We start from the raw sequence: 72089 nt of genomic DNA, 5'->3' as shown, positions 1-72089 counted from the left end.
AATTATATATACTTCATACGGAGCCCACCACGGAGGAAAAGAACTTCAGAAATCATGAATTGTGACTGATCCTTTCTCACATGGGCTTTCTATGCTTGGGATCATTTTCCAATGAATTCTATATGTACTTGAGGGAGAACACACCCAATTTTTTTTTTGGTAGGGGACACAATGGGAAATGTTTTTATACCAACAATTATTACTATAGTGCATTAGTGTATAGTTTTCAATAAAAGCTAATTAAATCTGGCTGACTGGTAATCCATACCAGATAGGGGCTCATGATAAATAATACAAGAATCTCATTATTGTCTGTTTTTAAAGGTTAACCCTAAAACCCTTATAGGAGGATTAGTAAGCTGTCCTGTGGGGACCCACAGTTGGAGTGGAGTACATATTAGGAATTATCTGCAAACGGAATGCTATCTTTCATTATGTCATGAAGGTGACTCTAAATTCCAGAAGGCTCTGTCCCATAGCATAAATTCTATCAGGTCTTATAAAGGTTGAAAAGATCTTTTTTTGTTTTTTTTTTAATTATCTGTCAGTCATTTAAGTAGTAGCTAAGATAGATATGAATAAGCTTTTGTCAATGGTAGGTTGTCCCTAAAGGGAAAATAATAATCTTTTGGTCTCAATAGCTAGCAATAAAACTTTGCAAAATTTGTTGTATATTTTATCTAATTTGATCCTCACAAAAACCTGTGTGGTAGAAATTAGTCTTAGTACTTAAAGAATTCCATCTATTAAGGTTCAGAGTAGTTGATGTCTGCATGAGAGGAGGAGGACACATACTATTATAATTACAGATCCTTAAAATAATGAAGTATACTCTATTTAAAAAATCAAGTGAATGTGTTACACATTTTCAAAAGATACATAGGATCATAAATATAGAGTGGGAATAGACTTCACAGATCATCTGCTACACCTCCTCATTTTACATAGGAGAAAACCGAAAGTCAAAGAGGAGATGAGATTTTTCCAAGGTCATTTAGAACTCATACTATCACATTTCCTCTGACTCCCTTTTCAGTAATCTAACCAAAGTAATCATAATCAAACATTGCTGTTTTAAAAAACACAAATTGGGGCGTGGGGGGGAGAGGGCAGAGCCAAGATGGTGGAGTGAAAGCAGCGACTTGCTTGAGCTCTCCACCAAAACCCCACAAATACGTGTAAAAATGACTCTAAACAAATTCTAAAGCAGCAGAACCCACAAAAAGGCAGAGTGAAACAAATTTCCAGCCCGAGACAACCTGGATGTTTGATTGGAAAGGTATATCACGCCGGGTGAGAAGAGGAGTGCAGCGTGGCTTGAGCTCGCAGGATGCAGCAAACCTGGAGCAGGCCTCAGAGGACTGAATGTGGCAGTTTGTGGCAGCTGTGGCAGTTTCCAGACTTCTCAACCCATGAACACCAAAGACAAATTAGAAGGTCAGTGGGAAAAGTCCGTGCCTGCGGTGAGAGAAGGAGTTAGGTCTCAGCCCCAAGTCCTGAGCGTGGCCTCTGGGGCAGCTGTTGCCTCCTGAGCTTCCAGCCCACAGACTGAGGAAGAATCAAGTTGCTAATCAGAGGGGGATTGCAGGAATCTCTCTGTCAGTGCTGAGGCAGGAATCTCTTGCTGTGCCCATGCTTGGATCTGGGTCACAGTTCTGAGGGGTGGTCGTGGGGTGAGGTGGAGATTGTTGTGGCAGTGGAGGGGAAACTCCCCGCCCCTTATCATACCACATCGGAAGAACTGAAAATTTACAGGTCCCTAGAAGTACCTCTGAAAACAGCTGTACAAACCCCTGAAGCTTGGGACAGTATATTCTCCACATTGGAAGCAGACTCTTACCTTAACAAAGAGTTTAAAACTCAAGTAATTGACTGGGATCATGAGTAAACAGCACAAAAAGAGTCAGACTATATTATCTTACATTGGTGACAAAGAAGATCAAAACATACAACCAGAAGAAGAAAACAAAGCCAAAGCTCCTACATCCAAAGTCTCCAAGAAAAATAGGAGTCAGTCCCAGGCCTTGGAAGAACTCAAAAGGGGTTTTGAGAAGCAAGTAAGAGGAGTAGAGGAAAAACTGGGAAAAGAAATGACAGTGATGCAAGAAAATCATGAAAAAACAAGTCAACAGCTTGCTAAAGGAGACCCCCCAAAAAACTGAAGAAAATAACACCTTAAAAAATAGCCTAACCCAAATGACAAAAGAGGTCCAAAAATCCAATGAGGAGAAGAATGCCCTAAAAAGCAAAATTGTCCAAATGGAAAAGGAAGTCCAAAAGATTACTGAAGAAAATACTTCCTTAAAAATTAGGTTAGAGAAATTGGAAGCTAGTGACTATGAGAAATCAAGACACTGTAAAACAAATTCAAAAGAATGAAAAATTTGAAAGCAATGTGAAATATCTCATTGGAAAACCAACTGACCTGGAAAATAGATCCAGGGGAGAGAATTTAAAAATTATTGGACTGTCTGAAAGCCATGATCAAAAAAAAAAGCCCAGACATCATCTTTCAAGAAATGATCAAGGAAAACTGCCCTGATATTCTAGAACCAGAGGGCAAAATAGAAATGGAAAGAATCCACCAATCTCCTCCTGAAAGAGATCCCCAAAGGAAAACTCTTAGGAATATTGTAACCAAATTCCAGAGTTTCCAGGTCAAGGAAAAAATATTACAAGCAGCCAGAAAAAAAACAATTCAAGTATTGTGGAAACACAATCAGGATTACAGAAGATTTAGCAGCTTCTACATTAAGGGACCACAGGGCCTGGAACATAATATTCTGTAGGGCAAAGGAGATAGGATTACAACCAAGAATCACCTACCCAGCAAAACTGAGTATAATCCTTCAGGGGAAAAAATGGTCATTCAGTGACATAGAGGACTTTCAAGCATTCTTGATGAAAGACTAAAGCTGAATAGAAAATTTGACTTTCCAATACAAGACTCAAGTGGAACATGAAGAGGTAAACAGGAAAGAGAAATCATAAGAGAGTTAGTAAGGTTGAACTGTTTACATTCCTGCATAGAAAGATAATATTTGTAACTCATGAGACCTTTCTCAATATCAGGGTAGTTGGAGGGAAAAATTATATATATGTGTGTATATATATATATATATATATATATACATAGATAGATAGATAGATAGATATAGATAGAAAGATAGATATAGATATAGATAGATAAATAGATAAATAGAGGACACAGGGTGAGTTGAAGATGAAGGGGTCATATCTGCAGAATAAAATTAAGGGGTGAGAGAGGATTATACTAGGAGAAGAAGAAAGGGAAAGATAGAATGGTGTAAATGATCTCACAAAAAATACAGAAAAGAAAAGGCTCTTACAGTGAAGGGGAAACAGGGAAAGTGAGAGGGAGTGAGTGAATCTTATTCTCATAGGATTTGACTTAAGGAGGGAATGACATACACACTCAATTGGGTATGGAAATCTGTCTTACCCTACAGGAAAATGGGGGGGGAGGGGACAGAAGAGAAGGGGGATGATAGAGAGAAGGGCAGATTGGGAAAGGGGGTAATTGGAAGCAAATACTTCTGTGGAGGACCAGAATCAAAAGAAAGAATAGAATAAATAGGGGGCAGGATAGGATGAAGGGAAATAGAGTTAGTTTTTCACAGCATGTCTACTATGGAAGTGTTTTGCATAACTGCACATGTATAACCTATATTGAGTTGCTTGCCTTCTCAATGAGGGTGGGTGGGGAGGGATGAAGGGAGAAAATTTGGAACCCAAAGTTTTAAAAACACATGTTTAACAAAAATGTTTTCACATGCAACTGGGAAATAAGAAATACAGGAAATGGGGTACAGAAATGTATCCTGCCCCACAGGAAAATAGAAGAGGAAGGGGATAAGAAAAGGGGGAAGAGATAGAAGGGAAGGCAGACTAAGGGAAGGGGTATTCAGAATGCATGCCATCTTTGGGGAGGAGGGGCAAGGTGGGGTGAAAATTTGGAACTCAAAATCTTGTGAAAGTAAATGTTGAAAACTAAAAATAAATAAATTTATTAAAAAAACTCAAACCAGCTATCTGAAAAATTTAAGGATTTGCCAGATAATTGTCTGATGATACATCATAAATGAGGTGATCTTTTTTTAAATGTTTATCAAACTACCTGCTATTCATATATAATTAAGACCTAGAATAACATAAGACACATTATACTTCAATGTCCCTATTTATTTTTCTGTTTCTCTACCTCCCCAAAGCCTTCTTTGCCTAAAATAGCTTTAGTGATTATTTCTTCTGATTTTCTAGAATGCTTAATGTTCATAAAAATGATTTGGCAGTTACTATTTATTTTCATTTTTAACTATATTTTAATTATCTCAACTAGACTATAAGCTTCAGACCAGTGACTGTCTTACAATTTTCAACCACCCTCAAATCTCCAGTCTTTAGCATGATGCTTTTTATTTCCTGAAGGGTTTTTTGGGATCTTTCTACCCAGCCTCTCATTCATGTATAAATAATAACAATTCACATTTGTATAGTTCCTTAAGTTTTACAAAACAATTTTCACATAAAAATTCTACGAAGAGGATAACATGAATATTACTATTTTTTTTATTTTAACAAAATTAGAAATTGTCATGCAGCTAGTAAGTATTAGGGTCATGATTTGAACCCAGACCTCACTGAAATTTTAGTGTTCTTTTCACTGTATTATTCTACCTCTATCATTATTATTGGTGTTCATGCTGCTTGTGTTTTATTTGTTGTGTTGTGTTGATTTTGTTTTCCATCTGGGGATGTATCTAGACCTTCTTAATTGTCTAAGATAAAATTTCCCTGGAACTTCCCACTCATTGGCAATTTTTAAACTTCTCTAATGCAATATATAATATATCTATCATAATAATTATTCTCTCTTTCCCATAATAGCACTTGAAATGTTTTTTTCAGACTATAATTGCATGATTCTGTTCTCATTGCTTCATACTACAATCGCCTCTGTTTTCCAGATTGTACACTCCATGTTTCTTTAACCACCTATCTTAGTAAATGGATGAACATCCAGCCACTATCCTATTTATTCTCTTCTGGATACACACCTATCAGTGTCCTTCCTAAAATGTGATGTGCAGAATTTACCATCATACTTCAGATGTGGACTGACAATAGTAGAGCATTACTTGACTCCCTCATTGTGGAATCCTACACTTGTTTTAACGAAGCCAAGCATTGTGTTGTACTCTTTGGCCCTTATATCTTATTTGTTGTTAATGTATACTTAATTTATTGGACACTAAATCTACCATATCATTTTGAAATGCATTGCTCTCTATCCACATTTTCCACCCTGCTCCCAACACCTACCATGGTATATTCATACAGAAATTTTTAACCTAGGTGTAGTCCTTTACATGTGTCCCCATTAAATCTCATATGATTTGGTTGCCCATTCATTCATTTTAGTTTGCTAAAATATTATTGTTTGGATGCTAACAGATATAATGCAGTGGGAAAAAAGCACTAGATTTGTAGTTGGAGACCTGAGCTTCACTATCAGTTCTACAATTTGCCATATGACTTTTATAAGTTACTTCCCCTATCTGAATGTCATTTTCCTTAACTGTTAAAAAGAGTTGAACTACATGGTCTCTAAGATTTTTTCCAATTTTAGAAGCTATAAAATTCATGCTGAATGAATAATTCCTTGAGAAATTGGAGAATCTGTTAATTTTCTGTTTTCTACTTCCTCAAGGTACTCTTTATCGTATCTGTCTACTTAGTGTCTCCTACTATGAAAATCCATTCTAAGTTTTTCATCCTTAAATCTGGTAACCCATAATCCAGATTTTTTCTTACATATTTCTCTTCATGAAACTTAGCAAATATCCTGTTCCCATAGAACACTGCTAAATTATCTAATCTGATAAACCAAACCAACTAAATTGTTAATGGTTGTTAACAGTTCATCATGAAAATTTTTGTTGTTTTTCAGTTGCTTAGGTCATGTTTGACTTTTCATAAAACCATTTGGGGTTTTCTTGGCACAGATACTAGAGTGGTTGACATTTCCTTCTTCAGCTCATTTTACAGATGATAAAATTGAAGCAGACAGGGTTGAATGACTTGCCCAGAGCTACATAGCTAGTGTCTGAGACATTTTAAGATGTCATTTTCTTCAGTATTTTTATGTCTCTTCACCAAGCTGTTAACTCTTTTTTCATGATTTTCTTGCATCACTCTCATTTCTCTTCCCAATTTTTCTTCTGCCTCTCTTATTTGATTTTCAAAATCCTTTTTGAGTTCTTCCATGGTCTGGGGCCAATTAACATTTTTCTTGAGACTTTGGATGTTGGAGCTTTGACTTTGTTATCTTCTTCTGAATGTGTGGATTCATCTTTCTTGTCACCATAGTGACTTTCTAGGTTCAGCATTTTTCCTGTTGTTTGTTCATTTTCTTATCATATTACTCAAATTTTAACTTTTTGTTAAAGTAAGGTCTGTTTCCAGGGTGGAGGTCTCATTATCCCAATCTTCAGGGTTTTTGTGCAGCTGCTTTCATAGATACTTCTAGGGATCTGTAAGTTTTCACTTCGTCCAAGGTGGTATGATCTTAGAGGTATGTTTGCTACTTTGCTGGCCTGTGCTCTTATCTGTGAGTGACCATAGGCAATATTTTCTGCCCTGGAGCTGTAACAAGGGTCCCTGCTCTACTTCAGCTTGAAGTTTTGGTATGCTAGTGCACCTACTCACCCTGGAACTGCCTTCCAGGACTGTGAACTGGATCTAAGTATGCACAAAACAACAGAGTGTTGTCTTTAGTGCAAGCAAAGATACTGTTGTAAACTTTTGATCAGTTTTTTGACCGCCTTGCCATCTGTGGGTTGAGAGCTTTGGAAGCTAGCAATAGCTGCTGTGGTAGATTCCGTGACTCCCAAGGCCTGCTCCTAGTTTGCTGGGGCTGGGTCCCTGCTGGCATGGCCTGTGCTGGACTGTACTCCATTCTCAAACAGCTGCAACAGATCTTTCCTGTCAACCTTCTAAGTTTTCCTTGTTTGGAAAATCATTTCACCCTATCTTTCTGTGGGTCCTGCCACTCCAGGAATTGTTTCATGCCATTATTTAATGGTGTTCGGAGGGGTTCTGGGGAAAGCTCAGGAAAGTCCCAGCCTTTTCTCTTTTCTCTTGCCTCCAACAACAGCTTGTGTTTTCAGAGACTTTATTCTTTGCTAGGATGCATAGCCACTTGTGAACTTTAAAGCCAATGCTGTTAATTTCATTTGTACTCTAGTATATAATATTAGGAGGTTGAGATTTTTAAGTGTGCCAAGGAGCTATCCTGCTCTTCTGGACTTCAACCACTATACTTCCTAATTCTGATTCCACTTCAATAAAATGTTCTACATTATCTGTGAGTAGAATTGTTTTTCTGGCCAAAGGAAGCTGGGGTGGTGATTAGAATTTCAGCTGAGATGGGAGCAAACATGAAGGAAACTATTTAAAGATTATTATTAGGAATATACTGACTTTTACTGCTATTACAAAGTAGTGGTTCCTGTAGAGTAGGTTTCCTTAACCCTTGATATCTGTGGATACCATTAGATATGTTATAATGGCAAAGCAAAGGTAAAGTGTGAAATATTTAATGATGGAAGAATTGTTTTCAGTTGGAAAGATAAGGAGCAGATTCATGGAAAATTTGCCAGATGGACTGTGAGAGAGACACCCTTATCCATAGTTCCTTTATTTTGAAATTAATTAATAAATTAAAATTCCTTGCAGTTACTTGTCTCAGATGCTGGAATGACAAAGGTATATTAAAAGGAGTGCCACCTAAAGCATTTATACATAAATTTCTAGTCCTTTTTAGTATTTTTAAAAATTTATTTATTTTTAGTTTTCAACATTCACTTCCATGAGATTTTGAGTTCCAAATTTTCTCCCCATCTCATCCATCTCCCTACCCTAGGATGGCATACATTCTGAATATCCCTTCCCCTAATCTGCCCTCCCTTCCATCCCCCCCCCACTTTATCTCCTTCCCCTTCTATTTTCTTGTAGGGCAGGATAGATTTCTATACCCTATTGCCTGTATATCTTATTTCCCAGTTGCATGTGAAAACAATTTTTAACATTTGTTTTTAAAACTTTGGGTTCCAAATTTTCTCCCTTCCTCCCTCCCCACCCACCCTCATTGAGAAGGCAAGCAACTTGATATAGGTTATACATGTGTAGTCATGCAAAACACTTCCATAGTAGTCATGCTGTGGAAAACTAACTATATTTCCCTTCATCCTATCCTGCTCCACATTTATTCTATTATATATTTTGACCCTGTCCTTCCTTAGAAGTTTTTGCTTCTGATTACCCCTCCCCCCATCTGCCCTTCCATCTATCATCCCCCTGCTCTCTTGTCTCCTTCCCCTCTCCCCATTTTCCTCTAGGGTAAGATAGATTTCCATATCCAATTGAGTGTGTATGTTATTCTCTGATTAAGGCAAATCTGAGGAGAATAAGATCCATTCATTCCCACTCACCTTCCCCCATTTCCCCTCCACTGTAAAAGCCTTATCTTGTCTGTTTTAGGTGAGACAATTTACCCCATTCTACCACTCCTTTTCTCTTTCTCTCAGTATAATCCTCTCTCACCGCTTAATTTTATTCTCCAGATATCACCCCTTCATCTTCAACTCACGCTGTGCCCTCTATCTATCTATCTCTCTATCTACATACATACATATAATTTTTTTCCCTCCAACTACTCTAATACTGATAAAGGACTCATGAGTTACAAATATCATCTTTCCATGCAGAATGTAAACAGTTCAACCTTAATCAGTCTCTTATGATTTCTCTTTCCTATTTACCTCTTCATCTTTCTCTTGAGTCTTATATTTGAAAGTCAAATTTTCTATTCAGCTCTGGTATTTTCATCAAGAATGCTTGAAAGTCCTCTATTTTACTGAATGTCCATTTTTCCCCCAGAAGAATTATACTCAGTTTTACTGGGTAGGTGATTCTTGGTTGTAATCCTATCTCCTTTGCCCTACAGAATATTATATTCCAGGCCCTGTGGTTCCTTCATGTAGAAGCTACTAAATCTTGTGTTATCCTGATTGTGTTTCCACAATATTTGAATTGTTTCTTTCTGGTTGCTTGCAATATTTTCTCCTTGACCTGGGAACTCTGGAATTTGGCTACAATATTCCTAGGACTTTTCCTTTGGGGATCTCTTTCAAGAGGTGATCAGTGGATTCTTTCCATTTCTATTTTGCCCTCTGGTTCTAAAATATCAGGGTAGTTTTCCTTGATAATTTCATGAAAGATGATGTCTAGACTCTTTGTTTGATCATGGCTTTCATATAGTCCAATAATTTTGACATTATCTCTCCTGGGTCCATTTTATAGGTCAGTTGTTTTTCCAATGAGATATTTCACATTGTTTTCTGTATTTTCATTCTTTTGGTTTTGTTTTAAAGTGTCTTGATTTCTCATAAAGTCACTGGCTTCTAATTGTTTCATTACAATTTTTAAGGAAGTATTTCTTCAGTAAGCTTTTGGACTTCCTTTTCCATTTGGCCAATTCTGCTTTTTAAGGCATTCTTCTCCTGATTGGCTTTTTGGACCTCTTTTGCAATTTGGGTTAGGTTATTTTTTAAGCTACTATTTTCTTCAGGATTTGTTTGGGTCTGCTTTAGGAAGCTGTTGACTAGTTTCTCATGATTTTCTTGCATCACTCTCATTTCTCTTCCCATTTTTTCCTCTACTTCTCTTACTTGCTTCTCAAAATCCTTTTTGAACTCTTCCCTGACCTGGGACCAATTCATATTTTTCTTGGAGGCTTTGTATGTAGGAGCTTTGACTTTGTTGTATTCTTCTGGTTGCATGTTTTGATCTTCTTTGTCACCAAAGAAAGATTCTATGGTCTGACTCTTTTCATGGTTTGCTAATTTTCCCAGCCAATTACTTGAGTTTCAAACTCTTTGTTAAGGTAGGGTACTGTCCCAAGCTTCAGAGGTTTTATGCAGTTGTTTTCAGAGATACTTCTAGGAAAATATTAATTTTCATTTCTTCCAAGGTGATATGATCAAGGGTGAGGTGTTTATTCCTTTCCTGTCCTGGGCTCTGGTCTGTGAGTGACCACAAGCACTCTTTTCAGCATTGGAACTGTGAGGAGGATTCTCTCTCCACTGGCACTACAAGCTCCACCATGCCAGCCCTCTTCCTTGCCCCAAGATTGCCAACCAGAACTGTGACCTAGATATAAGCAGAGGCACAACAAGAGAATCCTGCCTCAGCACCAGCAAGGAAATCTCTGCAATCCCCCTCTGATCAGCCACTTGATCACCCATCTGTCTGTGAGCTGAGCTTTGATAGCGTTCACCTCTCTTTGGCTGCTCTGGGTCTGGGGCTGGGACTGAGCTTCTCTCTCACAGTGGTCACAGACTTTTCTATTACCTTCTAAATTGTCTTTAGTGTTTGTGGGTTGAGAAGTCTGGAAACTGCCACAGCTGCCCATGATTCAGTCCCTTGAGGCCTGCTCCAGGTTTGCTGAGGCATGGTCTTTGCTGATCTGCCCATGCTGAATTGTTCTTCTTCCTAAACAGAATTCATAAACCTTTCCAATAAACCTTCCAGGTTGTTTTGGGCTGGAAATTTTTTTCACTCTGTCTTTTTGTGGGTTCTTCTGCTTCAGAATTTGTTTAGGGCCATTTTTACAGGTATATGGAGGTGTTTGGGGGAGAGCTCAACCAAGTCACTGCTTTTGTTTTGCCACCTTGGTTCCACCCCCTTTTTAGCATTTAAAAAGAACTTTAGATTACTGTCCATTGCTTTATGCACACTCGAGAGAAAGGGAGGATAATTGGCCTGTATTCTACTTTGGCAAAAAGATTAAATAGCCATTTTACTTTTAGATTTACAGAAATTTCTATCTTATTTTTGGGAGACAGAGAGAAAGAGAGAAACTTTATGTTTATATACATACATATATGTCATATATCAAGGATTATGTCACATAATCAAAAATTTGGGAAAGTATTTGCCACATTAGAACCAAGTATAGATGAAGATTTCCATCAAATAATGTCTCTTGTACTCATGTTATCATTTAATTGTACTCCTGATCAAATTAATTTAGGTACTTTGTCTAATGGGGCAGATGACATCCTATAGCCACTAATGGATCTCAAGGTTCTGATGGTCAGAGACTATGTCTTTCTAATGCTTATATTTCTCTTTGTTGCTAGAACAAAATGTTAGACTTAAAAGGATTTTAATAATGATATTTGTTTTATACAGAAGGAAAGCATTATTGCAGTAAAAGATTGAGCCACATGTTTAGTTATTCTAAATAGATGATTTGTTAAGAGTATGTAAATTGACCCACTTAAAACACACAAAAGGATAGATGGAAGGATATAGAAATAAAGGTATCATAGCAGTAGACAAGCTGCTGGGCTTAGAGTCAGGATTATGTGAGTTCAAATCTTGATTCTATGACCTTTTAACTGTATGAACCCTGGCCAAGTTTTAGTGTATCACAGCACTCTCTAGAGCTTATCCACTAAATCATTAAATAGTTACATCCTGTGATTTGTGTTTGTGAAAGGAAGCCTTAACATTCATATAAACACTTTCTCATATTTTAGTACTTGCATACTCAATCCACCTCACTGCCACCTGTGTGCCAATGTTAGTTCTGGTTTCTGAGGGGTTACACACCATATTTAGCAATCACAAGAAATCAGCTCTACTTAGTTTTGTAAGCTAATTATGATTGTCCCATAACAACTATTCCAGAGAAATTACTTTCTCCACATAAGGAAAAAATAATGGAATTTATAAATGTACAAAGCAAAGATAAGTAGACCTTAAGTAACTTCTGAATACACTCATCATAAGCAAGCTAGATAATGATAAACAAACAGGCAAAAAAGTTTAAAATAATTTCTTTCCTGTCAAATGCCACTTATTGTATTCATCAGGCATTTTAGGTGTTCCTGTCTTTATATCTCTCCATTTGATTTTGGTGGAGGGTCCTAGTCTAAAAAGCATCATCATTCTACCCCTTAACTTAATCCATAAGTCTAGCCCTTGACATCAAAGGAATCCTACTATTCTCTTGGTCTTTCCTTTTTAGTCCACTGTTAACTCTATTCAAAGGCGACTAAAGTTCCCTTTCTCAAAATGGATAATTTGTAAAATTCTCCAACTTGCTTTATCCTCCTGACTACTTTTAAATCTACATTAAGAAACTGTATTAAACCAAAAGTTGTAGGAAAGAAAAACTTTTAACTTGGTGTTCTTATTGCATGTTAAGGTGTACCTACTTTTGTTTTGCCTTATTTTATAATTTAATAATGCAGAAGAAGTATATTGCTGGAAGGGGGGAAGTAAAATCACAAAAATGCACAAAAATATTTTGAGTATGAATCCAAAAAACTGAATTAAAAGTCTTAGCTTTGCCATTTTCTGACATTATGATCTTAAGCAAGATTTTTTTGATATTTTTTATTGTTGGTTTCAGTTTCCTTCTTTGTAAATTGGCATTATCAGCCCTTGTAATACCTGCCTCACAGGATAGTTGAGAGACCTGAATGAGATAGTGAGTAAAGTGCTTTATAAACTACAAAGCAATGTATAAATGTAAGCAGCTCACATAGCACACAAACTTTTTTTGTCTCTTAAACCAGGGCTTATAGAATGCATACAAATCAATATATTTTTTTAAAATGAAGAATATGTTAAATCAAGAGGGCTAAAACAACATGATTGATAATAGGTATGGAATCCCTTGAGTCTCACAAATTTCCCTCCAAATAACTTTCAAATAATACCTCAAATTGAATTCTGGAATAGCAGAATCCACAAAAAAATGGGGTAGAACAATTTTTTAGTCAAAGACAACCTAGAAGATCAGTAGAAAAGGTCTAATAAGCAGGATGAGATGGAGTGAAATCCAGTGCAGGCAACATCCTGGCACAACTGCAGCAAGCTGAGCACTGGTTCAAGCTGGAAGTGAGGACCCAGGCCCCCGCACTAGGCAAGCCAGCAGCAGGCCTTTGGGGTAACTGAATTGGCAGCAGCTTCTGGAGCCCTCAACCCACAGACAGTAAGGAAGTCAGATAACTGATCAGAAGTAGATTATAAGGTTCTCCTTGCTGGTGCAGGACTCTGTTGCATTGCCCATACATGGACCTGGGGACGAGTCCTGCGCAGCAGATCCAGGGACAGGAGCAGTACTAGCAGACTAGAGCTTGCAGCCTCAGGGGAGCAGACACCTTGTTCACAGTTTCAGGGAGGAAAAGAATGCTTGTGGTTGCTCACAAACCAGAGAACAGTGAAAGAGAGTAGTAAACATGTCTCTCCTTACATTATACCACCTTGGAAGAATTGGAAACTTATAGACCTCAAGAACTAGTTCTGAAAACAAGTGCACAAAAAACCTGAAGGTTGGGATAATGCCCAATTTATCCCATGATCAGAACCCAACTTTAACATAAAGTTCACTTGCTAAAAGAGATCCCAAAACAAAATCTCCCGGCAATATTATAGCCAAATTTCAAATCTCCAGGTAGAAGAGGACATACTGCAAGCAGTCAGAAAGAAACGATTCAAATAACATGGAGCCATAGTCAGGATAACACAAGGTTTAGGAGCTTCTACATTAAATGATGAAAGGGTTTCAAATATGATATTCTAGAGGGCAGAGAAGCTAGGATTACAACCAAGAATCACCTACCAAGCAAAACTGAGTATAATATTTCAGGGGGAATAATTTACATTTAATGAAATTGAGGACTTTCAAATATTACAGATGAAAAGACCAGAGTTGAATAGAAAAAAAATACTTTCAAACATAAGACTTAAATGAAGTATAAAAATATAAACATGAAAGAGAAATCATAAGGGACTTGATATGATTAAAGTGTATATGGGAAGATACTACTTATAACTCCTAAGAACTTTATCATTATTAGGGCAGTTAGAAGGAATATACAAAGACATAAGGCCCAGATTTGAGTTGACTATGATGTGAAGAATCAAAAAAAAAAAGAGTGAGAAAGAGGAATGTACTGTGAGAAGGGAGGAGAGATGGAATAGTGTAAATTTTCTCACATAAAACACTCAAAAGAACTTTTAAAATGGAGGTGAAGATGGGGGATTTGGGGAGGAGCAATTGAACCTTATTCTCATTGGAATTGATCTAAAACACTCTTGATTAGGGAAATGTAAATTAAAACAACTTTAGGTGCCAAGTCATATCTACCAGATTGGCTAATATAACAGAAAAAGAAAATGACAAATGTTGAAGGGGATGTAAGAAAATTGGGACACTGATGAATTGTTGATGGAGTTGTTAACTGATTCAATTATTCTGGAGAGCAATTTGGAATTATGCCCAATAGAGTATAAAATTATGCATCTCCTTTGACCCAACAATGACAATAAATTTTTTAAAAAAAAGGACAGGAACATATGTACAAAAATATTTATAGAAGTTCTTTTTGTGGTGGCAAGGAATTGGAAATTGAAGGGATGCCCATCAATTGGAGAATGGCTAAATAAGTTGTGGCATATGATTGTGATGGAAAGTTATGTTGCTATTTATAAAAAATGATGAGCAGAATGCTCTTAGAAAAAATCTGAAAAGTCTTTTATGAACTTATGAAAAGTGAAATGAACAAAATTGGGAGAATATTGTACATAGTAACAGCAATATTGTATGATGGTCAACTGTGAATAGCAGCTTTTCTCAGCAATACAAATATCCAAGGAAATCCCAAAAGACTCATGATGAAAAATGCTATCTCCTTCTAGAAGAGGAACTGATGCAGTCTGAATGCAGATCAAAGCATGCTTTTTTTTTAACTTTCTTTTCTTTCACAACATAACTAATATGGAAATATGCTTAGCATGACTGCACATGCACAACATATATCATACTTTTTTTTGCCTTCTCAAGGAGGAGAGAGAAAAGGGAGGGAAAGAAATAAGAGTTAAAAATTTAAAAATATGAAAAAATATTTCTAATTTAACTGGAAAAAATAAAATATTAAATAAAACATAAAGGTAAAATATGTTAAATTGAAAGGAAAGACCAAAGGAAGCACTCTAAGGAAATTTCCCTGGGTTAATATCACTTTGGGGAAGAAGAATCAAGGTAGACTTAATGAAGGTGAAAATTAAGCCAGGTCTTGAATGAAACTAGGGATTTTACTGGTCAGGGATGAAGAAGACATGCATTCCATGAACAGAGAATAATCTGAACACATTGGTGGGTATCTGAAAGGGGATGTTGAATTAAGGGAATGGTTGAGTCAAATTTGGCTAGAATATAAAATGTATGAAGAGAAGCAGTAAAATATGATACAAAGGTCAGTAGGATCCAAATAGTAGAAAGTATTGAATGTATGACAAAGTAGTTTGTATTTTGTTATGTAGGTAAAAGAGAGCTACCAGAAGTTTTTGAGCAGGGAGCAGCATGGCCAAAACTTTAACCAAATCCTTTGTATGAAAAAAAAATTTGCCAAAACAAATAAAAACTACATAAAATCATTCTCCACTTTACAGATAAGTAAATGAGTAAATAAAATCACCCAAATGTAATAAAATCAACAAAAAAATTTCTGTCAAGAATTTTGGGAATTCACCAAAAAAAAAAACAGTTTACAAATTGAGATTCATTGATGTCATTTCCTCAACAACAAAATGTAGACTCCCTATACCCAGTATCTTATATACATATCCAAATTGGGGCAGGTAATCACATCTGTGAATAGGATTGAACTAACTTCAATGAATTCTGATTCTAGTCCTATGTCTCACAGTACTGCTGTCATTCCTGACTCTTAGAGTATTGTGGGATAGCATATTTCTCTACAAAAGAAAAATAAGTTCCTATACCTTTTGATGTTTTCCAACAATTTTATTTAGTATTACATTTTTTTCAACCTTGTTATTATCATACTTTTGTGGATACCCTGGCTTGGCTAATCTATTTAGCTAATTAGTTTATGTACTGTCTATTCAGATACAGTTTGCTTTACATTTATTTTCTTTAATTCTGTCTCTCTATTTCTTATATTTTCCTACTCTCTAATAAATTATTTTTAAAGGATTCTATGAAATCTAATCAAGTTTTTCCACTTATTCTTTTAAATCATGGTGAACAGTAATGAGATTAAACCTCCTAAACAACAAGCAGAAAGCCCTGGGGTCAGCTGGGTTGGGAGGTTACCTCAGCCCCAACTGCAGAAACTTTTACCCCTGGAACAGTGAAAGGAGGCATCTGAGCTGGGGAAGACTGAAGGAACTTCTGCTGAGAAGAAACACCAGACTCAGCTGTGCTGTGGAGACGTGGTGGGGCACAATGGAAACAACACACATCCCAGGAGTGCAGAAGTAGTGGAGGGGGGATACCACTGTCTGTAAACACTTACAGGAAGCTGAAGGTCTTGTTTTAAATTCCAGGTCACAGGGGAGAACTGAAGGAGGAGCTAAGGCCAGAGTACCATCTCCCATATGCTACAAAAACTAAACTATTGCAAAAGAAAATACACAAGAAAAGGAGACATAATTCAACAATAGAGAGTCACTATGGGAATAGAAAAGACTGGGATTCACCTTCAGAGGAGGATACTGAGGCAAAGAAACCTTCTTCTACCCTAAAGAGTAATGTCAAATGGTCATCTGCCCAAAAAGAATTAATTAAAAAAAAAACTAAAAAAGACTTTAAAAATCAAATGAGGGGCAGCTAGGTGGCTCAGTGGATAGAGCATCAGCCCTGAAGTCAGGAGGACCTAAGTTCAAATCCCGCCTCAGACCAAACACTTCACACTTACTAGCTGTGTGACCCTGAGCAAGTCATTTAACTCCAATTGCCTAAAAAAAAAAATCAAATGAGAGAGATTGAGGAAAAGCTAAAACAAAAATAAAAACAATTCAAGAAAAAACAAGATTATAAAAGGAAAATCAATCAATTTTTTGATAATTTTTTAAAATTTTTAGGCAATTGGGGTTAAGTGACTTGCCCAGGGTCACACAGCCAGTAAGTGTCAAGTGTTTGGTCTGAGACCAGATTTGTTTTGGTTTTTTTTTTTTTTGTTTGTTTGTTTTTGTGAGGCAATCGGGGTTAAGTGATTTGTCCAAGGTCACACAGCTAGTACGTGTCAAGTGTTTGGTCTGAGCCCGGATTTGAACTCAGGTCCTCCTGACTTCATGGCCAGTGCTCTAACCATTGCACCACCTAGCTGCCCCAAAAGTCAATCAATTTGAAAAAAAACAAAGATCCAGACTCTTAAGGAAGAAAATGATTCCTTGAAAATCAGAATTGAGCAAGGGGAAGCCAGCAAAGTAAAAATAAAAAGACTGAGAAATAATAAAACAAAATATAAATAATTTTAAAAAATAGAAGAGAATGTGAAACACCTCATAAGAAAAACTCATCTAGAGAACAGATCAAGAAGAGAAAATATAAGAATAATTGGGCTACCTGAAAGCTATGATAAAAAAAGAAACTTGAAATATAGTAACAGAAGAAATAATTAAAGAAATTTGTCCTGAAGCATTAGAACAAGAGGGTAAAGTAGAAATAGAAAACAACAACAAAAGAAAAAAACACAGATTACCACCTGAAAGAGATCCTATGAGGAAAAGAAATCCTATGAGTCAAATTCTGAAGCCCTTAGCTGAAGGATAAAAAAGTAACGAGTAACAGGAAAAGAAAATTACGTATGACAGTGCCACAATTAGAATCACACAAGAGCTAGCAATGGCAAAATTAAAAGACTGTTGGTCTTGGAACACTATAAATTGAAGAGCAAAAGAACAGGGCTTCTGGTCAAAAATATCATACATAGGAAAGCTAAGCATAATTCTGAATGAAAAAAAGGACATTTAATGAATTGTCAGACTTTCAGGACTTTGTTAAAAAATGACCTGAACTTAATAGAAGATTTTACATACAAGAGCCTGGAGAAATATAAGGTACATACAAAAGACCAGTTATAAGCAATTCAATGAGGACAGATTGCTTACTTTTTTTGTATATAAAATGTAAAACATATGTCTAAGATTGTTATTAGTAATTGAGTAGTTCATAAAAATGATAGGTTTGACCTGAGCATTATACGACTTTAAAAAGTACAGCCATTTATGAACAGTTAAAAAGAGTAATTATCTTATACAAATGAGGTGCAATAGGAGGAACTGACAGAGGAATTAGATGGGGGAGAAGGGCTGCTAGTTCTGGAAACCTACTTTCATTGGGAATGGGTTTGAGAGGGAATAATACATATACATCTAGAAGAGTATAAAGGTCTTCTAAATTTGTTAAAGAAATAAAATGCTAATGGGATATGGACGGAGGAGAGGATAAGGCACAGATTATTAGAGGTGAAGGTAAGGGAATTGGTCAAAGGGGCAAATAAAAGAGTGTTTAAATTTATGGGAATGGGAGGATAAAGGAGGAATCCTTGGCAAGGGATTGGTTAAGTAATAGGAGGGCAAGATAGTGGGTAGAATAAAAGTAGAGGAATCAGGAGAGATAGGAAATAAGAGATGGGCACAAACAAAAAATAAAGATTCAGAGTAGAATCTGTTAGGGAAAGTATATGTTTATGTATGTGTGTATGTGTGTATGCATGCATGTATGTATGTATGTATGCGTGTATATATGCATATATGTGTATGTGTATATATCTATATGTATACATAAATATATCCATGCTTAATTGTAGTGGGAGAGGGGAGGAAGGGGGAAAAAAGAACAAAGTAAAAAGTGTACAGCAGAAAACAAAAGAAATCCTTGAAGTAAGCAAAGAAAAGATGGACAGCTCTCAACAAAAAGCGTAATATTTATTATATAGGCTTTCTTGAAATGGGCATTTATTGCTATATATTTTGAATCCTCTCTTACATTCTGCTGTGTACATGACATTTTTTCTTTTCTTGTTTTATATTTAATTTTTAATATTTAAGTTTATAATATTTCTTTTTCATATTATGCATTTAAGTATAAAATTAAAAAAAAAGATTAAAAAGACATACTTAAGGTTTTCAATGTTTTTATTTCATTCTTTTTAAGCTTATCTTCTTTTTTCAGTCAGAGATAGATAGATAATGTTAGAGGCAAAAGCTAATATGCTATTGCCTTCTTATATGAATTCTGTTGACATTTGAATCATCTGTAAATTTTATTTTTTTCAAGTTAATGATATTCCCTGTTGCATAGCCAAGTTATGATTCAATGACCTATACCTCACATAACTTTGTCTAGCAAGAATGCTTAGGAATAATCTCTTTCAAAGTGCTATGGATTTCCCATAGTTTAAAGTGATCACTACAATGTTATCTATAAATGCAGACATTTGTAGAATCCACTCATTCAATAAATACTTATTAAGTGCCTACCATATGCCAGGCACTGTGCTAAGAGTTGGGGATACAAAAAGAAGCAAAATATCATCCTGACCCCAAGGAGCTTACAATCTAATGAAAGAGAAAACATGAAAATCAGTACGTACAAAGCAAACTATATACATGTATCTATATGGAATGATTAAAAGAGGAAATGCAATGAAATGAAGATGGATTAGGGAAAGCTTCCTGTAGAAGATGGGATTTTAATTGGGACCTAAAGGAAGCCAGGGAGGTCAGTAGTCAGAGCTAGGGAGAGAAAGAGCATTTCAGGCATGGGAGAGAGCAAAAGAAAATGCCCAAATGCAAGAGATGGAGTGTTTTGTTTGTGGAAGAGCCAGAAGGCCAGTGTCACTAGATCAGTGAAAACATAACCAGGAGTAAGTGTAAGGAGACTGAAAGAGTAGAAGGGTGTGAGGGATTGTCTGATGTTGGCTACGTGCCACGTGGCGGTTGTGGCAAGATGGGGCAGGGACAAGATATTAGGAAGTAACCGGAGCTTACGCTCCTGAGGCAGGGGGCTGTGCCAGGTGGAGTTGTGGACCTGGGGTAGGAACAGGATACGGGAAAGTAGCCGGAGCATGTGCTCCTGAGGCAGGGGGCTGTGCCACGTGGGAGTGGAATGGCAGAGAACGAGCTCCCTTTGTCTAGTCCTCTCCCTAGGTGCAACGCTAACGCCAGACGTCTCCTTCCAGTATCCGGGCCTAGCTTCCTTTGTCACGTCCTCTCCCTTGGTACAGCGCTAACCCCAGACGCCTCCTTCTGGTATCTGGGCCTAGCTTCCTTTGTCACGTCCTCTCCCTTGGTGCAGTGCTAACCCCAGACATCCACTTCCGGTATCTGATCCTACAACCAATCACTAGTAGGCGGGCTGAGGAGGAGGGGCTAGGAAGGTATATAAGGGGCAGTAGGGATCGGAGCTCTCTCTCTTGCTCCTGCTCTTGCTCCTGCTCTTGCTTTCCTGCTTGGCCTTGCTGTGATGGTCTCTGAATAAAGTTCAGGTGCTTGCACCTCCCAATCGGCTCGTCTCTATGTTTATCCGGGTGGGCTCCAAGGACTGGTGAGTATGACCCCGGTAGCCTGCTCCTGTTAGAAGGAGAGTGCACGGCGCAGCCGGCACAGAAGGGGATAGTTATAAAGCGCTTTGAATGATAAACAGAGCATTTTATATTTCTTCTTGAAAACAACAGGAAACCACTGGAATTCATTGAGTGAGGGTGTGTGTATGTGTGTGACATGATCAATCTGAATTTTAGGAAAAAATCACTTTGGTGGCTAAATGGAAAATATACTTAAGTGTCAATAGGGAGTCCATGATAATAACATAGAAGATAAAAGTCAAATGTCAACAGAACTCAGATAAGGAGGCAATGGCATATTAGCTTTTGCCTTTAACATTATCTACCTATCTGTCTATCTATCTATCTATATATGACTGGAAAAATGCTTAGAGTCTTTGTGGAAAGTATTGTGCTAAAGTTTACGGCAGAAACAAAAATCAGATAAGAAATTGTCAGTTCCTGCCCTCAAGGAGTTTATTATCCACTAACTCTATGAACCATAGACTAGGCAGTATTCAGACTCCAACCTCAGGAAATAGTTGCTGAGTCTCTTCTAGAATGCTTCCAGTAATCAAGAGTCTACTTCATAAGAGTCTGTTCCATTGTAAGAACTCTAATTATTAGAAAGTTCTCCCTATATTGAGCTAAAATCTACATTCATATAACTCTAGTTACTGCCTTTGGAGCAATCCCTAAAGGTCAATCTGCTATATTAGAATTGTAGTAAGGAAAACAAGCTTAAGAGGCCCAGATTAGCTAAATAAGATAGAACACTTAACTTACTGTTTTGTAGAGATAATCTCCCCATCAAGGATTTTAGACTCCACAGTTTTTAAGGTTCCTTCTATTTCTAGCATTCTATAGTCTATGTTCTAATGTTCTAAATTCCTTGTAATGTTTAACATTCTATACTATACACCAACTTCAAGGTCTAGCCATCTATTTTCTGGGGGCAAGTGCTAGACTTGGAGTCAAGAAAACCCAAGTTCAAATTCCACCTTAAATACTCACTGTGTGACATTGGACATCTCTCTCACCTCTCAGCCTCAATTTCCCTATCTGTAAAATGGAGATAATAATAGCATCTACCTGACAGTGTTGTTTTGAACAACAAATGAGATAACATACACAATACACTTTGCAAACCTTAGACAACTATATAAATGCTAGATCATTTTCTTACTCTTATTAACATTCTTCCTAATGCTGATAATTTATTTTTAAGGTCACTTCTAGCCCTGACCTTTTACCTTTTAATATCTTACACTCTACGATCCCATCTAGATTTAACATATTATATTCTGATTCCTAAAGTCCTTTCTATTTCTGCCATTCTATAGTTCTTAATTAATCTATACAAACACTGTGTAATAGCCAGGTGCACAAATATAGATAGAAATAAAATTTCATTGCTTAAAACTGCAAACTTTCAAATATCGCCCTTGTAAACTATTAACCTTTTTTCATATTCAGTTCCAGTAAAAAGGGTCATTACTACTGGATGAAAGAACATTTGTATCCAGCATCTTCTAACCATGGCACAAAAAAGAATATGTCCCACATATTGTGGGTGTTCTGTCAGGACAGACAAGTTAGATTAATTGTAATAAACAAAAATTGTCACTAAAGCTCTGAGCTTATGCCATCTAATATTGTGTGAATAAATTTTATTTCCTAACATTATGAAACAGCCAAGAGTATAATAAATTACCTACCTAAACCCTTTGAGAATTTTTGCATAATTTACCAAAACAAATTGATTTTAGCAGAAAACCTGCTAATTTACATGGGGAGGAAGTGTTTTTCTTGGTGTGATGAATTTAATTTCAATTTCCCTGTTTGCATGAATTCTCTCTAGTCATTCATCACTGTTAGAATTAAACTTCAGCCATGTTTTGCTTGAGTAGGCATGTAACTTACAATATACATGAATGAAAATGATAAATATGCACACACATACACACACATATACATATACATATCTACACATTCTAAAAGATAATACATGTGAAGACAAATTTTTTTCTGTATTTGTGTAAATTTTTACATTTGGGTATACGTATAGATTTCTATAAATTATACTTACATATGTAAAAAGTGTTTCACATTCTGTAAATAGTGTACATTTGTTTTTTATTTATATTAATACATGTCAAGCATATTTTAAAGATTTCTTTTGGAAGCTATTTGAATAGAACAGTGTAGTAGAGTGAATAAAAGGAATAAAATATGGATTTGCATCATATCACTACCACTTATGAGCTCCAGTACCTTGGGAAATCTCTATATTTCTCTTATTTTCAGTTTCCCCATTTGTAATATCACAATACACTTAGGCATCTTGTGAAGATGAGATGAAAGAATGAGTAGGAAGGCGCTTTATTACAAACATTATATAACATAAACACAATGCATTTCAGAGCATAAAAGTGCCTTAAAGATAACATATTCCAACCTCCTCATTAAACAGACCACAGGATCACAGAATCTCAAACCTGAAAGGGATTTTGGGAATAATCCATTTCAATCCCTTGCTAAACAGGAATCTCTTCTATCATGTCCCCCTAAATTTTAAAGACATCTGCAGATGGATAATTCATCACTTATCAAAGAATGTATTGTACTTATAGAAAGGTTCAATTTTTAGGATGGTTTTCTTCCTCATATAATAAATATAACCCTCTACCTCATTATTCAAATTTTGCTCACTCTACCCAAACAAGAAAAATTGAATCTTTCTTCCATTGGATCTCTCCTCAAAAACAGAAAGATGACTAGTATGGTCCCTATAAATCTTTGACTATCAAATGTAAACGTTCTTTGTTCTTTGTCTCAATTTTCTTATGACATAACCCCTATCCTTATGTCTGTTTTGCTTATTCTTACCTACATGACCTTCAACTTATTAAATCACCCTCCCAACTAGAACTGTACATAATATCACAAATGGAGTTTGCCCATGTAAGATTATAGTGGGAGTATATTCTTATATTCTCTGTCTCTCTGTCCCTCTCTGTGTCTCTGTCTCTGTCTCTCCCTCCCTCCCTCTCTGTCTCTCTCTCTGTCTCTCTCTCTCTCTTTCTCTGTCCCTCTTTCTCCATATATGGAAGCTTAAGTTCAGAAAAGTAAAAGTAATTGTCCAAATTCACAAAGTAAATTAGTAAATAGTCAAATAATTCAAGTAGGTATAAATATACTTGTGATAGTGTTACCTCCACCAACAAAGATCATAACCCAGTTATAACTTAGCAAATAGTCTTTGAGAGTTGTTCTGGCCAAAACAACATCAATCTCACCAATGCCAAACTGCTGATGGACCCTCTTTTATCCTACTTAGCTAGATAGTCCTGGGAATATCTATATCTATATCTATATCCGTATCTGTCTATCTATCCATCTATCTATCTATCTATCTATCTATCTATCTATCTATCTATCTATCTGTCTGTCTATCTATGGTTCATCCTCAGGCCCATAATCCACGCTTTTCTGAATTGCTAGAACATGCTAGATCATTAACTCCACTGGGGGCAGAGCTGGGGAAACTTTTAAAAACTCAGGTTTAGCTCCATGCCATGATGATGTTATTTTAGCATAGGAAGTTTCAGGATTATTGACAAATTGTTTTTATCTTATAAGATTTAAGAAAAAAATAATACCAACATTATGAAAGGATAGTTAACTATAAAATGTAGATTGCAGACCATTGGCTGTTTTGAAACCTCAATATAATTGGCAGTTCCTAATTTCAAAATCTGAAAAATGACATTCAAAAGCCTCACTAATACATAGACTAAAAATCTTATTCTAATTTTGTGATGCTTAACAATATTTTGTATTTACTCTGTGCTGTATATTTATAAAGCACTTAACATACTTGCCTCATGTAATGCTCATAATAACTTCGTTATAGTGCAAAGGTAGGGATTCTTATCTTCATTTAAAAAAATGAGTAGGTAGATTGAGGCTCCAGAAGCAATGCAATTTTTCTAAGTTCTATAATATACCTCTACGTGGTTTGGAAGATTGAATATACTTGTCCTAACTGTTTGTCCAGAGGCATTGCTATACTGCTTGCAATAGTTCATATTAATGCATGCTTTCAGTATAGAATAAGCAAACCAATCAATAAACATTGAAGTGCCTACTATGTACCACGAATTCTGCTTAGAACTGAGCTAAACAAAACACTTCATTTCTCTGAATCTCAATTTCCTGATCATTTAAAAAGTACTGAATAATTATATTATGTACCTCAAAAGGAGGCTTTTAATGCAGAGATCCCTGCAGTTTATCATGGGACTGCCTCCCCTTACCTACATCACACACACACACACACACACACACACACAGAGATTCACACTCTGGATTGGGTCTTCTTTTTGTTTTTACTTTTTTGTATTCTTTACTTTTTTTTCCCCCTTAGCTCAGATGCTCTTCTTTCTTTGTGCAGAGACTACTTGGGGATGAGAACCAGCATACATTTAGATAACCTACATCTACCAAAGCTAGCACAGGTCCAAAATACTAACAAGTTCCTTAAGTGTCTGCACAAGGATCAAAGGTAAAAAAAACATCTCTGGCCAGCTTTACAGGTAGGGGATACATGCCTCTGCCTCACTCTAGAATTTATTTCACACATATATGCCCATACTTCAAAACTTTCTGCTTCAATTTAAATACCAAAGTTTCTACTGGGTTCTATTCCAGTAGTCTTAAAATATACCCCCAAATTGCTTAAAGATTAAATTACCACATGAAAGCCCCCTCTCCTACCACTTTTTTCTTTCCCGTCCTATCCCTTTCTTTTTCCCTTTTTTCTCCCTCTTATTACTCCTCCTGACCCCTCTCTATCTCTGTCTGTCTTTATCTCTGTCTGTTTCTCTATGTGTGTCTCTCTTTGTCTCTGTCCTTCTGTCTGCCTCAACCTCTCTTTATGTGTCTCTCTCAGTGTCCGTCTCTCTTTCTTTGTGTGGCTCTTTCTTTGTCTCTGTCTGTCTGTGTGTGTGTGTGTCTCTATCTCTCTTTGTCTCTCTGTCTGTGTCTGTCTTTGTCTGTTCCTGTCTCTGTCCCTATCTTTGTCTCTGTCTGTCTTTCTGTCTCTCTCTGGATCTGTCTCTCTGGCTCTGTCTCTCTCTCTCTCTCTCTCTCTCTCTCTGGCTCGTCTGTCTCTGTCTCTCTGCCTGTGACTCTCTATTTGTCTGTCTCTGTCTTTCTCTGTCTCTCTATGTCTCTCTCTGTGTGTCTCTCTCTGACTCTGTCTCTTTCTCTCTGTCTCTGTCTCTCTGTCTCTCTCTCTTCCCACTAATCATTCAGTACAACACTAACATTTTATTTCTACACACTCACATCATCAATTATTCACTCCCTCTGTACTTCCATCCATGGCAAATATAAACTCTCTGTCCTCTGAACATTTAAAATCTGCTCCACATTTCCTTGCAAAAGCCCAGGGGCTAACTTCATAATATAAACACTTCACTGATTACCAGTATCAGGAGAACAAAATGACGCACTTTTATATCTGAGAGAATGGGAAGCAGTAAATAGCAACCACAGAGAACTGGGAACATTCTTCACATTAGAACTTACCAAGACCAGAGTCTGGTCTTTGCTAAATCCCCAAATGCCTAGAACTGTGCTGTGTTCACAGCTACCTGAATGCTCTACACTAAACATTTTAAAAATTAAATGCTTTTTCTCTCAGAAGACCAGTTCTCCTCTTCCATCCCATTAATAGTCTAAACTATCACTGACTGAACACTCATTATAGCTATTCGAATGGGTGTCCCTGTGCTACTGAAATGACCACAATTTTCATTGTCTATTAGAAGGAGACTTCTGTTTCTATACAATAATTATCTAATAGTTTCTCATCTCTGACATTAATTCCCAGTGAGTATGGCATTTTGCCAGCTTGAACCTACTTATTATAGCCCTAAATAATTAATGTCATTTGCAGATCTTACCTTTCATGAGGAACATTATTTATTTTATAAAATTGTCCAGTGGAATTGTTCACTCATGCTTACACCACACAGGTGTCCAGGACTTTGTAGGCTTTTAACATCTTCAATGATGGGCTGTAGGTAGAGTCTGAATTATGGACAAAGCCAATATGGAGGGACCCATTTTTCTCAAATTTTTCTCAAATGCTCCCCTAGGCTTTGGATTTCCCAGTTGTGAAGCCTAGGGTATATCTAAATTCTACTGTCATCACAGACTCACCTTTAAGGATGATTGATTCTCTCCTGGGAGAATGTGATATGCAAAACAACAGCCATCAAATGTACTGGGAGTGGAGGGGGAAGACTTTGATTTACTAATCCCACCACTGATTCCTAGATACCTTTCCTCAGGTTAGCACTACAGGCCTGACATAAGGGACAAAATGTTTATATAAAAGCATCATCCCTGGGAGACACAGATGATAAAGTCATGTTTTTCCTTTGGTCTGGGTATTTAATTGGGAACAATCTTTTACATTTATTCTTCTAAAATGTCCTATCGAGAATGATTGGCATTTTGGAATAATGCCAATGATATAGAAAGGTAGACTTGAAATTAAAAAAAATGTTGGGTTCAAATATTATTTCAGGTGCACACTAATTGAATGATCTTTTGCAAGTCACTTAGCCTCTGTTTTCTCATTATGAAATGCAGATAATAATAGTAAGTATCACCAGACTATTGTGAGGTGTGGTACATATGAAACTTTGCAAACTTTAAAGAGCTATATAAACATTAGCTATTGTTGATATTGTAATTCTTTGATAATATTGTTTTATAATTAATCATTGCCATCACCTCCTGATTTTACCTGAAATTGTTTTAAAACATCATCTTCTCCATGTGGCTATATTGATCTTCCTTAATCATAAAAGTAAGTCAGGTGCCATGGGATATGGGTCCTCAAAGTTAATATCAGAATCTCTATTTACACATAAAGACATGGACTTTTTTGAGTCACCAAATTAGAGGAAAATAAAGGAATACCAATACCCTAGTCTCTATCTTGTTCTGTGTCTGAAAACATGCACTCTCTACCCAAATTTGGGAAGCCTTCTCTATTCATCTCTAATTGAATCCTCTTTTTTCAGTGTTCAACTTTGGTGCCACTTCCTTCTTGGATATCTCCTTCCAATGTTATTTTCTTAATTTTTCAAGCACATTGTCTCAACATCTACTTTGCTTCCCCTTTATATGATAGTGTCTTGCACATGTATCATGGCCTCCTTATTAAGCTATAAGGTTCTTTATATCAGGTATGATTTAAACAAAAATATCTTTGATTCCCTATTGACCAGTGCGTCTCTTCACACCTAGGTGATAATCAACAAATGTGAATTTATTAACTTATTCATAGATACCTTAAGATGGCTGGCATCAAGGACTTTTCTTCAACAGTAACACACTGGTGACTTTAAACAAAACAAACAAACAAAAAAAAAAGAATGAACATCTTCTGCATAATTAATCATGGTTGACATTTATAAGTGTGCCGGAGTAACAAACCATTCTGTTTCTATTCTCTCGTTTGAACTACCTAACAACTCTGTGAGTTTGGTATCTACATTTAAAAGAAAGAAACTTAAATTTTTCTAAGGCACAATGCTAGTAAATGACATACTCAGGATAAGAATCATGATCATTTGACTTGAAGTCATTGCTCTTTCTGCTATACTTTGCCTCTCTTGATGATTAAGACTCAGTCATGCTTGGATAAAGAAAGATTAAGGAAGTAATCTCTCAAGGTCCTTTTCAGTCCTCCAACTCTTCCAAAATCCCATAATATGTATTTGTACTTTACATCTAGAGAGACAAGGGGCATTGCTTTTCTTGTTTTATGACCACCGTATTTTCCTCAGCTCTCAAGGTGATACTTGAAAACTCTATTGATCTGTTCTTAATAGTTTCATGCATTTTAGCCTGGGAAAGAGAATGTGAAATCTATGTATCACACAATTCTAGAAAGGACCTTAGATTAGAACATGGATTTTTAGAATATAGACTAATGAGTAAGAAGGAAAATTAAGACATCTTGTGTTAACACAGAAGACAGAATATTAGAGCTATAATAAATATTAAGTGATGTCTGTTAGAAAATACAAATTAGAATACCAGTGACAGAAGGGACAGAAGAGCATAAATTGGTAGAGATGAATGCTAAAGATAATCTATTCTCATTCTCTCACTTTATAGATGGGGCTATTAAAGTCTAAAGTTGGTAGTGACTTGCCCGCAGTCACATAGGTACCATCAAGGCTGAGCTTAAAACATGAGTCACACTATATGGTTTTTTTTCAATATGGCAAGTTGTCTAACTAAAATATTAGCATATCCAGTCATTCTTCGTCTGCCCATACACACTACAGAGTTGTAATTAGTATACACATCTTCCTGGAATTTTTAATATAGATTCCCAAATATGATAGCTCTGTTGGTGTTGGGAATAACTTTCTAAATAAAAAAGAATACCTATAATGGCTTAATCCATTAGACCTCTGCACCAGAATATAATTAAGATGATACTGAGAGAATGCCATGTTTATTTAGCACCAGACTTATAAAGAAAGAATCATTTGCATATTTCTCTCAATTAAGCATTAGACTGACATACTTAATTAAAGCTATAAAGGGCACTGACAATATTTCATTCTTTTAATGAAAGAGGAAACATATTATATGGTTCAGACTGTCTCTGTATTTAATTTTCCTGACTTTTATATTCTTCAAATTGTGCTCCTTCAATGAATGTTGTCAATTAGGATGAGAAGAAGGGAAATTAAAGTCTCTCTTGAAAATTCACTCATGTTTGTTTGTGGAATCTGTGTACATCCAGCAAGTTCTGATTTACATATCTGATGTGTAATTATGTGCAGGGAAGTGAGCACTATGGAACCAAAAGGAAACTTCTTATTTTGTCTTTCTAGGCACTGCCATCCTTTTTGAGATTCATAGCTGGAGACCTTCTTCTTGAATGTGAAGTTGGACAGATTTTGTTAGTTGAAAGAGTATTGGGGTTATATTTTGCTATTTCTTCATGCATCTATTCATTTTCACAACCCATCATAGAATAAATTCCATAGACTCTTAAAGATGGAAAAGGCCTAAAAGGTCAACTGCATTAACATGCAGCAACCCCCTCTAAACTTTCGTTTGCAAATTGTTATGTAGCATTCCCTTGAACACTTCATATGATACAGAAACTCACTAACTCTAGAGCAACATTTCATTCCTCTTTTAGGTAACTTTAATTGTTAGTCCTTAGTTCAATCCTTTATAAACTCTTGCCTGGACATAATAACCCCTAATACACGTCATGATTCTAGTTTCCTTCTCCTTCAAAACATTTTTCACAACATCATCTTAGTTTTCTTTTACTCTTATCACATCACTTGTCAATTTCCTTGTCTCTTTAATGCTTATTTAATAATTTTTAAAAATCCTAATAGGGATCAGAATAGGGGTTAGACCTATGAGGCCAATGGTAATGGGCACTCCCATTGGAGGAATCTTTCTGTCAAAATTCAGCACCATCTCTGAAAGTTGTAGTCCTAGAAACTTTCTCAAAGCATTGAAAGGTTGACTTGCCTAGAGTCACATGACCAGTACTTATCAGAGACAAATTTTGAACACAATTCTTCCTGGTTCCAAAGTCACTTATCTACTCACTATCCCATGCTGCTTCTCCTAAAAATGACACATCAGAATTATAACTACTTCAACATTTATAAAACTTTAATATTGCTGACTCATTTATTCTTAAGTATAGGAGGAAAGGACAGAATGCATTCTTTCTTCCTTTCATATCTGCCCATTTCAGTCTCTATGGCTTTAATTATATCATTGCACATTCTCAAAACCAACAGCTTCATCTATAGAAATTGAAGTCATTCACTTATTTTAAGACCCAAATCTGGTGCCACGTCATTGATGGGACATTCCCTGACACCTATTCCTTTCCCAGACATCTACCTAGTCCTAGTTCTCTTTTCTGGACAAAAACAGAGTAAAATTAATTTATGTTCCACATGATTCACCTTCAAGTATCTGAAGATGCTTAACATCTATGTAGTGATTTGTTATGATGTCACAATACTGGTGATATGTCATCCTCCTTCTACGAAAGGAGATGGGATCTAGAGAGGCAAATGAAGCATACATTTTTAAATATGACCAATATAGTGATTTATTTTTCTTGACTATATTATTATTTGTTATTCATTACAAGGGTGGGCTCTGTTGTAATGGGGACTCCAGTCATCTGGAAATAACAGTGATACTAGAAAAAGAGGTCATACACACACACATGTATGGTGTATATTGTGCATTTTGACTATATATACATAAAAGATATTTTTTCCTGAGAATTTTCTTCTCTTATTCTGTTATTCTTATATAATATTTTCTCAAGGCTCTTTAACATAATATGCACCAGCTTTTCTATCTTATTTTTAAAATAGGGAATTCCAAAAAGAAATGATACTCCAGATTTAGTGTGGTCTACCCAAAGTACATCTAGATTAACCCATCTTCAGTTTGGACTTTTGGCCTTTGTTAATCTGGCCTACGATCACCTTAATACTTCAGTCTGCCATCTCACACTGTCCACATATACCAAGTTGTTGAATGACGACACCTAGTAGGTTATATAATGCTAAGGAAAGGCTAGAACAGCAGGGAACTGTAGGTGATTAAACAACAATAACAACAACAAAAGATCCTTAAAATCCATCCCCTTCATGCTTGGTAATTTTACAGCAGAGGAATGTGCGTGTGTGTGTGTGTATATGTATGTGTGTGTATGTATGTATGTGTGTATGTGCGTGTGTTTGTGTATGTATATGTATGTGTGTATATGTATGTATGTGTGTACATGCATGTGTTTGTGTATATGTGTGAGTGTGCGTGTGTGTGTAAAGTTTAAGCACTAGAATGGAGATAAGCTAGAAGTCTTTCCAATAAGATCAGAGATGAAGCAAGGATGCTCATTTTCACAACAATTATTCAATATTGTTCTGGGAATACTAGGTATAGAAATAAGAGAAGAAAAACAAATTGAAGAAATTAAAATGGGTAATGACAAAATAAGGCTATCATTCTTTGTAGATAATATGATGGTATACTTAGAGAATCCTAGATAATCATCTAAAATAGTTGAAATAATTTTCAACTTTGTCAAAGTTCCAAGATATAAAATAACCCCACAACAGACAGACAGATAGGTAAATAGGTGGATAGTTAGACAGATAGATGTCACACCTATTAGATTGGCTAAAATGATAGAAGGGGAAAATGCCAAATGTGGGAGGGAATGTAGAAAACTTGGTACATTGATACACTGTTGGTAGAACTGTGAATTGATGCAACCATTTGGAGAGCAATTTGGAATTATGGCCAAAGAGTTATACAACTATGTATACCCTTTCACCCAGTGATAGTACCACGTGGTTTATTTCCCAAGGCAACTGGGGAAAAAGCAAAAAGAACAAAACAATAAACCTATATGTTCTTTGTGATGTCAAAGAACTGAAAAATTAAGGGACACCCATCAATTGGCAATGGCTAAAAAAGTTGTGGTATATGATTGTGATGGAATACTGTCATGTTGCAAGAAATGATGAGTTGGTTGATTTTTGGAAAAGAAAAACATGGGAAGACTTGCATAAAACAATGAAAAGTAAAGTGAACAGAATCAAGATAATATTGCATACAGCAACACCAATATTGTTTGAAGAATAATTGTGAGTGACTAAACTATTCTGACAATTTTAAATATTCAAATCAATTACAAAGGACCTATGAAGGAAAATGCTACCAATCTTCTGAAGAAGAAAGGATAAATTGAACTGCGCTTACTATGGTTTTACATATATTTATAAATCTGTGTCAAATGTGGTCTTCTCTACTGTTGGGATAAGGAGGGATGAGGCAGACAGTTCAGAATTTAAAATGTAACAAAAATAAAGAAAAAAATAAACACATAAATCATGGGTATGTTTGTTTATCATCAACAAAATCAAGCAGTAAGAAATTGAAAGAGAACTTCAATTTAAAATAACTGAAGACACTGTAAAATACTTAAAAGTCTATCTGGCAAAACAAATCCAGGGACTATAAGAACACAACTACAAAATACTTTTCAAATAAAGTCAGAGTTAAACAATTGGAAAAGTGCTAATTGCTTATGGGTAGGCCAAGACTATATAATAAAAATGACAATTCTAATATATTTACCTATTTACTGTTGTACCAATCAAATTATCAAAAAAATTCTAGAAAAAAATCATAACAAAATTCATCTGGAAGAACACATGATCAAGAATGTCAAAGGAATCAATGAAAAAAAACATGTGAAGGAAAAGTATCAGATAAAGTATATCATAAAGCAGTAGTCATTTAAATAATCTTATACTGACTAAGAAATAGTGTTGGATCAGTGGAATATGTTAGGCACATAATACACTGTAACAAATAACCATAGTAATCTAGTATTTGATGAACCCAAAGATTAAAGATTTTTGGTTGAGAAGTTACTATTTGACAAAAATTTCTGGGGAAACAGGAAAATAATTTTGCAGAAAGTAGACCTGACCAACATCTCACATGGTATACCAAGATAAGGTAAAAATAATTACATGATTTAAACGTAAAGGGTAATATTACAAGCAAATTAAGGAAGCATGGAATATTTTTGCTGTCAGATTTATAGACGGGAAGAATTTATGACCAAAGAATAGATGCATTACAGGATTTCTATTATTTTTATATAATTTTCTATTTCTATCATTTTCATAAAATTATCATAATTATATAATTATTACTGATAATTTTTATCACATCAAATAATTTTTGAACAAACAAAACCAGTACAGGAAACTGGAAAAATATTTTATAGCAAGTTTCTATGACAAAAGCCTCGTTTCTTAAATCCATGGAGAACTAAGTCAAATTTATGAGACAAGTCGTTCCCCAATTGATAGTCAAAGAAAATAAACAGGCAATTTTCAGAAGAAGAAATAAAACTTATTTATAATCATATTTTAAAAATATTCTAAACAACTATTCAATAGAGAAATGCAAATTAAAATGACTCTGAGGTACCAACTCATATCTATCAGTTTGGCTAATATAATAGAAAATAAAAATAAGAAACATGGGAGGGTATGTTGGAAATTCACAAATACACATACATACATATATATATATATATACACACACATACATATACATACATACATATATACACATATATATTATATATTAGAATAACAGAAGGTACTACCTCCTTCCAACAATAAAGATACCCATGAATACTATAAGAAAATATCATAGGAAAGTCTAAGCCCTAATATCATTTTCACCACATCCATACTGCCCATCCAACCTCAGTTTCTGTGCTTCATATGTGCAGTATTATGATCCACTTGTTTTTACAATAGTCTCTACTAATCATCTCATATCAGCTGGTCCCTTCCTTCCTACACTGGCCTACCCATCATTAGCCACCTCCCCACAATAGCCTGATGGAAGAAATGATACAATCAGGCACTATTAATTTCACCTATTCAAGAAAAGTTCACCCATATGGCAGGAGAATCACAGTGAAGTTCCCCCATTCAAAACACACCTGTGCTTTCTTCTGCCTGCACTCTCCCCAGCATTTCTTTCTCCCTAAGATTTGACATTGACAGGTGTTTGGAATGCTACTCTGGGCAAAGTAGTAAGTAGAGTTTGGTGACGTAAACAGTGTTGCAAATTATCTAACATACAGAGATTTTTAAATACTTAATAATCCAATGGCAAGCTGCTTACTCGATGACTTCCCAGTAATGATCTCTGAATGATAAATTATGGCATATATTATACTGGTACTCTATCAGCCACATCTGAGGAAAAGGTTCCTCCTCATTCTCAGCTCCCATTGAGTTTCTCAACACAGAGCATTTCCACTGGCTTCTGAGTCACTTAATACTAACAGCATTAAAAGGCCAGGCTCTGATCACACATTACCCATGGCTGTACTAATCTGAACTCCCTGTGAAGCCCTTAAGAATACAATGTGAGCTTTGAGTCCAGTTCAGCTTTATAAGGACTATAGATTGAGATGAAAATATAGATCCCAGTCAATGTTTCTTTCAATTGCTGTCCCAGGAGATCACATATCCCTAAAAGTTTAAAATCAATATGTTTGTGCTTGAACTCGTCATCAATATTTCCCCCCCACCAAAATAAACAACTTTCTAAATTGATGTGCATTTATCCCTTATTCTTTCAGTAATCCATTTGGTTAATGATCCTGATTTCAAAATCATTACTGTTAACAGCCACCAATATTTTACTTTGTGCATTTCAGCAATCACAAGTGTTTAAATGAAACACTTCGATCTCCCCAGTGAGAGTGAAAAGTTCTCATTAAACAAACTGACTGTATTTCCAAGCTATTGGATGCTAATATATGATGGTTTCCTTAACCTGAGTCATTAACACAATGTTTATAAGGAAAACCAGTTTTATTGCATGAGGTGCCCAAAGTTGAATTCTTAGGGAGAAAATAAAACTCTATTTAAGCTAATTTCCTTTCATGCTCCCAATAGTCACTTTGCTCCAAAGGGGAAAACTATCCCCAGTAAAAAGGCATTAATTTCATCCCTCTACTCTTTTGTAAATTATATACTTCACATTTAGAAAAATAGACATTTGGTCTGGAATGAGTCTTCACAGTCACCTGGTCAAACCCTGTTACTTCTCAGATGAGGAAATTGAGATTCAGTGAGGGAAGATGATTTACCCAATGCCATATGAAGGAAAGTAGAAGGGTCATAACTATGGTCCAGGTTTCCTGACTATTTCATGCTTTCCACTATATCACATTGAGTAATGGTGATTGAAGAGATCCTAGAACATAGACTTTTTTTTTTCTTTTTGGTGAGACAATTGGGGTTAAGTGACTCGCCCAGGGTCACACAGCTAGTGAGTGCTACATGTCTGAAGCTTGATTTGAACTCAGGTCCTCCTGACTCCAAGGCTGGAGCTCTATCTATTGAGCCACCTAGCTTCCCCTGAACATAGACTTTTAAAACTACAATTGGCCTTAGTATATAGCATATAGAATGATATCAGATATAACTAAAATGGATAGAATGTTAAAACACATTACCCTGGAAAGGTACTTCACAGATGGAATATTAAAGCATAAAATCTTAGAGCTCATACAGACCTTAGAATAGAGAATACCTTACCTGGGAGGAAGTATTAAGGTAATTTCCTTTAAATACTCTTTCTTCCTATCCAATTCATTCCCCTTGCCTATGGTGAAAGCAAGTGGATTAAGTGCAGGAGAGAAACTGAGATTGTATGAGCAGTATAGATGTGTTGACCATCATATTGGAGCCTAACTTTTCCTTTCACTTTTTCATTTGGTAAAGAGGAGATATTCAAGCGTGTCTTCTGTTGACAAAGTAAGAAATATAGTAACTTTTGGTGCTCCAATCTAGTTAGAGAAGTCAGCAAGATGAGAGTTGTGAACAATTTGAACTATATCACTGTACTTTACTTTAGACGCATAAGCAATGATATAGAGGTATATAATTTTGTCACAGTTTCATTGACCCATAAGTTGTAAATCCAAGGAAATACTTCTTCAATAATTAGATTTGGGGAGAGGGAAATCCTCTATAAACCTAAAATACAACAAGACCAAAGTCACAGAGGTATGAAATTACGGAACAGAATTTGGGAACAGAAAGTAGATATTTTACCTGGTATATACATGCAGGAGCCTAATTAGAGACTAGGTCATCAAGGTATAGTATGGTTACATTTTGGAACTGCTTATTAAAATTATACCAGGAAAAATATTATGACTTTTGGAATGGAAGCCTATAAGTGAGAAATGATATAAATATAAATAGATATATGTTGAAAAAAGATTACTCTGTAAGCAATATAATCATTTAGAGAGACAAGGGAGAAAATGGTGAACAGAAGATTGATTAAGACCCTATTGCCATATTACATGTTATTGGTGATCAGGGCTTATCCAATATGCTGGTAGTAGATACAGAGTAAAAGGGGCATATATGAGAGAAGTTATATGGGTGGATTTCATAAATAATGCCTAATGGAATATAAATTGTGAGAAAAAAAGAAGGTTCAAAGATGACCCCAAGATTTTAAACTTGGAGATTGGGTAACGAGTATTAATACCAATAGAAATTTTGAAGTAAAAAAAAGCATCAAGGAAAGATAAGAAGTTAATTTTTGAACACAGTAAGGATAGTAATATCATAGCAATGATATATCCATATGGGGATATCACAGCTGGAATTAGTAATGTGTGTGTGTTTGTGTGTGTGTGTATGTGTATATGTGTGTCATTTATCCTTTTTTATAATAATAATTGTAAATACTTTTAAAATCATAACTTTTATGGTTTTATAATATTTTGTTTTTATTTTTTAGGATTTTTGTCAGTTAAGGAAATTCTAAATATAAGTGAATGAGAAAATGAAAATGTAATTTGTTTTCCCTTTGAAGTTGATAAACACACTCAAATCTATCCATGTACCTCTTGAGTCTCAATGGACCCAAAGTTAAGAGCTTTTGTCTACAGGCAGTTGGGGATATGAGCCAGATAACCAGGCAAAATATCACAACAGATGACAGACAAAAATGTGATTTAATGTAAAGAAACAATATTTGGAGACTGAACTGGAAGACATGAGACCTAACCTTTTCCAAGCTGGTATTGAAAAGTAACCACCTCTATTGTAACCTCAATAAATAACCACCTGTTTGGTCTAGTTGAAATACTACATTGAGGGGTAGTCAACTCTTTCGTGAGGTGGCCTATTCTTCCTTTAGCTTTAAAGTGTTTTTCATTCTTTTGACATAAAATTATTCCCTCCACCTTGCATTAAGTTCCAAAAAAACTTAGTTTTGCTCTCAAGCCAACCAGATAGAACCCAAACACTTTTCTATATGACAATTCTTTATATTGTTAATGACACCTACATTGTCCTTCACCTGCTCTTGTTCAGGTTGAAAAGTCTCCAATACTTTAACCTGATTTTTATGTGGAATGATTTAATGTCCTCTCATTATCCTGAATTACATTTCTATACAAGTTCCAACTTCCTAAAATGTGGATCCAGAACTGAGAATCATTAACTGAATGAGAGTAAGGAAGGCAAGAGGTAGAGCAAGGTTTATCATTTTCCTCATTCTTATATACATACATACGTTATATATATATATAATATATATATATATTACGTATGTATGTATATATATGTGTGTGTATATGTATATGTATGTGTGTGTGTGTGTGTATATATATATATATATGTATGTATGTGTATATATATATATATATACTACCACCCTGGCCCTTTAATTCCCTTTTATACTTTGTCTTCCACTAGTTAAATGTTGGCACTTTGAGAGTAGGTACTACCTTATTTCTTGCATTTGTTTTCTCCAGTGCTTAGCACAGAGCCTAATATAAAGAACTTCATAAGTGCTTTATTTATTTTGCAGATTAACAAAATGTCCAGATAATTTTCTTTCTTTTTTTTTTTTTTTTGCTTTTTATTTTGGTGAGGCAATTGGGGTTAAGTGACTTTCCCAGGGTCACACAGCTAGTTAAGTATCATGTGTCTGAGGCCGGGACTTGAACTCAGGTCCTCTTGACTCCAAGGGTGGAGCTCTATCTAATGAGCCACCTAGCTGCCTGCCCCTCCCTTTTTATACAGGGATCATCCCTGTTTTTATTTATTTATTTATCTATCTATCTATCTATTTATTTATTTTTGCTTTTTGGTGAGGCAATTGGGGTTAAGTGACTTGCCCAGGGTCACACATCTAGTAAGTGTCAAGTGTCTGAAGTCAGATTTAAACTCAGGCCCTCCTGACTCCAAGGCCTGAGCTCTATCTACTGCGCCACCTACCTGCCCCACTCAGATCATTTTCACCCAAACTGTTTTGTGTCTATGTCATCCCCAGTCAGTGACTATATATTTTATTTTCAATTCAAGTGGACTTTTTTGCATTTATACAGATTGTTTTTAATTAGATTTTTCCCATCTATCTTCTCCTTCAAACTTTTTTTTTAATCTTGGCACTATCACCAACATGGAGACTAATCTTCCAGTTTCATATCTATGACAGATTAACTAACAATGTCATTTTATTTCTTTAATCAATTCAATTATAAAAATTGTAATCAGTACAGAACCAGGGGCAGATGTCTAGGACAATCTACTCTTATTAACCCATGATTCTTTACATTTTCCTACCTGCATCAACTTAACTGCAATGTTATCATGATAGTCTAATTTCCACAAGGAGAACATGAGATGTGTTATCAATTTCGCATTCATAGCATTCCTCTGATACATTACTATTTTAAAGCCATCCACAAATGAAATTGTTAGTCAAACATGAGCTCTGCCTGATCCTATTTCTCAGTGAGATTTCTTCAGAAAGGAAGTAGAGAAAAAGAAAAGGAACAAAGGTAGAACTTTGGGGAACATACCAACCACAAGCTATCCAGAAGAGATTCCAGTAAAGGGGGGAAAAGTTTCAATTAGAGAGAAAGGAGGAGAACCAGAAGAGAATAATCTGTTCATAACTAAAGTGGGAGAGAACATTTAGGAAAAAGAAGAACTCAATGTCATATGTTGTAGTACTTTTTTTTCTTACATACTTTATATTTTATTATGTAAAAATATTAGAAAGGGGCAAAATCTGTACAATGTAATTGACCCTGATCCCCAAACGCAACCACAGTGGATGTCTTAGTTCCATACCATTAGTCTTGTTGCCTAGTCTTTATAAGAGAAGACTGGATGTAAGCTTTTGCCCATAAAAGAAAAAGCCAATTAGCAAATCCATACATTTAATGTGTGTTTTCACTTCTATTCTTGTTTTAATTATTTATCGGAAAGTCAAAGCTATACAGTTGGATTATAAAAGTTGTCATTTGTGAGTGGCAGCCATCCTGATTTCCTGGATTGAAATGCATGATTTATAAAATTCAAATACATTTGTGGAAATGCGAACACATTTAATTACTGCACACTTCAAGTGGCAATAATTGCTAGTCTTCAAGGCTGATAATTTAGTGCTAACCCTGATGCATTTTTTTTCCTCGACAAGTTTTAACATTAGTTACAGCTCCCTGGCTGATGTTAACATTTATTTGGGTATCACTTCAAACATTCCATATTATTAGGGCAATTTTAACTCTAATATCCTATAATTCTATAAAGAATTCAATAACAAAAATAATTTCTCTGATCCCTGCCTAAGTGACCCTGTATAATTAAAGAGCCTGATTGCATGGGAACATTATGGTAGTCAGCGAGGAGGAGATTAGTCACTGTTTCTTCTCAGACAACACATTATTCCCATCCATTCTCCTCACCTCTCTTCACTTCAAAAATGGGGAACCACTGGAGCTTAGCAATGAAACCACTCCAAAGAACAAAGCAGTACACAGACAATTCGGGAACCCTGTGTTTGCTTTACATTTCCTAATCCCTCTCTTATGTTCAAAGACCTTGAAAAATAAATTAAATTGTTCTTTTTTTTAAAGTTCTATCACAATGTCTAATTCCTTATATAGGTGACTCAGATTTCTCCAAGTCTATCCAAATAGAGTACCAACACCTTGGCTAATGGAAAGAGCAGATCTGAGTTAGAATTCTGAAAGGGGATAGTTAACTATGTGATCCTGTGTAAATCATTTGATTTTAGTGTCAATTTCCAATTCTCAAAGATTTAGAGGTGGAAAGAACTTTGACAGACATCAATTCCAATCTACTCAATCATCTTACAGATGGTGCAACAAAGGGATAAAAAGTTTAAAGATCTTGGCCAGGATTTTTGGCTAGTGCAGACCTGCAGCAAGATTAGAATGCCAGTCTTCCTGAGTCCAAGTCCATCACTCTATCTACTTGGTACTTAATCTATAATCCCAGGTCCTCCAAACCTAGAAAGTTTTAAAGTTGAGTCTAGCAAGCATTGTAAGGCTATTGTCCAAGGACAAGTGTGATATTAATTTTATTTATCATTAAAGATTCAGAGCAGGAAGGGATTTATACAGTTATTAATAACAGTCCCTCTTCCTCCTTTTAAATATGTAAAACATACAGAGTCAGAGGGAATATGAGAATGCAAGCTCATTGAAGATAGGAGGTTCTTTTTCTTTTTCTTTGTAGTCCCAGAATCTAGCATAATTATTGGCACATGTGTGATTAGTAAATGTTTATTGATTAATGCATTATTTATGACTGAAAAGATAGTAAGCGATATAGTGCAATTGTAAATGGGTCCTAAATGCAGGGAATTTAATTTTCAGAAGGTCAGGAAGAAATAACAAATTTTTGGGTCACAGCAATTGAAATAATGTGCCATGTCCTAAGCCACAGAGACATTGTGATTGTTACTAGCAGAGTTAATAGCCACAAGGACGAAATCATGTTCCATACCACTATTATACCTCATACGATAGTTGCTCTCCTGGTAGGCATGAGTAGATTATTTAACCAAAATGACAAAGATAATTTCTCTGTGCTTATAACTCAGATGGTTATGGGGAAAAATTGTGTGCACCTAAACATGCAATTTCAGTGTAAATAATATTGTTAATAAAATATTGAAATAATTTTCGACAGATAAGCTAGGCACTAGCTGAATTCCATTAGCAGTTTTTAGCGCTTAATGATATGTTGAGTGTTCTTTTAACAAAATTCCAAGAAAAAGAAAGAACAAAATCTCATTTTGATTTAATTATAATGGGAATTTATACTTTAGAGGAGATATTAAAATGGCCTCAAAAATATACTAAGTCCAAAATACCTATTCCCAATGAAGACATTTCTATAGTTCTTGGAGCCATAGAATAATAGCTAGATTGTTCTGCCAACTTTGTTGCTTTTTTTCTTCCCAAAGGCCTGTAGTTTTAAGTAAATAATCAAACTTTAAAATAAGGCTAAACATAATTAAAAGGTAGTAATCCTCTTTGCAGTTCAACTTTTCATTTTATTTTACTTACTAAATAATGAATATTCAATGTAATTCTATTTTAAAATATGAGACATCCTGGTAGTATAATACATTGGGCTTTGACTTTGAGTTTTAAGAACCTGGCTCTTCCATTGACTTTATGTGTGACTGTGCTAATCACATTGAACTGATAAATTTTAATTTCTGCCTCAGTAAGTGGAGATAGTAATATTTCTAACCATGTACCTCCCAGGGTTTTCATGAAAAAAAATTATAAACAATAAATTGCTATAGAAATGGGAGTCATTATTATTAATTATTCTGATGTCTCATTAAGGTGTAGAGGTGAAGATTTTGTAATTAGAGCATAAGCTCTGGCTCATCATGTTAACCTAGAAAGGCCATAAGGCATGCCTTCTTGACAGACAGACTGTTCAAGGAAGAGACTGGTTTAGTATGTGGAAAGTCAGTACCAGTAGGTTAGATACTAGAGAATACAGGCTGTCTTCACTTCATGCCTGGATTATTGCAATAGTCTGCTGATGGGTCTATCTGACTCAACTCTTTCTCTACTCCAATCTATCTTCTATTCAATCCTTAAAGTGATTTTTTTCTTTTTTTTTAAATTTGCATTCTTTTTTTTAGTTTAGTATTTTATTTTCGCCCAGTTACATGAAAAACAGTTTTTAACATTTGTTGATAAAACTTTGAATTCCAAATTTTCTCCCTTCCTCCCTCTTCACCCTCTCATTGAGAAGGCAATCAATTTGATATAGGTTATACATGTGTAGTCATGCAAACCATTTTCGTAATAGTCATGTTGTGAAAGAAAACACAGAAAAAAAACTAACTCAATAAAAAGTTTAAAAAGTATGCTTCAATCTACATTCAGACACCATCAGTTCTTTCTCTGGGGATGGATAGCATTTTTCATCATAAGTCTTTCAGAGTGGTCTTGAATCATTGTATTGCTAAGAATGGTTAAGTCATTCACAGCTGATTCTCTTACAATATGCTATTACTTTGTACATAGTACATTTCACTTTGCACCAACTCATGTAAGTCTTTCCTGTTTTTTCGGAGAACATCTCAGTCATCATTTCTTATAGTACAGTAGTATTCCATCATAATCACATACCATCGTTTGTTCAGCTATTCTTCAATTGATGGTCATTTCATCAATTTCCAATTTTTTGCCCCCAGAAAAGAGCTGCTATAAATATACTTGTACATATAGGTCATTTTCCTTTTTGTTTTTAATTTTTTTTGTGGGGATACAGACCTAAAAGTGGTATTGCTAGGTCAAAAGTATGAATGGTTTTATAGCCCTTTGGGCACAGTTCCAAATTCCTATACAGAATGATTGAATCAGTTCATAACTCCATCAAAAGTGTGTTAATGTTCCACTTTCCCTGCATCCCCTTCAACATTTGTCATTTTCTCTTTCTGTTTGCCAATCTAATAGGTTTGAGATAGTACCTCAGAATTGTTTTGATTTGCATTTCTCCAATCAATAGTGAGTTAGAGTATTTTTTAATATGTTCATAGATACCTTTGATTACTTAATCTGAAAAGTTTTGGTATCTTTTGATCATTTATAAGTTGGGGAATGGCTTGTTTAAAAAAATGACTCATTCTCAATTGTCTATATGTTTGAGAAATAAAGCTTTTAACAGAGAAACTTGCTTCAATTTTTTTCACAGTTACTGTTGCTAAATATACTTCCCTTCATTCTATTTCCACCCCTGTTTATTTTATTCTCTCTCTCCTTTCATACTGTCCCTCCTTAATAGTGTTTTGCTTCTGACTACCACCTCCACCAATGTGCCTTCCATTTTATTGCCTGCCCCTTCTCCTATCCCCTTCCCTTTCTATTTTCCTGTATGGTAAGATAGATTTCTATACCCAAGTAGATGTGTATTTTGTTCACTTTTTGAGCCAATTCTGACGAGAGTATCTCCTCCTACCTCCTCCATCTTTTCCTCCACTGTAAAAGCTTTTTCTTGCTCCTTTTATGTGAGATAATTTACCCCATTCTCCCTCTCTCTTTCCTTTTCTTCAAGTGCATTCCCCTTTCTCACTCCTTAATTTTGTTTTTGGTAGATATCACATTCAACTCACATATGCATCCTCTGTCAACTGCCCTAATAATGAGAAAGCTCTTTTGAGTTACAAGTATCATCTTCCCATGTAGGAATGTAAACAATTTAATCTTATTAAGTCCCTTGTGATTTCTTTTTCCTGTTTACTTTTTTATACTTCTCTTGAGTCTAGTATTTGATAGTCAAATTTTCTGTTCAGCTCTCGTCTTTTCATTAAGAATGGTTGAAAGTCATCTCTTTCATTGAATATATAGTTTTCCCCTTGAAAGATTACACTCAGTTTTACTGGGTAGGTGATTTTTGGTTGTAATCCTAGCTCCTTTGCCTTCTAGAATATCATGTTCCAAGTCATCTTATCCTTTAATGTAGGAGCTGCTAAATCTTGTGTTCTCCTGACTGTGGCTCCACAATAATTCCATTGTTTCTTTCTGGCTGTTGGTAGTATTTTCTCCTTGACCTGGGAGCTCTGAAATTGGACTACAATATTGCTAGGAGACTTCATTTTGGGATCTCTTTCAGGAGGTCATTAGTGGATTCTTTCCTTTTCAATTTTACCTTCTGGTTCTAGAATATGAGATTAGTATTCCTTGACAATTTCTTGAAAGATGATATCTAGGCTCTTTTTTTTAAAATCATGGCTTTTAGGGAGTGTAATAATTTTACATTATCTGTCTTGGATCTATGTTTCAGGTCAGCTTTATTTTACTGAGATATTTCATTTTTCTTTCTATTTTTTCATTCTTTTGGTTTTGTTTTGTTATTCTACATTTATCATAAAGTCATTAACTTCCATTTATTCAATTCTAATTTTTAAGGAATGATTTTTTTCAGTAAGCTTTTTTTATTTCCTTTTCCATTCAACCAATTCTACTTTTTATTAATTTATTTATTTTTAGTTTTCAACATTCACTTCCACAAGATTTTGAGTTCGAAATTTTCATCCCATCTCATCCCTCCCTCCACCCCAAGATGGCATGCATTCTGAATACCCCTTCCCCTAATCTGTACTCCCTTCTATCTCTCCCCCCCTTTTCTTATCCCCTTCTCCTATTTTCCTACAGGGCAGGATAGATTCCTATACCCCATTTCCTGTATAACTTATTACCCTGCTGCATATGAAAATGATTTTTAACATTTATTTTTAAACATTTGGGTTCCAAATGTTCTCCCTTCCTCCCTCTCCACCCACCCTCATTGACAAGGCAAACAACTTGATACAGGTTATACATGTGTAGTCATGCAAAACACTTCCACAGTAGTCATGTTGTGAAAAACTAACTGTATTTCCCTTCATCCTATCCTGCTCCCCATTTTTTTCTATTCCCTTTTTTGCCCCATTCCTCCTTAGAAGTGTTTGCTTCTGATTACCCCCTTCACCAGTCTGCCCTCCCCTTTGTTTTCCTGTAGGGTAAGATAGATTTCATACCCAATTGAGTGTGTATGTTATTCCCTCCTTAAGCCAAATCTGATGTGAATAAGATTCACTCATTCCTTCTCACATTTCCCCCATTTCCCTTCCACTGTAAAAGCCTTTTCTTGTCTGTTTTGTGTAAGATAATTGACCCCATTCTACCTCTCCCTTTCTTCTTCTCCCAGTATAATCCTCTCTCACCCCTTAATTTTATTCTCCAGATATCATCCCTTCATCTTCAATTCCTCTGTGCCCTCTATCAATCTATCTATATCTATATCTATATTTATATGTATACACACACATATATATGCACACACACACATATATATATCACATATATATAGACACACACACACACACACACACACATATATGGAAATACATATATATATTTTTCCCTCTTACTACCTTAATACAGATATAGGTCTCATGAGCTACAAATATCATCTTTCCATGCTGGAAGGTAAATAGTTCAACCTTAATAAGTCCCTTATGATGTCTCTTTCCTGTTTACCTCTTCATGTTCCTCTTGAGTCTGGTATTTGAAAGTCAAATTTTCTATTCAGCTCTGGTCTTTTCATCACGAATGCTTGAAAGTCCTCTATTTCACTGAATGTCCATTTTTTCCACTGCAGGATTGTACTTAGTTTTGCTGGGTATGTGATTCTTGGTTGCAATCCTGTCTCCTTTGACCTCTGGAATATTATATTCCAAGCCCTCTGGTCCCTTAAAGTAGAAGATGTTAAATCTTGTGTTATCATGATTGTATTTCCACAATACTTGAATTGTTTCTTTCTGGCTGCTTGCAATATTTTCTCCTTGACCTCTAAACTCTGGAATTTGGCTACAATATTCCTAGGAGTTTTCCTTTGGGGATCTCTTTCAGGAGGTGATCAGTGGATTCTTTCCATTTCTATTTTGCCCTCTGGTTCTAAATTATCAGGGCAGTTTTCCTTGATAATTTCTTGAAAGATGATGTCTAGGCTCTTTTTTTTGATCACAGCTTTCAGATAGTCCAATAATTTTTAAATTATCTCTCCTGAATCTATTTTCCAGATCAGCTTTTTTTTTTTTTGGCAATTGGGGTTAAGTGACTTGCCCAGGGTCACATAACTAGTAAGTGTCAAGTGTCTGAGGCTAGATTTGAACTCAGGTCCTCCTGACTTCAGGGCTGGTGCTCTATCCATTGCACCACCTAGCCACTCCATCAGGTCAGTTGTTTTTCCAATGATGTATTTGACATTGTTTTCTATATTTTCATTCTTTTGGTTTTGTTTTACAACATCTTGATTTCTCATAAAGTCACTAGCTTCCATTTACTCCATTCTAATTTTTAAGGAAGTATTTTCTTCAGTGAGCTTTTGGAGTTCCTTTTCCATTTGGCCAATTCTACTTTTGAAGGCATCATTATCCTCATTGGCTTTTTGGACCTCTTTTGCTTTTTGGCTTAAGCTATTTTTAAGGTGTTATTTTCTTCAGTGTATTTTGGGGGTCTCCTTTACTTGTTTCTCACAATCCTTTTTGAGCTCTTCCATGGCCTGGGACTGATTCATATTTTTCTTGGAGACTTTGCATGTAGGAGCTTTTTTGTCTTCTTCTGGTTGTATATTTTGATCTTCTTTGTCACCAAAGATTCCATGGTGTGACTACTTTTGCACAATTTGCTCATGTTCCCAGCCAATTACTTAACATTTAAACTTTTAGCTGAGGTAGGGGTCTGCTTCCAGTGTGGAGACTGTATTGTCCCAAGCTTTGGGGTTTTGTGCATCTATTTTCAGAGATACTTGTAGGGAACTGACAATTTTCAGTTCTGCCAAGGTGATATGATAAAGGTGAGGTGTTTACTCCTTTCCTGGCCTGTAGTCTGGTCTATAAGTGACCACAAGCATTCTTTTATGCCTTGGAACTGTGAGGAGGATTCCTTCTCCACTGCCACCATAAGCTCCACCACACCAGTGCTTCTCCTCACCCCAGGACCCCCACCAAGAACTGTGACCCAGATCCAAGCATGGGCAAAGCAAGAGTATTCTGCCCCAGCACCAGCAAAAAGATCCTTGCAATCCCCCTCTGATCAGTCACTTGATTCCCAGTCTCTCTGTTGGCTGAGCTTAGGAAGCAGCCACTGCCCCTGGAGCTGTGTTGGGAGCTTTTCTCTTACCATAGTCATAGACTATTCCTACTGACCTTCTAAGTTGTCTTTGATATTTGTGGGTTGAGAAGTCAGGAAACCACCACAGTTGCCCATGATTCAATACTCTGAGGCCTGTTGTAGGTTTGCAGAGGCCTGTTTTGCCTGTGTGCTCACGCTGAACTGTGCTCCTGTCCCAGCCCAATGCAGATAGACCTTTCCAATCAACCATCCAGCTTATCTTGGGCTGGAAATTTGTTTCACTCTGTCGTTTTGTGGGTTCTGTTGGTTTAGAATTTGTTTAGAGCTATTTTTTACAGGTATTTGGAGGAATGTGGGGGAGAGCTCAAGCAAGTCACTGTTTTTACTCTGCCATCTTGGCTTAGCCCCCATTCTACTTTTTAAAGGAGTTTATTATTTTTTTTTTCCTTCAGTGAATTTTTGTGCCTCTTTTTCCATTTGGCCAATTGCATTTTTAAAGACATTCTGCTCTACATTGGCTCTTTTACCATTTGGCCTAGTTTGCTTTTTAAGGTATTATTTTCTTCACTAATTTTTTGTGTCTCCTTTATCTAGCTGTTAAGTCATTTTTTCATGATTTTCTTGTATCACTCTCATTTCTCTTCCCAATTTTTTCCTAGCCCTTTCTCATTCTATTTTCAAAAGCCTTTTTGAGCTTTTCCATGGCCTGAAACCAAATACTATTTTTCTTGGAAGCTTTGGATGTAGGAGCTTTGACTTTGTTATCTTCTGAGTGTGTATTTTGATTTTACTTGTCACCATAGTAACTTTCTATGGTAAGAATATTTTTCCTGTTGTTAATTTGTGCTTTGATGAAGTGTAATACATTTGTATTCTTTAGTTGATTGATTATACAATGTGTCAATAGAGCTATGATGCAGAGTAGAAGCTATTCCTATCCTTTCATCCTGGGGGAATTTCTATCTAAAAACAATCCTATAAATCTATGATTAGGGGAGTAGCCCAATCTGTTAGGAGCCCTTCTTCTAATTCAATTTGATTCAGTTGTTTTAGGTAATCAACAAATATGAGCCAAATGCTGAGGATACTAAACCCTGTGCGTTTCAAGGACATCAGAGGTGTCTTGCATAAGTGGACATTGGCCTGATTATTTCATTCTCTTTGGACAGACTCTGATTATAACTAGCTCATCCATAGTTAATCATTCCCTTTTGTAGGTCCATGGGATAAGGCTGCAGGTGACAGTTTTCCATACTTTGACCCTGTTCTGTACATTTGAAGAGTTTTCTGTCATGGCTGGATATCTTCCATGTCAGTTTATCTTTGTGGGAACTTTGGATAGAAAAATCCATTTTATCATAGTTTCACCTTGGATTTGTTGATTATTACTTGTGCTGATATATTTATTTTCCCTTGCTGGAGCAGATACATAAGAGAGATAGGCTCTTCTTTTCCTATTTACTTCATTGTCTTGAGGTGTTCTCTTAACAGTACCTTTTCTTAAGAATGTTACCTTCTGTTTAGGTATGGGAACAGTGTATACACACACACACACACACACACAAACACATACACACATATATATAATGTGTATATATATGTAATGTGTGTATATAAATATACATATGTGTATGCATGTATACACACATATATGGTGATATGGTGTATCTATATCCACACATATATTTATTTATATATAATGTATAAACATATTCATTTTAATATATAATATAATCACATATGTTAGTATGTGTATATACATGTACATATATACATACATAGTTAAATATGCACACAGACACAAACATTTTTATAGTAATATTTTACTATTTTGCTAATGATTGAGTGGTTATCAGGATCAGCACTGAGTAGGACATGCCAGTTGACCTAAGACTTGAGTGATGCTAGGGATCCCAACTGATGAAGAAGAGATGGGATTCAATTCTAAGCCAGGAACTCTAACTTAAGGAAGAATGGAGTTGGGAGATAGAATATCATGTACATGGAATAAGTAGAAATAGAGTGCAGAAATGTTAGTAATGTAAAATCAGTTTGTAAATTTAAGTTGGAGCCAGCCTGAATTATGGCAGTGGCCATTAGATGGAAGGGGATAGATATGTTATAGAAGTATTATCAACAAAACTTGGCAAAACATTGCTTATGGAGAATGAGGGAAAGGTTGGACAATAAGATGATTCCAGGCTTGCAAAATTTGATAACTAGGAGGATACCGGCATTCTCTAAAAAAAAAAAAAATGAAAGATATGAAAAAGGGAAGATCATTTGAGGAAGAGAATAATTTGCAATTCAGACATTTAATTAAATTCAACAAGCATTTATTAAGTGCCTACTATAGGAAATATGCAAGGCATTGTGTATATCAAGATGTAATATATCATTCTCTGCCTTCAAGGAGCTTCATTCTCTAGACAGGAGACCATATGTACAAAGAAAAATAACTGCTAAATATATGTGAACTAATACATAGGAAAAGTTGGAAGGGTGGAGAAGGATGGGATAAGGTAAATGTGACATATATCTCAAATTCCTTTATGTTCATTGTTGTTTGCCTATTGTGTCCCTTATTAATATATGGCCTCCTTGAAGGCTGAGACCAGTATTACTTTGTACACTGTATTAACACAGTGACTATTGTGTAATACGTATATAAGAAATTCTTGTTGACTATTCTTGGTTAAAAGGGCACCAGAGAAATGAGGACCTTATGAGTAAATACATGGGCATGAGAGGTGATGATCAAGGGGGAAAAAAGCATTGTTTTTGAGTAGGTAGACTCCAAACTGATTCTGAGTCACTTAGATTACTATGTAATTCTATAGATTAAAGAGGAGAACAATACAAAGTCTTGGGTTATACCCACCAAAGACAATGGAGCTTAGATGACTGTCAGTCAGTCAATATACTTCAACTTAGTGACTTATTATATGTTAGGCACTCCACTAAGTGCTAGTTCAGGAAAAGAACTTGGAAAGAAATACTCTTGGCATTGCATAGATACTAAAGGCATGCTTAGGATGCCCACTGATATCACTTGCTTTTGCCAAATATATAGCCCATTTTCTTTTCTAGTTATGTTTCTTTGATGCCATCTTATGTGTCACTTCTCTTACACAAATATTCATTTGTAATGTACTCTACCCTATTCCTTTCCATTAAATTTGATATTATAATAATATGTATTAATACAAGATCTAAAGATACATTCTGACCCAAATATTATTATTGTGAATATACTCTTAAGGCTTTATCAAACAGACACTAAGAGACAGATAAAGAGAGAGAAGGGCAGAGACAGAGACAGAGAGGCAGATAAAGAAAGAGAGAGACAGAGACAAAGCATTATATATATATATATGTATATATATTTTCCAATGACTGAAAAGCAATATCAAACTATATCATGTCATTTTGTAACAAAAATAGGGCATAACTATTTTATCTTAAGCTTGATTGAATGTGACTATTATACTGGTTTTGGAGGCAATTCCCCAAAAACATTCCATATTTTCTAGTAATTAACAACCTCTTCAATTTACAGAATAAGCAATTGAAGTCCAAAGAAGAAAAAGGTTTCTATCAAGGTCACACAATAAATTAGGATTAGAGCTGGGATTAGGCCATACATTTCCTGTCATACAGATCAGTATTTCTGTCAGTGCAATTTGTAAATTGAGAAGGAAAGTTGATCTGAAATATTTTCCATACACCTCCACTTCAGCCTAACTGATATACAAATATCCCTTCATTTTCTATTCATCTTTCAACTTGGGATAAAAAATTCCTTTATCTTTCTCACTTGATAATTAAGGTCGTAAGAGACACTAGCAAAATAGTATTTAATGTATTATACTGTAATTTCTTCCCTTCTGTAGAGATTCAGGAGGTATGTATCTGTAGTTATTATAAATATAGAATTAAAACAAATAGTAATCAATATAGACAAAAACTTAAAAACCTTTATATTTGCTTATTGGTGGCCTGGATGATCTTGAGCATGTCATATAGATAAATAAAGTCACATTAACTGAATAAAAATGTTTTCAAGCTAAACTAAGGAAAGGAGAATTAAGTAAGGTTGGGCACAAACATATACACTGGACATATTATTTAAACCATCTCAGAAACCAACTATCCAATAGACTATCAGCCTGCCCTGACATTTTAAATTTTTTACCTTTTACTTTTTGAATTACATGCACAAACAATTTAATCTTTATTTTTTATTTTGAGTTCCAAATCCTGACGCTTTTCTTGTCTTTACCTTGGTTTTCTTATTTACCTCTACTTCTGGTAGAGTAGGAGAATGAATGAATAAATAAATAAATGTTTATTAAAAGCCTCTTATAAAATGATAGAAAATGATGAGATTTTTGAATCACTTTGCAAAGTTTAAGGCACTACATTAAGGCTATCAATTATACCGCCACACCACCATCATCATCACTACTACTACTACTATTACTACTACTTCTTGCCAAGCATTGTGCTTAGCTCAGCAGATAAAAATAGAAAGAAAAAACAAGCCAGTCCCTGCTCTCAAGGGGATCATAATCTAATTTTTGGAGACAATTCTTAAAAGAAAGTTCAATTATACCATAGATAAAAAGGTTTGGAATTCCTAAGAGGGTCATGATGGTATGGAAGACAAGGCCCATGGCTTCTTAAGCCACCTCACTAGATGTAGTAACATTTTTTATTAGAATTTAACTCTTAAACTTTGTTTTCTTATAATCATGTTTGGGCCACTGGAGGGTATTAGACCAAATGTTATATTTGGATTTTCAAATTCAACCCTAGGGTGATGAGTCAGGGTCTGAGATATTTGTCATATCAAAAATATATACAAAACTATCTCAGAATACCTTGATTATCTTAGACTCTCTCTTTACTGGAGTATTAGAGGATACCTTGGGAAACAAGACTCACAGGAAAGGGACACACAAACAAACAAGCAAAATAATCTCAACACAATGGTTTAATGGTGTAGAGGAGAGATATAGAGCTTTACACCTTAGGGGAACTCCCTGGAATCTTTACACAATGTAACAATGTCCTTCACATAACCTAGAAGCTCACTTATGTCTAAAACTAATTATTCAAGTAACCATCATTGTCAGTTAGCCAGAATAATTAAATACACTGCGAATCTACAACAGTCCTTTTGTCTCCTTCAATGGATCAGATGATGGAGCTACCACACATGTCGTGTCTATAGTACAAGAGTTGGCATTTATTTTACTCAATTTCTGTATCATCTCATGGATTACCTAGTTATAATTCAAACAGCATATATTTTACTATGTTTTCAGTAGTACCTAAAACCTTCTGGGGCCTCTTGGTACAGAGACCCCAGAAATCCCTCCAATTCATGTATGATTTAAGGACAATCAATATGGGATGGCCTTCTTTGTCCATAAAAACTTACTAGAAGTGTCTCATGGAGATCAAGGAAATAGGGCATTCTTATGTTCCTTATTATACCATTTTCACTTGTTCAACAAGAGCAAGATCTTGTTTCTAGTAGGAATAATGGAGTGTTCAGGTCCTTCATCTTCCAAAAGCATTTAGGGATCTGTTATATTTACCTCTCAAAATTGAAAATAGTATTTTTTGCACCATGGGCAATGGGTTCAAAATACATGCTCAATACAATGGAATGTGGTTACATAGCAGAGAAAAAATGACACAACAGTTGGAAGGTTACTACCAACTTATTTAAACTAATTATTTTAAATTATTCTATTTTTTTTCTTTTGTAAGATGCTGAAGGACTTAAAGTTCTTTCTGTTAACATCCTATGCATTATTCTGGAGCAAAGTCCCAATTCCCTTGCCATACTTATGATTCTAGATAACATACTTAATCCTATTCAACATAACTCACACTTTTGGTACAAATATACAAAATCTAGGATAAAGGGCTACACAGAAAATCAGTGGATGACAGCTTGAGAGCTGAAAGATATCACAGAAATTACCTAGTCCAATACCCTTTATTTATATCACTATTGTGACCACTGACTATATAAAAGGAAATTTCACACACACACACACACACACACACACACACACACACACACATATAGTACCTGGGACAGAAGCTATTTACTTACAAGTATTTGCCCTGTCCTCCTTTTAGGTAATTTATATTTAAATAATGGTGTTAACTGAAAAGAAAGAGAGATTGCTTAAGGCAATAGGCTTAGCTCAACCCCAACTCCAAATTTAGGTTTTCAGGGAATGCAAAGGTTTTATAATCAGATTGACTGAAGCACATGTATTAATCCACCTGACATTATACTTCTCAGATATACATGGACCAGATCAGACTCCACTATTGTCTAAAAACTCCTTTCTTAGTTCTTTTTTTTCCATATCCAGGCTGGTCCTCTAGTTTATCTAGCCTGGCTTCATAATGATTGTCCTGTGATGACCTAGCCTAGCCTGTTCAATAGATGAACAGATAACCTCACATCTATGTAGACTTTTTAGAATCCTCTGCTTAATTAACTTTATTTTTCAGGAGAATATAGTATATAAGAAAGGACACAAGATTAAAAACTAAATTACCTCAATTATAGCTTTCATCTGTCTATGACCTTGTGATTTGACAAGTCCCTTTTCCTTTCTGAGGTCTATTTCCTCATCTGTAATAAAAAGAAGTTTGACAAAATAATCTCAAACTCCTCTCCAGCACCATTTTCTCAATCTTGAATCTTTATTTTTTTCAATTATTTAGCATTTTTTCTCCCTCCCACTTCACAATTCCTCCCTAGGGGGAAAAAGGCAAAGAAAAAATAATTTTTTAGAGGCCAATACGTGTAATAAAAAAAAAATTCTGTATTAGTCATGTCCCAAAATATGTTCTTTTCTGCATCTTGGTCCATCAGCCCCTCTGTCATGAAGTGGGTAGCAAATGCTTCATCATAGTTTCTGTAAAATCGTGGTTGATAATTTGGTCAGAGTTCTTAAGTCTTTTGAAATTATTATGATTATTTTTACAATTTTGATGTTATAGTATAAATTGCTCTGGTTCTATTCACTTTATTCTATATTAGTTCCTCTAAATTTTCCCAAGGGTTTGTAAGTATGTGACCTATTGGAGTTCCTTAGGCTATGTGGCCCTAATGTCCATAATAAACAAATAGGTCTTAAATTATTATACTTTAGCCATCCATGTAACTTACCCAAGGGATCACATCAATCAGATAAGACTGATACATAAATGAGCCAATCCCATATTGTCTCAAATAAAGTCACTGGGTCTCCTTACTCTTGATAAGAATTACTCTGTTCAACACTCATGTAGACAAAGCAGTACAAATTTGTAATGTGGTATCCTGAGACATTGTACCTCATTCTTTCTTCTCATGTGAGTGACTCTGAATGGTTTAGATTCTGTTTGCTATGTGTTCCCTCCCATCTCCTCCCCTCCGTTAATTCTGCCTCCTTTCTGTGCTTTCACTTATGCTTTGCTCCATGTGGCAATAAATTGAGTCCCACCAGCTTCCTGAGTACAAATTCTTCCTAAATCCTTGAATATAATGGACTTCCTCTTAAGCTTGAGCCATGAAACTTTGCTCTCATGCCCTAACCTTAGATGTCGCTTGACTCGTTTTATTGTACCAGTTTTCTCTGAAATCAGTTCTTTCTTCATTTCTTAGAGCAGAATAGTATTTCGTTTTGTTTATGTAATGTACTTTGTTTAGCCAGTCCTCAATTGATGGGGACTTTTTGCTTTCCAGTTATTTTTCATTACAAAAAAGAGTGTTTAATATATAGAAACAGATTATATTAGAGATTGTCCTCTTTCTCTTATCTCTTTGGGGTATTCATTTGTGAAAAATTCCTGCTTTTAATAGTCTAAAAACCATGTTCTGACATTTTATGTTCTAAATGAAGGTTTCTTCTGGCAGTAATCTGTTTTCTAAACATCTTGCCCTAGGATTCTTATTTTAAGGTATCAGTTCTAATATTCTACAATCCTAGTCCCATGATGCTTGAATGCTCTATTTGTGAGATCACTGTAATTTAAGAAGCACAAATAAAGCAGAGTTGGGAGAATAACATCAACATGCAAGGTTAATGGACAGTAAATGTTACTATTGTGAAGTCTGGTGCAATTTTTCAAGTATATTTTTTTTGTTTTTTATTTAATAAGAAAATATCTTAGGGCCTCTGAAAAGATGAAGGTTAAAAATATCTTCAGGGAAACACCTAATTAGCCTCAATAGATAAAAAGGTGGGAAGGAATCTCCCCCAAGAAAAAGAACATTAACTTATCCCAAGAGTGTTCTGTTAGAAGAGCTTACAAGTCTTTTGACAACCTCCTGTTCTACCATCACAATGAAGAGCTTTGTGCCATCCCTTTTTGACTACCTGTTGCAGAGAGAAATGGAGTTATTATGCTAAGCAGAAACCTGTAAGGAGGAGGAAAAGAAAGACCATTTAAATGCAAATCCTCTAATCCCAGGGATTCTCATTCTAAATAGAAAGTGGGACTTCAGGGTGACTCATGAAGTTAGCAATATAAGGTCATTCTTTAGGGATTACTTATTTCAGGAAATCTAATAACCGTCTTTATTGTGTGAGGATACACTATCCCTCCTCAATGCTTTCCACAGGCTTCTAATGGCAACCATTTTTCAGGAACTGTATTTCTTCCCAGTTGTGGGGAAGAGGAGGTGGAGTTTCAGTGGATCTAAATCAGACTTCCCAAAAGCTTGTTATATGTGCAGTATTAAATTGCCTATAGTAATTGCACAGCATATATTGTCTTGGCACAATTATAGGGATAGTGCTGAAGAAAAGTATGGGAAGACAGTGCCATGTATATATAATCCATCATGAGCACAGTACCAACACTAGATAAATGAGTCTGATTTATGTTCTCTCAAATCATATATGTATATATGTATATATATATACATATATGATTTGAAATATATATGTACTTATATTTCTCTTGCTTTCTTCCTGCCTCTCTTCTTCTCTCTCTCCTTCCTTCCTTCCTTCTCTCCCTCAGACCCTCCTTTCATTCTCTCTCTCTCTCTCTCTCTCTCTCTCCCCCCCCCCAATATCTCCATTCCTTATCTCTGTGTCATTCTCTACTCGTTTCTCTGTGTTTTTGTCTTTTTTTTCCTGGCTCTGTCTTTTTTTTTTCTGGCTCTGCTGTCAATCTGTCTGTCTCATTGTAAATATTCCAAAAGTTGACTGCAAAACAACACAAAAATCAAATTATAGTCAGATGTTTCAATATCTCATTTTGAAACTTTATTTGTTAAATCTTTGCTTTGAAGTTAAATCTTCCCCCACACACCTATTTCTAACTTCCAGGAAACTACAAACAAAACTCTGAGTGACTTGTTTGGGCTAAAGATATAAGCTTTAATGTGACTGACTTCATTTTATTAAATTGTATCTTATATAAGCTTTTAAGGAACATGGGGATTTTTAGGAATTTAAACTAGAAAAGGTATTGAATGCATTTAGCGCCATAACTGAAAATGACCTTTAGAGGTAATCATATAATCATAACTTTAGAACCAGAATGGACTTCAGGGATCATTTTATCTACATCCTTTATTTTGCAGATGAGGAATCCCAGAGCTAGAAAGGCAAAGTTGTTTGTGCATGATCACAGAACTATCTAATCCCAGGCAAACCTGAGATTACATACCAATCTACTGTCTTTCTGCTCAGGCCCCTTTAACCTAGACCAGGTTTCTTCCAAAGATTAGATTAGTTAGCAGACCCATGTGTAGCATCCACTCCTCAGCTTTGTTAAAGGTTCTGTTAATTCCATTAATAATGATTGTGATACTAATAATGGCTAGCGTTTATATAATGCTTTGAGGTTTGTCAAATGTTTTATGAATATTATCTCTTTATATCTACACAACTACCCTGGGAGGGAAGTGCTATTATTATGCCTGCTTTGTAGAGGAAGAAAATGGCACATAGTAGTTAAGTGACTTAATATCTGAGACTGGATTTGAACTGAAGTCTTCCTGACTCCAGGGGCAGTGCTTTCTCTGGTGTATCACCTAGCTACTCAATGTAGCTACCAATATCCTTGACATGAGTTTGGCAGAGGAGACAGTTCATCAGATTTCAGTCAGAGACCTCATTTCAAATCTTCATTTTCTTCAAACTTGGCACATCACTTTCTGTGTTACTTTGGACAAATCTCTGCTCCGAGCTTAGCTTCCTGCCGCATCAAACGTAGGTAACAACATTGATAATTCATCTCGCAAAAGCACTGTTAGGAAGGTCAAAGGAAATTCCCTGTACAGAATGTTTTGTAGCTCTTAACATCTCATATTACAAAGCATTTCTTCACATTTCTTTGTTGACAATTCAATAACCATTTATTAAAGGCCTCCTAAAAACTACTTAGACTGATAACCTTATGTTAGGATCTAGAATTCAAGTAGGATATGATTGCATCACTTTTCTAAGTAGAACCTGAAGATCATGGAGTATGAAGTAATGTGAGGTCACCTAGGTAGGAAGTGGTAGGGCTTAAAGAGGAGTTGAGGCATTGGAGACCAGGCATGTCATATGATTTAAGGACCATGGTATTCTTTTCCTCCCCATGATGCTCCAACACTTCATTTAGTTAGGTTGCCTCTTAAAATGACAGGAACCAGTAGTTTATGCAAACACATAAACATCAGGCATGGACGTAGCTCATAACAATTTTTATATTAATGTATCATTTTAGTTATAGATACAAATATAATGCAATGTAACTTGACATTGTTTAATTCAATATAATGTGACATGATATGACATTACATGGCATAACATGCCATGATATGGTGTAGATTATGATATGTTATAATATTTAGGCAGGGTGATGGATAGTTCTTAAGAAACATCCTTGGCAATGGGACAAGTCTAATTCTTTTCCTACATCTACTGTGACCAGGCACCCAGTTCACCATGGCATAGAAGTTTGAAGATTAGATAATCCAAACTGTTCTTTACTCCATAGACCCCTACTGGATTTGACTAGGACACTGGAGTCTTGGTAGCTCTGGAAAAAGAGTTAACCTGAATCTGAATTTTCTAGATTCTATTGAAAGAATGGCATTGGCAAAACTACATTCATCTGAGTTCTTTAAATGTCCTACACTACCTTTTTGTAGACAAATTAATATGCTTTCTCCTTATGCCTGAAGTGACAACTTGGTACCCACTAAATGTGGCCACACATAAAACAAAGATCTGTTTACTATTTCTGTATTGAGTCTAACACTTAGGAAGTACTTGTTGAATTATTGTTAAAAATGAATTATTTTGCCCTATTGAAGACTTTAACTTCAGGGATCTTGGAGTTGGTGGGAAATTGTGTAAAGGAAAATCCTCAGGAAATCAGGGCCCCAAAGATCCTTATGACTCTTTTTCCTCAAAATGTCAAATCAACAAATATTTGTTAACTGTCTAATATGTTCCAGGAACTTTGTATCATTTAAGATATAAAGAAAGGTAAAACAAAACCCTAAACACAACAAAAAGCAATAACCACAAAAAGTTCTGCCCTCTAATTGCTCATAATCTAATGGGGGGATACCAGGCAAACAAATCCTTTTCCCTCCCATTCTTCCTCTATCTTTACTTTCCCATGTCATATTCACTACTTCTTCCCTCTCTGCAAATGATTCCCAACTTTTTATCACAAATTCTGAGTACTTTATTAGTCTCTAGACCCTTGTCTCCAAATATCTACATATAGGACTGCACTTACTAACTAGCTAACTATCTAAGTAACTAACTAACTAACTATACAAATATGTATATATACATATATATACATACATATATACATATACATATGCATACATATATACATATACATATGTGTGTGTGTGTGGATATCAGTATTAATCTGTCCAAAACAGAGCTCTTTGAAACAGGTGTTTTATTTTTTAATAAAAGGTTCTGTGAAATTTGGATTCAGTCAAAGGGTTACACTTGAAGTCCTAAAGGGCCACATGCAGTCTCCATGCCTCTGGTTCTCCACCCAGGGCTCTTTCCTTTCCCTCAAATTCTTCCTTTACTTCATTCTTATTTGTGCCACCATGATTGATTAATCTCCCATGTTAGAAATTTTTAGGTTTTTTTCCTGTTTCTTCTCTCTATCCCTTCAAATTAAATACTGTTTCCATTTTCTCCATATCTATCATATCCATAATTTATAAAATAGTGTTGTAGCAAATACAGCGCTAGACATGCAATTCTAAAGAAAAACAAAAACAAACTAACAACACGTCTGGATATCAATTTCATATTTGCTAATTCTTTTAGGGTTATTTTAATTTCAAAATATGTTGTATATCTAAAGCACTTAATAGTAAAAAGCAGTAAATAAAGCTATTTTAAATATTCACTCTATTTCCACTATTAGCACACTAAGAGCTCAGCAATGAAACTGGACTACTGCAGTAAGTTCATAAAAGGTTTTCCTTCACTCACTTTTACCCCCTCCAACTCATCCTTCATGTTTTCACCGGCCCAATAATAGTTTTTGACAAATTTTTAATGTATCTCCCTATCCCCTAGTGAATAAACTTCAAAATTATTTTCCTGGCATTCAAGAAGTTTTATAATCTGATGCCAAGGGATTTCCTCTATTTCTTTTCACACTGCTTTTCTTTATACCTCCACACAGACAGACCATTACCCAGGGAAGCTGGACTAGAACCTACCTATGTCAATTCTTCTATTAGGACAGTTTCTTATAGTACAATTTTTTTTCCCTTCATTTCTTACGTGCTGACTACCTATCTTTTAAAGCCCAACATAAGTGACATTTCTTCCATAAAACATTCTCTGATAAAGACTTATCTTCTTGGATATTTCTCTCATGAACTAATATTATGTTGTAGTTGTTAAGAATTATGTTTTATCTCTTTAAAATCTGTAAAATTCATGAACACAAGGACCTTGTATTACCAAAACACTAAATCTGTACCCCACCTCTTGTCCCATCAACTCACACCCTTAAGTGCTTAATACATGATTGTTGAATGAATGAATACTCCCTGCCAACTGTTAAATCACAAAAGGAAGTTGCAAGGCCAGCCATATAGAAGACCCTGTGGCTCTGAGCAGGCATTCAGTTCCAACTGTGACACATATGTTCATTTCACAATCAGAAGTCCTCCTGCTGCAATCACCCATGGCTCATGTTACTGATTCATTTGTCCCCCAGGGGCAGATGATTATTATGAAAAAATTAGAACTCTATCTCCTGAAAGCCTAAATAATAACTTCAAAATAATCTTTGCTACTTTAAAAAATGGAGATTCCTACTGATCATTTTCAAGTCTAATTCCATTAAAATCTGGAGAATCAGGGTCACTCCAGGGGTGAGTCAAGTTTAAATTTGCATCTGTTAATTCTTTCAGACAGAGGAAGTATCCTTGTCTGAGAGAAAAGCTGTGCATATTTATATGACTCAAATAAAATCCCCATAATGGTAAACAGCCTTGTTTCCTGAGTTCAGAATTTTTTTTTAATTTCCAAAGCAGTGGAATGAATGAAATATAACATTAGTGTATGCCATTTTCCCTAGTTATTGTTTTTTTTTTTATTCTAATGCTTTAAATATGAATAAAGGAATTTTCAGAATAAGTCCAAACTCCAAAATAAATACTAAGAAAAAAATAATTAGAATGATAGAATTTTAAATGTTATGGCTTAAAATGAATTAGAATAACAAATATCAGAACATAGAAGACAGAATGTTAGATAAAATACTGATTAATAGCACTGGAAATTATCTGAGAATATAGAAAGTATGATTTAAACTTATAGCACAGATCACTAAAATAGAGAAATTTAAATTTGACAATGAATTTAGATATTGTTGATTTCTCAATTTACAATTAAGGAAATCAAAATTGATAAAGGTGAAATAAATTGCCCAAGATTGCAATTGGTTGGTGACTTGAATTTCAGAGATCCAGATTTCAAGGATTAATTCTGCTACTGTAGGATATACACTGGAGTATAATAAAAAGTCATTGACTGAGAGTCAGCATAACTGATTTATGTTCCCCAAGGTGCCTTCTCACTGGCATAAAGTAAAGATGGCACTATGGTGATCATGAAAAAGTGAATCCTTGACAATCTCTTTCAGCTCTCAATCCTGTATTCTCCAATACTCATTGGGAGAATGTGAGTTGAGATCCACACTACATATTGCAAATATAATTCAAACTTATGAAATAATCAAATACATAAAGTCATTGTAAAAGAGAAGGTTTAAGTGTTCAGGTTATGTGAGCAGCAAGATGGCAGACTAGATTTTTTCCCCTAATCAATGGCCTCTCAAACCTCTCCAAAACAAAAATTAGACACCAAAGATAAAGCGACTTCAACTGTTTTCATGGTCTAGGACAACTAGAATCGAAAAGAAGGGTAAAAAGCTTTTTTTTAAAAATTCAGAAAATGTTGTTCATTAACTCTGAGCTCACTCAGTACCTCTACCCCTCCCCACCCAATCCTTGCTATTGGAAGTGAGGCTGAAGTAGCACACCCAAGGACATGAAACAAGTTTATACAAAATTTTACACCTTGTCTCTCTAGGACCTCAACAATTAGCTTGGCCATAGCACTTACAGAGCAAAAGCCTTAGCCAGGTGAGGAGCAAACTGAAAGTACTAGCACTACAAAGTTCTGAACTATTGTTTCTGGTTCAGAAAACTAAGGAACAGGGGAAGTGGGGCAGGTCATAAGGACAGGATATCGTGAGGATGAAAGGAGGGCTGTGCAGCAATCCACCAAGTCTGAGAGAAAAATCCCAACATCCAACTGGGGCCAGTTTTGACCACCCAAAAGTCAGATGGGCCAAAAAACTGGTGAACTGTTTATTGCCCCATGTGGAAGGAGGCTGAGATGCTTTTAGAACCAACCACTTAAGGATACCACAATCAAAAGGGGAAAAAAACACAACCAGGAAGTGAGTGATAATGAAAACTAGGTATGATGGGAGGGGAGACTGAAAGGATCAATGATTTGAGGAAGAAGGAAACTAAGAGACCCTGAACATAAAAAATAAATCAATGAGAAAAATAGTAGCAACAGAAGGAAATATATCCTCCAGAGCAGGTAAACGATGTGCAAAGTAAAAGGATATGATCCAACACTTCAATGAGATAAAGAATCCTGTGAAATTTGAGAAGAACATGGAATCATAACACACTATTCTTGAGTGATTTAAAGAGAAATGAGAATTATGAAAGTGTTATTTCTATGCTGTCCAACAAAAATAATGACTGAAATACATAAATTTGGATCTACTATAACAACAAGTCTCATATAAGAAACAAAAGAGAAAATAAGTTGGGAATCCAAATACACAGAAGTGAAGGACAATATAAAAGAAAAGGAGCAAAAACAACAATAACAATACAATAAAATATGCTCACTGTGTAAACAAAACATACTAAAATGTACTAAACCTGAAGGCAGAATGTGCAGAGACAACCTAAAGATCATAGGTCTCCCAGGAGAACATGTCAAGCCAAAAAAACTTAAACATTACAATGAAAGCTATAAGGGGAGAGAACTGCCCACAGCTTCTAAATATAGAAAATGCAATTCCAATTGGAATAAAATATGCAGATCCCCCACAGAAAAGAAATCAAGGCTCAAACTCCAAGACACATAATGACTATATTTTAACAATTCAATTCAGAAATCACAAATTCTACAAGCCATCAAGAGTAAGATCTTCAAATTCAAATGAAAAGATTTTCAGATCATATAAGTCTTTTCTATATCCACTTGAAAAAAGAGGAGGGAATGGAATAATGTTTTTTTGAATAGCAATGGAGCTCTAGATGCAGCCCTGGGTGACCTATTCTGAAAATGTGAACCTAACCATGCAGGATAAAATATGGAAGTTTAATAATAGAAAACAATTTTAAACATTTTTTAGAAAGAATAACAGAATTGAAGAGTGTATCACTCCAAACAACAGAAATGCAAGATGAGTGAATAAAATCAACAGGAAAAAGACAATAACAACAAGAGAAGGAAAACAGAGGAGAGACTTCTTTCTAAATGTGTACAAAGAGACAAAGGAAAAAGTGGAAATCTCAAAGAGATAATAATGAAGAGACAGAGAGTGAATTTAATGTACAGAACCTAATGACAGCTTTCATATAGATGATTTTTTTTGGTACTATATTGCAACATGGGGAGGGTATATAGAAGGGAGGGAGGAAAATCCAGGGATATAGAGTAGTGAAGGATGTACCAGTGTCAAATTATAGGCCATCAATGAGGGTAAGGTGACATCTGGGGTTTCCAGAAAAGGAGGAGTGAAGATTGAAAAAGTGGGGTGGGGGGAGGAATAAGGCCTTACTTTGGAGAAGGGTTTGCTGATGAATTGTTCTATTGGTGAAGAGAAATGGTTATTAAAAGGAGATGAGAACCTGACACTGGATGAGTTCTGAGGGATTTGGTGCTTGAAAGGTGTACTTGTCCTATGAGGGAGAGAATTGTAGCCTCTGAAGGCATTGGCACCTGGAGGAGTGGGAGAGCATGGACACAGACAATAGATTGCCCGTCAAATGAAGAAAATATGTCAACAAGAGAGGGTATGGATCAGTGTCAGGTTCCATAATCAGGCACATGGTGGGAGACCAGCCCTATTATGAGGCAGTATCCTCTCTGACACCTGTAATAACTGTCATTGTTCCAGACATAAGAAAACAGAAAATAGGAATCTGTTGGGCAAGCCCTACAAGGCAAAAGCTAAAAGCACCTAGAAGTGAGCGCCTTATAGAAAGTGTACCTTAGGTTTTTTGATTGCATTAATAATACAGAGAAGAGAGACATCAAATAATTATAAGCATTATGAATCAGAGAATAAGGGGTTTACACTAAACAGAAAGAGAAGATGGATAATGAAGAGAGTGAGAGAAACCCTTTTTGGGAATGGGCACAAAAAATGAGATTTATAAAGTAAGGAACAGAACTAGCTGAAAAAAAGAAGAGGAAGGGAAAATTTAGTTGACTGAGAGGAAAAATAAAGAAGTGAATTAAATACATAAGCAGGGGGGCAGCTAGGTCACACAGTGCATAGAGCACTAGTCCTGGATTCAGGAGGACTTGAGTTCAAATTCGACCTCAGACACATAACACTTACTAGCTGTGTGACCCTGGACAAGTCACTTAACCCCATTGCCTAGCCCCCCAAAATTAAAAATAATAATAATAATAGTAATAATACTATGTAAAAGCAGGTAAAAGTAGGAGAGAAAAAACTAAAAAAAAAACATAAAAGGAAAGAGGTTATTATCAAATGAGAAAAGAGGAAGAGGAGTGAGGGGAAGAAATCCAATGGGAACAGGACTACCTTTAAAATGATTAAAATAGCTTCTACTTCTAATGAACACCAAATGAGGACAACGCTGTGCCGCAGGAGGAGCAGGAGGCCCTGGGGTCCTGAAGTCAGAGGCTGAGGTGGCTTCTGCAGTGGCTTCAGCAGTGGGGGCCAAGGTCGAGGTTGGGCCGTGGACATGGCCGCGGGGCCCAGGGAGGAAAGGCTGAAGACAAGGAGTGGGTTCCTGTTGGAACTGGGCTAGACAGTCAAGGACATGAAGATCAAGTCTTTGGAAGAGATCTATCTTTTCTCCCTTCCTATCAAGGAGTCTGAGATCATAGATTTCTTCCTGGGATCTTCATTGAAAGATGAGGTTCTGAAGATCATGCCTGTTCAGAAACAAACTAGAGCTGGACAACGTACCAGATTTAAGGCTTTTGTGGCCATTGGTGACTTCAATGTCTATGTTGGCCTGGGTGTCAAGTGCTCCAAGGAAGTGGCCACAGCCATTCGTGGTGCTATCATTCTGACCAAGCTGTCCATCATTCCTGTGAAATGTGGTTAGGTCACTGGGCGATGTGGATAGGTTTTGGTGCGCCTACAAGTACTGGCTTGTCTCAGCTCCTGTGCCTAAAAAGCTCTTGATGATGGTTGGAATTGATGATTGCTACACTTATGCAAGAGGTTGTATTGACACTCTGGGCAACTTTGCTAAAGCTACCTTTGATGCCATCTCCAAAACATGCAGTTATCTAACCCCAGAATTGTGGAAGGAGAAAGTGTTCACTAAGTCTCCCTATCAGTAATTCATCGACCCTCCTGTGAAGACTCACAGTTGTGCATCTGTCCAGAGGACCCAGGCAGCTGCTGTGGCAACCACATGGATTTTTTTAAAAGACAAATAAATTGAATTATGCCTGCTAAAAAAATGATTAAAATAAAGTAAAGGAATATAATACCATGTTTACAACAGAAGAGGGAATTTGAAAGTGAAAAGCTTCTTTGCAGGCAATATCAAGGCATCTTAGATAAGAAGGAAAGTGGTCAAATGACTGGGGGAATCTTAGCATCAAATTTCTCTGAAAAGGTTTGTTTTCCAAGATACAAAGCTAGCTAGCTAGCTATATATCTGTATGTGTGTGTATATATATATACACACAAACACATATATACATATATAATATATGTAAAGCTAATAACCATTCCCCAAAAGATAAATGGTCAAAAGGTACAAATAAATATTTCTTAAAAGAATGGCAGAGTATTCACAACTACACAATAAAATGCTATAAATCGCTAATAATAAGAAAAAATGCAAATCAAAACAACCCTGAGGTTTCACCTTATGAACATAACTCTGAAACTAATTTATTTTTTTTTTCTTGAGTTAATCTATTTTTCAGAGGTACTGTACCCAGGATACACAGGGGCCTGGAAACAAGCCAGTGATTAAGTCTCCTGAGCTAACATAACAATGATCCTTTTCAGCTCTCAACTCTAATGGAACTTTCAGTTCCCTTTAAGTCTACAAACTACAAGATTGCCTCTAGCCAGTTCGTATCAGACTGATAAACTGTGCAACTGAGACTTTTCAGATAAACAAGAACATCCTGCCTCCATGGTGTAGCAGTGCCTGGAAAGATCTGCCCCTCTTCCTTCCCTGTAATCTCCTATTTTTTCTGTAACATATAAATACCCAACACTTTGTCTGCACTGTTGGGCTCCTCTGTGCTTTGTATAAGAGGTACCCAACATGGAGGTCTTTCGGCTTTCTCTTGTAATAAAAGAGGTTACTGCTCACCTTATGTTAGTCTCTTTGAGTCATGCCTAGAAGGTTAATGACCTCAAACCCTGCAAATTTACAAAAATGACAAAAAAAAATGTCAATAGTCAATGTTGGAATGGTTTTGGAAAGATAAGCAGACTAATACATTGGTAGTGAACCTGTGAAATGGCATAACCATTTTGGAAAATGGTTTGGAATTGTGCCAAAGAAGACTAAAATGTCCGTAGCCTTTTAACCAGTGACTCTAATACTGACCTTATACCCTCAGGAAACCATTGACCAAAAAAAAAAACATTCCAATATTATCCAAATATTTGTAGTAGCACTAGCACTTTTTGTAAAATCTAGGAATTGGAAACAAAATAGATGTCCATCATTTGAGCAATGTAATATTACTGTGCTTTAAGTAATGATGTGTGTGATGAGTGCAGAGAATCAGGGAAAGATCTTTATGAACTGATACAGAATGAAGTAAACCAAACCAAGAAAACAACATACACAGTAACTGTCTCAATGTAAATGGGAAGAACAGCAATGCACAAAACAATAAAAAGTAAATATAAAGAAATTATCAAAATCAAGTGTGATAGATGGAGAGCTATGAAAAGACAGCTCAACCCACTCCTTTGTTGATGTCCACAGGTGTTACACACATTAATATTTTCTTTCTTTTTTAAAATATTGATCAGCTGCATTCTTTTCCTCTCCAAAAAGTACTATTTGTCTTATGAGATGGCTCTCTGAGAGGGAGAGGGACAAGGATAATATATAGGATACACTGGTGATATAAGAAAGAGCAAATATCAATAAAAATTTACTCAAAATCATTCTGAATAAGAGAGAGTGTTAGGCCCTCTCATATTTCTGTTCACATGCAGGATATGGAAGTCAGAGTTCTGTTCTAATTCCCAACACCTTGGTGGTAAAGCCTAAGAGCCATAAAAGTATAGGTCCTGGAAGTTATAAAGGTGTTCTAGTGCAAAGGTGTCAAATTCAAACAGAAATAGATGCTTCTGGGTTACACTTTGATTTCGAAAACCACAAATTTACATTTTATATTTATTTTGTTAAACATTTCTTAATTATATTTAATTGAATTTCCCAGCTCTAAGGTGCCTATATTTGACACTTCTGTTCTGGTACAATCTTCCTTTATGAAACAGTGAAATACTGATGACAATAACCTGTAGAAATCAACTAATCTTCATCTTAAATATGTACACTATTTAAAATTCACCCCCATCACCTCTTTTCACTTTTTCATAACATTAATTATTTAAATGTTATCCTGACATTGACTCCAAATTTTCCCCTTTAGTTCTGCAACCTGTGGCCACAGAAAATAATTCTGATAATTCTTACATGTGACACACTTTTCAATGTTTTAAGATAGTTGCCATGTCTTCCCTTTGTGTACTTTTCTACAGGTTATGTGTCATTGTTCTTTTAATTGACCTTTGTATGCAAAGGCTTTAAGGAAATTTCCTTGTTCTGGTTGAATGTTTTCTGACTGTCCCCTATTTTATTGATAACCATCTTAAAATGTGACCCCCAAACAGAATCCATTACATGAAATGTGATCTAAGTGTGTCATAGTATAGAAGGATTGTAAACTCATTACTCTCTAAAACAGCTAGGTGTCTCATTTGTCAGTTGTGTGACCTTGGACAAGTCATTTAACCCTGTTTGCCTCAGTTCCTCATCTGTAAAATGAGCTGGAGAAGGAAATTCCAATCCACCCCAGTATCTTTGCCAAGAAAACCCAAAATGTGGTCACAAAGAGTCAGAACAAACTGAAATGACTGAACAACAACAAATTCAATAAGGTATACTACACTACTATTGGCCTCTATTGCCTTATTGGTATTGGGGTTCAAAGTTCCTTTCCTTTCTTATGCTGCATAAGATTGCATTAGTTTGTTTATTTATTTGTTAGTTTTTTTTTTTTTTTTACTACTATGCCATGATGATTTCTTCCCTAGCCTTACTTAATGAATGGGCATTGTCTCAGTCAAACTGAAACCTGGAAATATCTTAGCTTAAAATGGTCAAGGTCTCCTACTGTATCCGGGGCCATGTGTAGACAATCTGATCTATATCTTGCCAGTAGGACCAGATTACTCCTGAGGAGAAAGTGAGGCTGGTGACCTAACACAGCTGTTGCTCACTTAAATCCATTTCATTTACATGGCATCGCCTTTCTGATGTTATGGTCCTCTTCAAGAACAAAGAATAAACAACAATAACAACAATGAGCTACAAACAGCCCTTAAGTTTCTGCCTCAAGTGCATTTTGTCTGTGAAAATAATGCAATTGCAGAAGTTTGCATATGAACTCAGAGCATTAAAATATTAGTGCCTATTCTTAAAAGTTCTGTCCAAACAGTACTGTCCAGGAAAACTAAGCTAAATGTCTTGCTTTCTCTAAGGAATTTAATGAAGGTCATCAGTCTCCCTAATTAGTCTTTCCATTTCCATTTGATTAAGAACATCCTGATAACTCATGTTTGCACTCATACATGATTTTAATTGGGCCCCATGGAACACAAATTTGGCAAATCTGACCATCTACCTCATTAGAAAAGTAGATAAATGATCACAACCCAAGCTGCTAATGAAAATAAAGCCCCTTTTCAGGGAGAAAACAAAAACAAAAACAATCCAACAACAGTCACTCTGGTTCTGCAAACTAGACAGAATGTGAATATTGAAAGCTCTCATTTATATGGGATAAATTAATAATACAAAAATGTTCTAAGACAGCAACAGTTTGGTCAATTAGAGAAGCAGTTTTTTTAAAAATTTTCTTCATTAGTAATTTTAGGACATATACTTATGTATATATGTATCATGATTACCAGAGACTGCAAATTATTTTGTCTCCTTGAGAATAAAGGCCTACTAGCTGAGATTCACATAGAGATGAGGTATATATATGCAGTTTGAATTCAGGGGGGAAAATTTTATAGCAGATATGTATATACATATATTTGTGTATAATATGTGTAATATGTGTCTAATCTCCATCATTTTGAATTCAAATCATATATATTATTTGTCTATCTACTAAATATCATCTTTTTTGGGAAATAAATATTAATAAATTTGCCTACTTAACAATGCTTATTATTAATAGAATAATTGGCTTCAATCTAGTAATAGTCTTAATATCAGAATATGATATATAGCATATTAGAATTAGGAGGAATTTTACAATATAAAATGAAAAATATCAGATTTAAAAATAATCTTTAGATATTGGTCAAATAGTCTAATACCATTATTTGATAGCTGAGGAAAATAGAGCCCAGAAAGGTGACTAACCCTAGATGACACAACAAGCTAGTTAGCAGAGTTGTTATTTGAAAATACGTTTCCTAATGGCACTTTCAAAGAAAGTCTAAACAATTTTCTTTGTGAAAAAAAAAATGTGCAAACATTTTCAACTTTGATACTAACAGAGAACCATTAAGTGGTAAAGCCCTGGAAAGCAGCATCATTTAAGTGTCCTACTTGGGGCATTTCTCTTGACAACCCCCTTTCTCCTGAGTCTGTGGGCTATTCTGTTACAAATGTGGTCACACCAGTCTGATATCTTGTCATTTAGAAAAATTACCCAGAGGTCATTCCATATTTAGCAATTTAATGAAATGATTTATTAACCTTGAGAAGAAAAGGCTGGTCCTTTTAATGCTGACTATCAAAAATGGGATCCCTCTAAATCCACATAGAACATTTCTCTGAATTCAACTTGTGTATACTCATCACAGTATGAATCTCAGCAAGCATGTCTTTATTTTCAGGAAGACAAACAGGTTGGAATCTCCGGTGCACTCTTTCCTTCATCTTGTCAAGGCTCCTCTAAGCAGCTGTCATTATTACAACATCTGGAGGAGCAGATAAGCTGTTCCACTTAGGAACATTGCAGTCAGCAACTTTCTCCAGGAAACTCGATTTGTCACTTGAGGAAAGCATCCATCTTCTGCTAGCATTTGACTTTCTATCCCCAGGCTACCTTTAGAAAACAGGCCTCCCACCTAGTGAGGCTGCTGTGTAATGGACTACTTTGGTGATCAGAGGACACAGAAAGATCACAATGAACTCCAATTAATTTACTGAGCAGCGGGTAACCCATCTAAATGTGATATAAAAATTGAGTCTGAACCTGATTATGCTTCCAGCTGCTACATATTATTTCTGTCATAGAATGTGGGATTATGGAAACATAGAGAACTGGCCAAAGAATTTGGATAACTAAATCCTAGTCTTGACATCCAATCACTATCTGGTGACATTGGCAAACCATCTCTCTTTAAGTCTCAGTTTCTCTTTATCTGGCAAATTATGAAAGTGGACAAGATTATTTCTAAGGTCTCTGGAAGCAATTTTTTTTGTCTTCTCTATCTTTCATTTCCATTTCTCAGTGTTCAAATTCACTTGCATCTTTTTTCTGAAGTCTTTCTATGCATGATATTTATCTAACACATATGATGATGATAACGATAATGTCCCATATTTTTATGTTCATCTCTAACATTATGATATTTTTCAAAGAGAATAAAAATTGCTATGGTACCTTTTATTTCCAGTTAGTGTTTTTACTTGTGGTTTGTGCATGTGGTTTTAAATCTTTGGTAGAGTGAGAAAAAGTTGGAGAGTTCTGAAAATTAAGGACAAAAATATAGTCTCAAAAACCATATAGCTAAATGGAAAACCATCAATCAATTTCTCAGAGATTCTTTTGGGTCATTTCTCATATTATTGGCATATTTTTTCAAATCCTTGAAATCTGGTATGCCTACATACTTAATTAGGGCTTTTTGTATTAAAGAGATATCATCTTGAAAATGAAAAAAATAAACAGATGAGCATTGTGTTACAGATCTGTAATAACTGCAATTTGGGAAGGCTGAGACTAATGAGTAACATGAACTTGGGGGTTCTGAGTTATGGTAGGGCTAAAGTCCATTGGTATCTAACTGACAATTACAGTTAGCCCATTGCAGCAAGCAGAGGGGTGCAACCAAGCTACCTAGGAAAGGTGAAATGTTGTGTGATGGAAAAGAGGCAATCCAAAAATTCTGTTCTCATCAACAGTGAGATCAGGCTCAGAAGTGACTGTTGAACTTCATAAGGTGTTATAAGAAGAACCAGGAAGTGAGAGAAAGAAAGAGAGAGAGAGAGAGAGAGAGAGAGAGAGAGAGAGAGAGAGAGAGAGAGAATATTGGAGGAAAATGTTTTCAGGAAATTCAATGTGTTCATGTAAGATACTAAAGTAGAGAAAACACCAGTATTGCTAATTACAATAGCTGAATTTAAGTACCAGATTCTCTTAATCTTGGGCAACTCTCTTCACTTAATTTATTCACAAACATTCTAGTTCAGGGCTTCAACATTTACTTGGGCTACACATCAGTCTCCTACTTTGTCTTCTTTACCTAAGTCTCTGTTTTCCTAAGCTCTCAGGTTTTCAGTCTACAGGGGCCAAAGTTGCATTCCTTATCAATATCTTTTTAGTAAAAGATGTATGTCTATGTAAACCTTATTCCTCTTAGTTCTCCATCTCTACTCTTTCATTATACTTTTTGATACTAGTGGAAACCACCGATTAATATGTGGAGGGATTAATATCTTTTAGATGGATTGTCTACTCATGAACTCTACCATGATATAAAGTTCTTTTAGTGATGGAACTTTCTTAACCAAAGCAGATCAGTAGCTGCTCTGCAACCAAGTGTCTTAGAGAGTTACCTGGGTTACTGAGAGAATCAGTATTTTGCCTATGGTCACGCACCTTGGATATATCAAAGTCAGGACTTAAACCCAGCCCTTACTGACT

At 35.6% G+C, this 72089-nt stretch overlaps 1 pseudogene; it reads left to right on the top strand.

Moving 5' to 3' along the window:
* Positions 1 to 18338: 18338 nt before the first annotated feature.
* Positions 18339 to 65369, top strand: LOC114027926 (annotated as a pseudogene).
* Positions 65370 to 72089: the final 6720 nt, after the last annotated feature.

Source organism: Vombatus ursinus, unplaced genomic scaffold (assembly GCF_900497805.2).
Source record: "Vombatus ursinus unplaced genomic scaffold, bare-nosed wombat genome assembly UNPS02014864.1, whole genome shotgun sequence".
In the NCBI taxonomy this organism is placed as follows: domain Eukaryota; kingdom Metazoa; phylum Chordata; class Mammalia; order Diprotodontia; family Vombatidae; genus Vombatus; species Vombatus ursinus.
Note: the sequence above shows the minus strand (reverse complement) of the source record. Positions and strands in the feature narration are given on the sequence as shown.